This window comes from Hakea prostrata, chromosome 1 (genome assembly GCF_041222555.1).
Source record: "Hakea prostrata isolate BN-2017 chromosome 1, UWA_Hpros_2, whole genome shotgun sequence".
Lineage (NCBI taxonomy): Eukaryota > Viridiplantae > Streptophyta > Magnoliopsida > Proteales > Proteaceae > Hakea > Hakea prostrata.
Window position 1 is genome coordinate 46,194,836 of NC_142600.1, and position 72,089 is coordinate 46,266,924.

General features: G+C 39.7%; 2 protein-coding genes across 2 annotated transcripts; one reads left to right on the forward strand and one right to left on the reverse strand.

Annotated features, from left to right (window-relative positions):
• The first annotated feature begins 12,702 nt into the window (after positions 1-12,702).
• Positions 12,703-15,047, forward strand: LOC149029040 (uncharacterized). The gene is made up of 3 exons (XM_089141035.1): positions 12,703-13,150; positions 13,250-13,561; positions 13,606-15,047. Exons 1-3 carry the CDS (start codon positions 12,703-12,705, stop codon positions 15,045-15,047), a joined length of 2,202 nt encoding a protein of 733 aa, XP_088997161.1.
• Positions 15,048-35,290: 20,243 nt separating this feature from the next.
• On the reverse strand, positions 35,291-36,142 carry LOC149029041 (uncharacterized). Its single transcript, XM_089141110.1, has 2 exons — positions 35,947-36,142; positions 35,291-35,682 (listed from the first exon to the last, which is right to left on the reverse strand). Exons 1-2 carry the CDS (start codon positions 36,140-36,142, stop codon positions 35,291-35,293), a joined length of 588 nt encoding a protein of 195 aa, XP_088997236.1.
• Positions 36,143-72,089: the final 35,947 nt, after the last annotated feature.

The window sequence follows — 72,089 nt, forward strand, 5'->3', positions numbered from 1 at the left end:
GTTTTGCAGGACATCACGTGAAGATCCAAGGGCTGAGCAGATTTTGGACGCATCATTTGGCGCCGTCTGGTGGGAAAGACTTGAAAAAGCCATGGTGACTAGATCAGCAGCCGCAGCAGCCGCCGCACAACGCAATTCCGGTGTTCAGATACCCGGGGTGAATAATCCAGATATTCCCCAGAAAGCCAAAATCCTATCGAGGTGGATGATGGCGAGGGAGGACGTAATCTTCCTCCTGATACAATCCAAGATCAATTGGATCAGGTAAAGATTCAACTCTTGGAGGTGAGCCAAGCACTCCGCGTGCTCACCAGACGAGTGGTTTTACCACAAGAACCTGATCAACGCGATTCAGGGAGACGTGCATTGCCACGTGACCAAAGAATTGGTGAAGACCGGAATGTTGATCGAATTTCCGTGAAGGAGACCAAGGACTTCGGAGGATTGATGATCAACCAAGGCGAGGCGATCGGTTCGACAGACCGCAAGAGAGTACAACCGATTCAAATACAAGGTTGGATACAGGGGTAAGAACTCACTCACCCACCGTCGAAGAACCATTCGTGATGATCGAGCAGTTCGTGACGAGAGAAAAGTTCGTGAAGGACGGGCTGTTCGTGATGATCGAGTAGCACGTGATGATCGTGTTAATCGAGGTCGTGATCGTATTGCTGAAGATCACCCGACCCAGATTGGTCAAGAATTGGCCAACATCAATGAGAAGTTAGGGCAGTTGGCTAAGGGAAGAATAACTGAGGATATTTACTCAGTCATTCGGAAGACTCCTTTTGCTGAGCCAATTGCGGGATATCGGTTTCCCCATAACTTTCGTTTGCCTACCTTCTCAACATTCGATGGCTCCGGAGATCCAACAGCTCACATCGGCTATTACCAACAGACCATGGCAGTTTCGTGTAATTTCGATGAAATTTTATGCGGTGGTTTTTGGTTCATCTCTAACTGGAGCGGCACAAAAGTGGTTTTCTAACCTCCCCTCGGGAAGGATCGTAAACTTTGACGAATTGGCGTGCCAATTCATAGGGCGATTCCAGAGTGGGATACAGGTCATAAAAACGGAAGAAACCTTGTTTACTGTCAAACAAGGAAAGAACGAATCGATCGAGAGAGTTTCTGAAAAGATTCAACAAAGTGACGATGGAGATAGAAAACTTGGATGAACAAGTAGCCGTAACCGCTCTATTCACAGGACTCACAAATCGGAAACTCCTGGAGTTATTACTCCAGGATATACCCACGACTTATGCTGAGTTGGTACAGAGATGCTAGAAGCAAGCTGAAGTCATGGAGATTCTAGATGCGCGCCAAGGAGATAATAAAGTCTCCAATAAGGAACAAAAGGCTCCTGAGCAGAAGCAGAAGCCAAAAAAGAATGTTCGCGATCGGGTTGGAAGATCCCAACCTTGGCGCCAAAGATCCCCCGGTAGAAGTGAGTACACTCCATTGAATGCTCCTCGGGCTGATATTTTGAATATCCTCAAAAGAAAAAATATTTTGAAGTGGCAGCCTAAAATTCTTTTGAAACCCGGAGAGCAGCAGGATCGGGAAAAGTATTGCCGATTCCACAAGGACTATGGTCATAATACTAATGACTGTCGTCATCTGAAGGCAGATATTGAAAGATTGATATCTCAGGGACATCTGTCCAGTTTTGTTAGCAGGAGAAGGGAGGAGCCACGTGGGCCACGTGCGGCTGCCCCTAAAAGGGATCGTTCGGTTAGTTCAGAACGATCGAGGGAGGCCCCGAAGTCTAAAAAAGGCAAGGAGGTGATTGAAGCTGCTACTCGGTCACCGATCCTTACCATCTTCGGGGGACCAGAGCCCGAATCATTCCGGAGTCTGAAAACTAAATCCAAATTTGTTGGAGCCGGAGGGTCGCAGAAGCGGAAGAAGCTGAATGGTGAAGATTCTATCACCTTTAGCGAAGAAGACGAAAGAGACGTTTGTTTACCTCATGATGATGCTATAGTCATCAAGGTAGAGATTGCACGGCGGGAAGTGCATAGAGTTTTGATTGATACAGGGTCTGCAGCTGACCTAATTTCCTACGAAGTGTATCAAAAATTGAAGGTGGATCAGACTTGATGAAACCTTCATCTACACACCTATATGGCTTTGCAGGGTCATCTGCAGTAGCGGAAGGATCGGTTCAGTTGGATCTATCCATTGGAAGTTTTCCTAAAGAAACAACTGTCCGAATCAATTTTTTGGTGGTTCGAGAACTACCAGCCTATAATATGATTCTCGGGCGACCATCTTTATCCAAGATAGGTGCTATTGTTTCAACAAAGCACCTGAAGATAAAATTCCCGATCGATATGGGAATCGGTCAAGTCTCCTCCGACCGTAAGATCTCTCGGCAGTGTTATGTTGCCTATTTAAAAGACAAGGAGGGTCCGAAGAAGGTTACTGCCCTCCCCATAGAAGTTCGAGATGATCGGGAAGAGACGGAGATGCAAAGGCCCGAACTAGTGGAGAAACTGGAGCAAATCCAGCTATGTACCGAGGATGAGAAAAAGATTACTTATATCGGGTCTGAACAGTTGGAAGAGTTTAAAGATGAGTTGAAGTTATTTCTTCAACGGAATAAAGATGTATTCGCATGGTCTCGCCGAGGACATGCTCGGGATCGATCGGGCCATTGCAGAGCACAAACTCTGGATAGACCCTAAGGCGAAACCAGTGATACAGAGAAGAAGAAATTTCTCTATTGAAAATATGAAGCCGTTCGGAACGAAGTTGAAAAACTTAAGAATTCTGGTTTCATAGAACCAATCGAGTGCCCAACTTGGTTGGCCAACGTGGTGATGGTGAAAAAGGCGAATGGGAAGTGGAGGATGTGTACAGACTACACGGATCTAAACAAAGCTTGCCCAAAAGATTGCTACCCGTTGCCTCGGATTGACCTCTTGATAGATGCTATCGCAGGATATGAAACTTTAAGTTTCATGGATGCCTACTCAGTGGTATAATCAGATCCTTATGAATAAGGAGGATGAGAAGTATACGGCTTTCATGACTGATCGTGAAAGCTATTATTACAAGGTCATGCCTTTTGGCCTGAAGAATGCAGGAGCAACATATCGAGGGCCGTCAACAAGATTTTCAAAGAGCCGATAGGAAAGAATGTTGAAGCATATGTTGACGACATGCTGGTGAAAAGCTTTACAAAAGCAAATCACATTGCAGATTTGATCGAGGTTTTCTCAAGATCGAGGAAACATCAAATGAAGTTGAACCCAGAAAAATGTGCCTTTGGAGTCTCCTCGGGCAAATTCTTGGGTTTCATGGTATCACAGAGGGGAATTGAGGCTAATCCTGCCAAAATTCAAGCTCTGATTGATATGGAGGCTCCCAAAACCGTTCGGGATGTACAATGTTTGACAGGAGAGTTGCTGCCTTAAATCGATTTATCTCCAAGTCCTGGAGAAAAATGTTTGCCTTTCTTCAAGGCGCTTAAAGACCCGAAGGGCGTAAGGAAGCAAAGTGTATCGAAGAGTGCCGAAAAGCTTTCGAGGAATTAAAAGAAGCACTTGGACAACCACCGATCCCGTCCATACCGGAGAAGGGGGAAATATTACAGCTATATCTAGCGACATCCCTTTCGGCGGTCGGTGCAAGACTTGTTCGGGAGAAAGATAAGAAACAAGTGGCCGATTTACTATGTAAGCCACGTGTTGCTAGATGCGGAGACGAGATATTCGCAGATTGAGAAGGCTGCTCGGCTCTCATGATGGCCGCCAGAAGCTAAGGCCATATTTTCGGGCTCATCCAATTGAGGTATTTACAACTTTTCCTCTTAATAAAGTTCTTAACAAACCCGATTTGTCTAGAAGGATGGTATCCTGGTCGGTTGAGCTAAGTGAGTTCCAAGTGAGCTTTAAGCCCGTAACCGCAATCAAGGCTCGTGCATTAGCCGACTTTGTAGTAGAAACTACGCACCAAAGTGGAACCCAACATTGAGGATCCCATTATACCAACCACTTGGGAGGTAAATGTGGATGGTTCGAGTAATAAAGACGGAGCAAAGCGCTGGAATTCTATTAAAAAGTCCAGCAGGATTTATTATTCGATATGCTTTAAGATTCGCATTTGATGCAAGTAATAATGAAGCGGAATATGAGGCCTCGATAGCAGGACTTCGGTTGTCAAAGGCATTAGCTATTGCAGATGTTACTATTTATAGTGACTCTCGACTTATAGTCAACCAAGTCCAGGGGGAGTATGGCATTAAAGAACCACGCTTGCAAAAATATCGGGAGATAGTGCAGGCATTTCAAAACCAATTTCGGAATTTGAAGATATCTCGATTTCGAGGAATGAAAATTCAAAGTGGCGGATGAGCTATCCCGACTAGCCAATGCCAAGGAAAAGAATCTAGACCCTTCGGTCTACATTGAAGAGGTAACTTTTCCAAGTTATCATGAGAAAGAAATTTCTTATATTGAAGCAGAACGTTCTTTGGATGGATCCAATAATCAAATATCCGAGAGATGACAAGTTACCCGAGGATCCAAGAGAGGCAAGGTTGATCAAGATTCGATCAGCTAGATTTGTCATTCGAATGGGAGACTATACAAAAGATCTTATGCTGGACCCCTTATGAGATGTATAGGCCCCGAAGGAGCAAAATCAGCTTTGGCCGAGGTTCATGAAGGAATTTGTGGCGCTCACATGGGCGGCAGAGCCCCGGCCCACAAAATTCTAAGACTTGGGTTATATTGGCCTAAGATCCAAGAGGCTGCTATGGACTACGTTCGTCGATGTAGTAACTGTCAAATTCATGCTACAATATCGAAGCGCCCGGCGGAAATTATGACTTCAATTCTAAATCCCATTCCCTTTGCAATGTGGGGAATTGATATCATGGGCAAATTCACCAAGGCATCGGGCGGACGGGAATATCTCGATAGTAGCAATTGATTACTTCACAAAATGGGTAGAAGCCGGTGCAATCGGCGACAATTACTCGAGAAAAAGTGGAGAAATTTGTGCTTGAATCAATCATATATCGCTTTGGGATTCCAAAGATAATTGTCACCGACCATGGTACTCGGCCCGACCGTCCACAATTTGAGCAATTCTGTGGAACATATATGATCGAGCATCATATGTCCTCAGTGGCATACCCCCAAAGCAATGGCCAGGTAGAGGTTACTAACCGAACACTACTGGAAGGAATAAAGAGAAGACTCGAAGCTGACAAAGCTTCTTGGGTCGAAGAACTACATAATGTACTGTGGGCTTATAGAACTACGGTTCGAACACCTACAGGAGAAACTCCATTCAGGTTGGCATATGGATCCGAAGCATTAGCACCTGTGGAGATAATGGCGGGGACATTACGGGATCGTGAGTTCGAGGAAAAAGCAAATGAATAAGGACTGCTTGATAGTCTTGATTTGTTGGACGAAGTTCGGGCAAAGGCAATAGCACGAACTCAACATTATCAAAGAAGGATAGCGTCTCATTATAATACTCGAGTGAAGAATTGTCGGTACTTAGCCGGAGATTTGGTGTTGAGAAACACCCTAGCTTCCTACCCACGTCACCAAAGAAAGTTGGACCCTTCCCGGGAAGGACCTTATATGGTTGTGAAACCGGTCGGTTCAGGAGCTTCCAGGCTGAAGAACATTGATTCCCAGAAAGAGTTGGATCGTTCGTGGAATGCTAGGCATCTCAAAAAGTTTTATCCTTGAGGATGATTTCAATTTTGTTCGCGATGTAATCATTTTCAACTCAATCAATGCAATTTTTGGCTTTCAACAAACTATCTTTTGATTGGGGGGCATCATACACCACATTCAAGAACAAGATCCAACTATAAGGCATCGGATGAAAATTCGTGTGGGTCCTTCAACACTTCAACGCTTATGGAAAATCTTTCGAACTTTCTTAAGTCGGGGCATCGGATGAAAATCCGAGTGAGTTCCTTTTGCAAGGCGTCGATTTGAAACCCGAGTGAGTTCCTTCGAGACTTATTGAATTTTTGATTTATCCTTAAGTATAAGGCATCGGTTTAAAACCTGAGTGAGTTCCTTCTCAGACTTGTTGTATTTCTCCGGAAATCCTTAAGTATAAGGCATCGGTTTAAAACCCGAGTGAGTTCCTTCTCAGACTTATTGTATTTCTCCAGAAATCCTTAAGTATAAGGCATCGGTTTAAAACCCGAGTGAGTTCCTTCTCAGACTTATTGTATTTCTCCGGAAATCCTTAAGTAAAGGCATTGTTTCAGACAACTAAGACCTAATGCAACGGCGATTCAAGTGGCTAGCAAAGTTCAAGATAAAGTAATTTCTTATTTCTTCAGAAGATCCAAAGAGGCCAGTATCAAAACAATTACAACAGCTGGATACAATCTCTGATCAAAGAAGAAAGTCATTACAGGTGACTGTTAACAGGTTATACAAGATCGACGCGACTTTGCTAGAACAAACATATGAGTCAACCATTGGTTGGGAGTCAAGGAAAAGAAGAGAAGAAATGAGGATTACAAAAAAAAAAATTTCGATATTTAGAAAATCCTCCGCAATTTCATACTCTTTGTCCAGCTTGTCTAGGAGGAGAATGGTCCTCGACCAAACTCGCATTCGGCGCAAGCTCATCATAATTGACTTCTTCCAGCGGAGAATAAACAGGAGAATCTTCCAGATATTGCATAATATCTGGATCGGAAGGTGGAGGATCAATCTTATCTTTGGTCCAGTCGGGAGGAGGAATACCCAGGTCAGTAAATACTTCAGGATGGCAAATAGCACTGTAGGGAGTCGTATCAAAATGAGGATATTTCCTTAATATTGATTCCCATACTTCGTTCTCACCATCCCGAGACGCCCGCAAGTTATAAGCATTCAGCATATCAACAAAAGGCTTACTGTGTAAATACTTGAAGACGCAGGCTCTGCGAACATCAGTTGGAAGGGATTCCGGCAAAGGAACGACAGCTTGCCTTTCGGGTAATGTTCCAAATCCTTTAGCTCCTGACTTTCCAACTGTTCGCTCCAGTCGCTGAATTTTCTCCCTGGCATCATCCAAGTCCGACCGAAGACGACCAGTCATCGAATTCTTTTCTCCCGCCACCTCCCAAGCTAGATTCCGAAGGCGAGCAATCTCAACATCTTTAGCTTCAGAGATTCCCGAAGCCTAGAAACTTCATTGCTCAACCTATCGAGTCTAGTAATTGCTTCCACTTGGTTGTGGAAGTTACAAAGAAGACTCCCGCAAACAACTTTCGAGTTAGCGAGGAGCGAGAAAAGTAATTTTTCAGAATCGGGAGGATAATGAAGAAAGACTTACATCACCAAGTGACTTCGTAAAGACTTCATCCGGAAGTTTGGAAAGAACTGCGCTCTCGAAGTCATTCGAGCAACAAGACACCATTCCAACGCTCTGTCAAACTCGTTTGACACTAATTCGGGCGAAGGATGAGAAGGATGAACTACATCAAGCAAAGGCTGAGCTTCATCACTTGTCACCCGACGGCGCTTCCTGGTGGCAAAATCCTCCAACTCGAAGGAGAGGAGGAGGATGCCAAACAAGCACTAGAGTTAGAAATAGGAGCAGCCCCCGCCGGGACCACACCTTCATCGACGCCAACATAGTTGCCTCGGATGCCCGAAGAGTCTTCTTCGGGGGTGCACCAACAGAGCTCACCAACCAGAGAGTTCCGGCAGCACCATCGGCAACGGAGTGATCAAGATCTTCCCGGGAAAGACGAGCGATCACTTCGGGCAAAGGAGGCGTAGGGACGGCATCAACGGAAGCTGCGAGGAATCGACTTGAAGATTCATCGCCAGCAGCCGCCTTACGCTTGGAGGATTGACTAGCTGAAACCACCGCACTGGCCCCAACCACGACCGACGCAACCTTTTTCTTGCAAGATTTTGCTCTGATAAAGTTCGGGTTGATCTTGGGAGCCACTATGCAAAACAACAAAAAAACCAACCGTATCAAGACAGTAAATAAATGACAAGCAACAATGGGGAAACCCTAGTTTTCTAAAGCTTCGATGCACCAACAACCTAAACCCCAAGTATAACTACTCGTGCGGTTTACTTCGGGGGAAGTGGGGAAAGAGATGAGAAATCAAAAAACTCACTTGTTCGGAAATGGATAGAGCCGTCGTTGGAGTACGAGGAATACGGAAGCGAGCCGAAGGACGAAAGGTTGCTTTGGCACTTTAGCAAATCTATCTTGCAGAAGTCAGGATAGATGGAGAGTACCCACAAAGGCTTTAAATAGCCTAAAGTATAAGACGACGGTTGAAGGCTAAGGACAACCGACGACCCAGATCGAAACGACGCTTCGAAATCCGCAAAAAGCAAGATCAACGGTCGAAGAGATGCCACATGGAAACATGTGGAAGCGAGCACCTGATGCAGAGAAACCTCCAATCGTCGCACTGCCATTAAAATAATGGATGCATTTCCGATTCATTGGAAACAGTGAATGGTATACAAAAGCAGGAAAACGTTTGAACTTCGCAGAAGGGAAACGTGCGGACTTGGCAATAAATGAAGTAGTGGGGAAGATTAACGCATCTTCCCGAAACGCATCTTCACAATATTTCCATAAGATCATTATTCGGCGAGGAATGAAAAGTTAAGTGATAAGTTTTATCATTAATACTTTGATATTCAAGGCAAGACTTCGGCAAGAGACGGGGAAATTTTGAGGCCAACATGAGAAAAGAAATGTCTATTCATTAAATTGAGGGTACATCTTTACAAAAGAACAACTCCCTAAGCCTTTTCTTCATTGTTGCCCGAGGGACCCTGGTCGGGATGACTTTTCTCAGGACCATGCGAAGAGCCTTCCTCAAGAGTGGCATCGGCTGAATCCTCTACAGCAACAACTTGAGACTCGGCTTGTGATTTCTCCCTCGGAAGTGCCGGCTCGTCATCTAGATATGCCTCATATTGAGGGTTAGCTGGAAAAGGACCATCTTCTCCCTGAGCCCAGTCTGGGAGATCCATACCAACTTTCCCGAAGACCTCTAAGTGGCATACCTCGCGAAAAGGAGCAGTGTCGAAGTCAGGGATCGTTCCAAGGATCTGCTCCCAAACGTCGTTCCGCCCCCATGCGATAAGCCCGAATGTTGTAGAAACCTAGCAATTTGGAGAAAGGTACGCTGTTCGGGTATTTCCGAATGCACTCCTTCCGAAGGTCTGGCTTTATATGCTCAGGGCTTGCTAGGGATTGCCAACTTCGGATGTTCTTCGAGCTCCCTACTTTTGATTTCAAGGCTGTCACCAAACAACGTGGCAGCTGCCTTTTGCTTCCTGGCCTCGCGCTCGGCAACAGAGACACGAATTCTCGAAGCTTCAAGAGCTTCCTTGAGGGAGATCACTTCTTCCTCATGCTTTTTCTGCAGCTCCACGGTAGCTGCAGCATCGGATGGTCTATTTCAGAATTGGCCTTGGCCAATTTCTCTTCACAAGTTTGCAAAGCAAGGAGTCTGGTGCGACCAACCCGGCTCAATGCTTCCATGTGTTGATAAAAGCTCAACACAAGCATTCCCGGGAAGACGGAAGATATCGGAAGAAGTCATAAGAAATTATGAAAACATAAGTAAGCAAGAAGACCATTACCTTGTAGATTGACTAACAAGGGAGGTGTCATCCAGGGCTTCAAACTCCTTGCGATCGAAGGAGCAAGACCGAGGGAGCTCCACTCTGCAGCTTTCTCGAGATCCCGAGTGACCCCGTCGGTCATCTTCGGGGTCCACCGGGGGATGAAGACCTCCTCACCATCCGTCGAAGCTTTGGATTTTTTGTTGGAGGGAGCATCAATTGTGTCATGCCTCCTCTTGGTTCGGACGGAGGAAGAGACGTTAGCCCTCTCCACCATTGGTTTCTTCCCTTTACCCGAAGCATCAGCTACAGGCCTGATATTCTTGATACCCCTGTAAGAGGGATCGGGAGAGGGAAGAGAAGCCTCTTGATCTGTAGTCAAGACCCTGGGTGATCGTTGCTCGGCTGTCACAACGGCCCTAGCGGCCTTCACCCGCGAGGCTTTCGTGGTTCGTTCGGGGAGGCACCGCAAAGAAGAAGGACAAGAATCGGAATTCAAGACATATCACTTCAGTCAAATCAAAGGATGATGGTTAGAAGCTCACAATGAGCCAAGCCCCAGTATTGAAGGATGGAGTTATACTCCATTTCATATCCATGTATCTCTTGATACCACGGAATGGATTTGATCTTCCTGATGGCCGCCTCGTCTTCTTTGGATAAGGGAAGGCCCCGGTTACTTTCGGACGAAGAAGTAAACCTCCTCTAGGTGGTCGGGAAGTTAAGATCTGATGGAGGCGCTCGACAGAAAAAGTATCGTTCGCGCCATCTTTTGTGGTTAGAAGGGCAAGTTCTTTTGACAAGGATACTGCCCCTCCAATCAAGTTCAGCCTTATTGCGTTTGGAAAGAAAGACCCATCTGGGAGGATGGGAGATAGAAAGAACATGAAAATGTACAAAAAGAGAAAGAGATGGCGTGATGCCAAGCTCAAAACACAAACCCAAGAAGCCGACGATGAGACGCCAGCTATTGGGGAGGAGCATTCCGGGACAAATGTTCCAGTGATTCAAAACTGCGGAGAATAAAGGATTAAAAACGGGAAAGCGAACCCCACTTTCCAATGCATCTATGTACAGAGAAAATTCACCCGAAAGGGATGAATCAACCCTCTCATCAGGGTGGGGAGCCCTAACCTGATAAGAGGAAGGAAGGTCAAAATCTTGGACAGCTGAAAGAAGTGTTTCTCCATTGTAAATGGAAGGAACAGAGCCAGGTCCACCATTGGACCCGGAGGTTTGAGGCTGCCTAGAAGAATCGACGATCTTGGAAGATCCAGACTCGACAAGGACAGGGGGAAGTTTCGGTTTTTCTTTCAAAACCTTTTTGAGAAACTTCAGCGAACTCCCCGCCAGAGGACGGTTAGGGTTTTGTTATCACTATCCGACTGCTCGGGAGCAGGAGAAGCAAAAGCATCATCGCTATCACCAGCATGGGGTACTAAAGAAGCCCTATCGTCCGCCATTACTCGTTTCAAGAAACTACAAAAAGAAAAGACCAAGAAACTTACTGATTTAGTGAGACGGAAGCTTGAGAGCAGGAAGGCGCGAAGCAGACAACAAAGGTTCAAATTCTAGACAGGAAGAATGAAACCTACGAGGACAACGAACCGCTTTTAAAACTCCCGCACGAGTGTTCGGGAATCTGAACGATCGAGGTTGATTCAAAATCAACGATCAAGATTGAAAGACGTTTTGAAAGTTTGAACTCACGAATCCGAAATAGGCGTTCGGAAACCGTCGCTTGGATGACGTGAGCCACGACAGATCAACTGCAACGGAGATACGTGGCCTTACACTCACAACGCTCGAGGAAAAGTGACCACCGCATTAAATGTGATATGACATTTAATGAAGCACGCAGAGATCATCACCGACGACGAACCCGAGTTAAAAACCAAGCCCTCGGGATCGGCCGAACGCTTGGTCTGGGGGGCTCGTGATATGGAGAGTTTATGATCAGACCGGGTTCATACCTGGTCCGACCCTCGACCCCGGTCGAGACGGAGAAAACCCAATCGCTCCCGAGCGAACCGGATCCAGAAGATGGCTTGCTGAAGAAGAAAGATTATTCGGCTGCAAGCGTGCCCTAATCTTACTTATGGATTAGGGTAATCACCCTGATGACAGCAGACTCAAACTGACGGCTGCGGATAATCATCATCAAAGGGATAATTATCGCGTAACCTAACGGTTATCTCAGGAGTCCTCTACTAGCCCAAACTAGTAGAAGTCTATCGCTCAACGGATCTCATTCATAAGATCCAACGACTACCCGAAGAAGGCTCGAGTGCATCCAACGAAGGAGATTCAAAGGTACACTCTATATAAACCTCACTACCATACAAGGTGAGGGATGGATCAATCGATCAAAAAGAATACTATCTGAGACTCTGGTTAAGATACATACTGATAGATCAAAACTATCAGCATCCTGCTATCTAGATCACCTTTCCCGTTTCTTCATTCATTAGCTCTGTGCTTCTAGCAGAGCCGTTTGTGATTAAGTTCATCAATTGACTTAGCCTTCGGAGGTGGACTCCCGACCCCAGCGGTCGGGCCACATCTGACGCTTTCGTTTTGCAGGACATCACGTGAAGATCCAAGGGCTGAGCAGATTTTGGACGCATCACTATACAACTCTTCATTATATTTAAATTTATATATCTAGCAACTATATACTAATTTGATTTTATAATACAGGAGTATTATTAGAATCAGAAATTTCAAAGATACATGAGCTTAGAAAGGTTCCTCCATGTAAACATTGTGGAGCAAAGAAATATGAATACGAAACACCTTCTTTTTGTTGCTCTAGTGGAAGTGTTATTTTGGTATCTCCGATAATTCCAAATGAATTACATGATTTATTCATCTCCCAATCATCTGAGGCAATTGAATTTCGGAGATTCATACGAGCTTACAATGGCTATTTTCATTCACATCGTTTGGAGTTCATGTAGATAGAGAACTAGCAAATGGAAAAGATGGTATATACACTTTTAGAGCTCAAGGCCAAGTATATCATGAACTACCTTCCATCATTCCAGAAGAGGATAAGCCATGTTATTTACAACTATATTTTTATGATACGGATAATGAACTTCAAAATAGGATGAAGGTATTAAATGATTCTAAACTCAGAGAACCCATAGTTTTGAAACTGATGAAAATTCTATCGAATAATCTGTATGCATGGTTCTTTAGAAGCCTCAAAGATTTACCTTCGTTGGAGAATAATGAAATAATCATTAAAAGTGATGTACTCCTTGATCAAAGGGTTTATAATGCACCATCAGTAGATCAAGTAGCTGCTATTTGGGTTGTAGGAAATAATCCAAACAAGAAGCAGAGATGTGATATAGTAATTGAAGGGCATTCTGGTACAAGACATCGAGTGAAACATTATTATGGTTGTTATGATGCATTACAATATCCACTTCTGTTTCCAAACGGAGAAGTTGGTTGGCATAGGAATATTAAGAAAAAAGGTCAGCCATGTACAATTATACAAGATATTCAAAGTGAGGAGTCAATACTTAATAGAGAAGAAGATGTTGAAGGTAATGTTACAATTTAAATTTAAATTTTTTTCCAAAATACTCAATACTAAATAATATATATAATATAATAATAATAATGTGCGATATTATTTAATGTAGGATTTGATGAGAGTAAGAAGAACAGAATATCTCCAAGAGCATATTATTGCCAAAAGCTTCAAATAAAAGAAAATGGTTCTTCAATTCTTTTACATGCTGGTCGATTGCTTCATCAATTTGTTGTTGATATGTATATTAAAATTGAAGCAACGAGGCTGGATTTTTTCCGACCAAGGCAGTCTAATATTCGTGCAGAATTATATCAGGGAATAGTTGATAGTGTTGTAGCTGGAGAAACGCGAGGTGACCAAGTTGGAAGAAGATTTGTGTTACCTGCATCTTTATTGGAGGACCAAGAGATATGCGTAGAAGGTATCTTGATGCTATATCTATAGTACAAAAATTTGGAAAACCAGATCTTTTTATCACTATGACATGCAATCCTGAATGGGTGGAGATTAAAGAAGAATTGAAACAAGGTCAGATCCCGCAAGATAGACCAGATCTTACTGCAAGGATATTTCGAGCAAAACTACATGATTTGAAGGATCAGCTGTTCAAAAAGAACATTTTTGGTTTGGTGGCGGCACATGTGCATGTTGTAGAATTTCAAAAACGGTGCCTTCCACATGCACACATCTTGATAGTTTTACATAAAGATTATAAGATAACAAATGCTGATCATTTTGATAGATATGTTTGTGCAGAAATACCTGATCCAAACAAATATCCAACTTTACATGAAAAAGTAGTCAAGCATATGATGCACGGGCCGTGTGGAGATTTAAATAGAAAGAATGCATGTATGAGGGATAGAGTATGTAAGAATCGATATCCACGTTTATATAATCAAGATACCATGCAAGGCAAAGATTCTTATCCTCTTTACAGAAGAAGAAATAACGGAAGACAAGTTAAAGTGCGGAGACATTATTTGGATAATAGGTGGGTTGTTCCCTATAATCCCTACCTTTTAACAAGATATGGTTGTCACATCAATGTTGAGATTTGTTCTGGATTAAAGGCAGTGAATTACCTATATAAGTATGTTTACAAAGGGCATGATCGTGTAGCAGTTGCTTTATCACATGACAATGGAGCATATATGATAGATGAGATTAAGCAATTTCGAGATGCTAGATGGGTATCTGCACAAGAAGCAATGTGGCGAATTTTTGAGTTCAACTTGAACAAAATGTTCCCGTATGTCATAAATTTACAATTGCATCTGCCAGACCAACATATGGTATGGTATTGGGAGAAACAAAACTTGAAGAACGTTATTCATTCTGACAATACACATAAAACAATGCTGACAGAATTCTTTAGAATGAATATTCAATCTATAGATGCTAGAAAATATCTTTATAGAGAATTTCTAGAGCATTACGTATGGCAACAACAAGGGAAATGCTGGACTAAAAGGAAGATTAAAGAATCAATAGGCCGTGTTAATTCAACAAAGCCTTCCAAAGGAGAAAGGTTCTACTTAAGATTGTTGCTGAATCATGTAAGAGGACCCACTTCCTTTGAAGATTTAATGTCTCTGGAAGGTATTCAATACTCTTCTTTCAAAGAGGCTGCTCAACATCGGGGACTTTTCAAAACTGATAATGCAATTTCGGAGTGTTTACAAGAATCGGCTTCTTTTCAAATGCCCATAATAGTTCGTAAACTTTTTGCGATGATGCTTGTTTATTGCGAACCGAGAGATGTTAGAAAATTATGGAATGATCATTATGAAGCCCTGTCAGAAGACATTCAAAGAACTGGTGCAGATTTTGAATATCAAACTACAGAAATAATTAGAAGTATCAATGACTTCTTGCAAAAGGGGGAAAAGTACAAAAGATTATGATTTACCACAAATGAAAGAAAATCCCAATCATTTGCATGAGAAGCATCTAAGAGAAGTTGCAGAAGAGTATGATATCGAAATTCCTTCTGAAGATTTAAATGCAAGTAATAACTTGAATCCACAACAATTGAGTGCGTACAATCTAATTTTGGAACATGTGAAGGATAATTTGTGTAGCATTTTTTTTATTGATGGGCCTGGAGATACAGGAAAAACATATTTATATTGTGCTCTTTTAGCAAAGATAAGATCAAATAATCATATTGCTTTGGCAACGGCAACTTCGGGAGTAGCAACTGCAATAATGCCAGGAGGTCGTACAGCACATTCAAGATTTAAAATCCCAATCAATATCACTGATTCAAGTGTTTGTAATTTCTCAAAGCAAAGTGCAATAGCTAAATTAATAAGAGAAGCAAAACTTATAATATGGGATGAGGCTCCAATGGCAAAAAGACAAGCAATTGAAGCGGTTGATAGAACATTGCAAGATATAATGGGCAACAAAGATTCTTTTGGAGGAAAAATCGTAGTTTTTGGAGGAGATTTTAGACCGGTACTACTAGTGGTTCCTAGAGCTACTAGAAATGAGACTGTGGATGCAAGTTTGGTAATGTCATACTTATGGCCAAAAATGAAAAAGTTGCAATTGCAAACTAACATGAGGGCAATAACTGATTCATATTTTAGTGAATTCCTATTACGGATTGGGAATGGAGAAGAACAAACAGAATCAGGAGATTTTATTCGAATCCCAGATGAAATGGTGATTAAATACATGAATGAAGAAACTTCTGAAGATGAACTAATCAATGCAGTATTTCCTTCATTACAACAATGTGTAGATTCAGCTGAATATGTTACGAATAGAGCAATCCTAGCAACCAAGAATGATATTGTTGACAAGTTAAATAAGAAACTTATTTTGCAATTTCCTGGCGAAGCTGTTACATATTATAGCTTTGATTCAGCAACTGATGATGCAAATACTCAATATCCAGATGAGTTCCTCAACGCATTGGCTCCAAATGGAGTTCCACCACATAAGTTAGTTTTGAAGAAGAATTGTCCAATAATGTTGTTACGAAATTTAAGTCCTTCTCATGGAGAATGCAATGGTACATGTTTGGTATGTCGTCAATTGCAAAAAAATGTTATCTTAGCAGAGATTGCAGTGGGTCAATTTAAAGGTACTCTTGTTCCTATTCCAAGAATACCACTTTCTCCAGCAGAAAATGAAGGGTATCCATTTCATTTAAAGAGAGAGAAATTCCCTATCAGGTTGAGTTTTGCAATGACGATAAATAAGTCCCAAGGACAAACAATACCACATGTTGGAGTGTATCTTCCAGAACCTGTGTTTTCACATGGGCAATTGTACGTAGCATTATCAAGGGGTGTATCAATGAAAACAACGAAGGTTTTAGTAAAGAACGATAATGTTGTTGAAAGAGGTGGTTCTTACACAAAAAATGTGGTCTACAAAGAAGTTCTATTACCAAATAGGTATGATTACAAACTACTGCAACAAAATCATAAGTATATTTAGAACATGTGATAGTTATATATCCAAAATACTTTACATTTATATTTGTTGTATAATGTATAATTAATAGATAAATTTGTTTTGCAGAATGTGATTTTGATTTACTGAACAAACAGAACCGTGGTCCTAGAACAACCAATGCCAAAGGAGCTTTGATTCGTGAAGTTTACCTGACTGGATCTTTTGTAGCTGATGGTGAAAGTGATGGTAACTCCACAACTGCTGTAGTCAAGAGGGATGAATACAATCTTCCTGATTTTCCCACCAAATATGATCATGCTTTGTTCTTTGTCATTAAATCTTACAGTGAAGATGACGTTCATAAGAGCATCAAGTATAATGTCTGGGCAAGTACACCAAATGGAAATAAGAGGCTTGATAGTGCTTTTCAAGATGCGCAGGCAATAACCAGAGAAAGGCAGCAAGTGTTCAGTCTTCCTTTTCTTCTTGGTATGCATTATGTTAATGGGATGCAAAAGCTGCTTCTTCCTCCTCTTTTTTGTTTTTTGCCTTTTCTTTTGAACTATTAACTTTTCACATATTTTTCTCCTGTTGGTGTAGGTAAATGCAAGTGGTCTGTTCTGTGGGGTGGTTGGAATGGTTGGGGGGGGGGGCTTTAAAAAAAAAATGGGGGTTGGGGGGGGGGGCAAGGGGGGGGGGTAATTCCCCGGAAGGGGGGCAGAAAAAAAGAGGGGTAAAAAGGGCGGGGCGGGGCAAAAAAATTGGGGAAAAAAGGAAAAAGGGGGGGGGGTAAAGGGGGGGGCCCAGGGGGGGGGGGGAAAAAAAAAAAAATTTGGGGGAGAAAAGGAATGGGGATATGGGGGGGGGTTTTTTTTTTTTATTTTTTTTTTTTTTTGTTTTTTTTTTTTTTTTTTTTTTTTTTTTTTTTTTTTTTTGTTGGTGTGGTGGGGGTGTGTGTGGGAGAAATTATTTTGGTGGTGGGGGGTGGAATTTATTAATTTGATTAATAAATTAAATGCCCAAGGGCAATATTGGAAACTCACTATTAGGGCGGTTACAAAATAGGTTATATATTTTAGTAACCACCGCATTAGTGAGTAAGTAACGGAGTGATTCATTCGCACGAGCGAATCTCTCGAAGCAACGGCGGCTCCATCTCTCTCTCCCTCTCTCTAAGAATCGTGCAGACTTAGATTTTCTTCTTTGCTAGTATTTGATCTTCATTCCATTAATCCACGGCATTTGGGTTGTGGATATTATTCCCTTTCCCTGTGATTGTGGAATCTCGCCGGTAAACCTTTGGTGGTGGAACGAGAACGTGGATCTAGACTTCCATTTGTGAATACTTCAAGTAAGGGAAAGCGAATTCGGGTAAGGAATTTTTCCCCATCAATTAATTGAATTGAATTACTTTTGATGTATTTCCAACATTGGCATCGAGCCATTGGTTCCCACGTTTATTGTTCCTCCCCATTGTTTAATTTTATTGTATGGATCCAATGGGAGGATCAAGGGTTTATCTGAAACCCATGGGAGAATTGATAGGGTTTTTGGAAACCTTTTAATTTTGATTCGGATCGAGTGGGAGATCCTTGTGGATTTCCCTAATGGAGATTTGCATGAATTGATAATCCATGATGAAAATTTTTGTTTAAAATTTATTGTTGGATTTTTTTCATGTGTTTTTTGGATGATTTTTGAGTGAAAAAACGTGTTTTACCGTTTTTTTCCGTTCAAGAAAAATTGAAAAATCGCCGTTTTTTGGTCCTTTGTGGGACCGCGACAGGACGGTCGGCCGTCTATTATCGAGTGGTCACGGTGACCCAGGACGGAATTTCCGTGCGGGAGGCGGTCATCCGTCTGGTCCGAGAATGCCGAGACGGAATTTCCGTGCAGGCGGACCGCGGTCATCCGTCGATCACGAGAATGCCAGACGGAATTTCCGTGCGGCGAGACGGTCATCCGTCCGGGCATAAAAAGCGGACGGATAGGCTAGCGGACGGAATTCCGGCGGGACGGCGATCCGTGCGGGAGATGGATTTTTTTGGATATTGGTCTGTCCGATTCGGAATGTGTTTCTAACTTTTGGACACCAATGGCCCGACGATCTGTGTGATGTTTGGGCATTGAAGGCCTATTGGGGCCTAGTGGGAGCTAATGAGGTAGAAGTGTTACTGTGTGAACCACCTCATAGCTTTAACATGATTGCATGTTTTATTTTAATAAAACTATTTTTTTATTTATGGGTCTATCAATCATGTTTCTTGCCTGAGAATGAAGTTAGTGTATAAGTCTATGTGGGTTTGCATGAGAATTTGATTGAATGTTTTTTTAGCATCTCTTTTGGTTTAAGTGCTTATCCCATAGGTTGACTATGCTAGTGTGATTTGTTGTTGCATGAGTTGTGTTTTATGCTAGATTTATTGAACTCATTCTTGTATGTAATATCTCTAGAAAAATGGCTGCTACCAAGAGCATTGTTCTTGACCTCACTAAAGGAGATAAGCTGAATGAGAGGAATTATGACCTCCGGCACCGAAAGGTGCAATATCTCTGGAAGAGCGGGGATATGCTGGAAACCATAAACCGGACCATGAACCCACCGAGGAAGGTACCTTTGCATGACATCGCGGGGACCTTGATATATACAATGCTTGGAAGAGGAAAGACCGGGTAGCCGGGATTACAATCCACGAGCTCCATGAGGGATGACCTGATGCTTCGTTATGAGAAGCATAGGACTGCAAAGTCTTTGTGGGGAGGCTGTGAAGTTCCGGTATGGAGGGACTTCCACCACAAGAGGCCGCCAGCTCGGACTCACTTTTGGCGGTTATAAGATGCGCCGGGGTCACACCATGAGGCAGCATATAACCATCATGTCTAACATGATTAGTGAGTTGAGCGCATGTGGGCGCGAGAAGGCGATGAGGAGCAAGTCTCCATGGTCATCGGGTCATTGCCAAAGACTTGGGAGCATATGAAGATCTTCTTGACTCATGCTTGATGAGGTCAAGACTTTCGATCAAGCTGCCAAGCACCTTGAGCTTGATGAGGATCGGATGTTGGCCAATACCCCTCAAAGCGATGTATTTCTTCTGCTGAAGCCAGCACTAGTAAGGGTGCGGGCTTCAAGCGCAAGAGAGAGAAAGCTCAACCTCGGCGGTCCAAGCAAAGTAACCGGGGTGGGAACAAAAACAAGAGTGGGCCCAAGCGTTCAAGGGGGACTAGTCTTGGCAAGAAGAAATCAGCTTTGATTTGCTTCAAGTGCCGAAAGCTTTGGTCATTTTGCTCGTGATTGCACTTGAGCAAGAGGTATGTCTTGTGTGTTATACCTCATCTTGTTATGTAACAAGTTCTACTATGCTTGCTGAACTAAATCCTTTGTGGATTGTTGATTCGAGTGCGACAGAACACATAACAAGGGAACGCTCGAGCTTCGTGGAATACCGTCGTATTCCAAGAGGAAGCAAAAGGATAACGATGGGGAACAGCTCAAGCGTGGAGGTTCATGGCATAGGCACATGCAAATTAGTTTTGCGAGGTGGCCGACGTTGTTACTCCATGATGTCTTTGTATGCTCCGGACATTCGGCGAAATCTTGTTTACGTTATTTATCTTTTAAGACATGGTTTTAGAATTGTATTTGAAAACAATTCTTTGGTTTTTATATCTGGGTGATACAGTTTATGGTTATGGTTTTCTTGATAATGGTTTCATTGTATTGGATACAATTGATTATTCATTTAATTCTAGTAATGCTTTTGTTTGCCAAAATCTTGTGTGTATTGATTCTAATTTGTGGCATGCTAGACTAGGACATATTGGCTTAGATAGGATGAACAGGTTGGCAAGAGAAGGTCTCTTAGGCCAAGGTTCACTATCGATTTGCCAACTTTGTGAGTCATGTCTAGCGGGGAAAAGCAACTAGAAAACCATTTAAAAAGGCTTTGAGAGCCTCTCTTCCTTTAGAACTTATCCATTCGGATGTGTGTGGACCCATGAATGTGCATACTAGAAAAGGACAGTCATATTTCATCACATTCATAGATGACTATACAAGGTATGGTCACATTTATCTAATTTCTCATAAGTCGGAAGCTCTGGAATGTTTTAAGAAATTCATGAGCTTGGTTGAGAATCGATTAGATAAAAGGATTAAAACTCTTAGAACGGATAGAGGTAGAGAGTATCTCTCCGATATGTTCAAAGGGTTATGTGATGAAAAGGGGATATCTAGACAACTTACTATTCCGGGGGACTCCACGGACAAAATGGGGTTCTTTGAGAGGAGGAATAGAACCTTGCTAGACATGGTGAGATCCATGATGGCGCAGGCAAATCTACCCATCTCTTATTGGGGAGATGCTTTGCTTGGCTGCGGCCTATATCCTCAACGAGTTCCAACCAAATCGGTTCCTTCCACACCATATGAGTTGTGGACCGGAAGGAAGCAGATTTGAGTTACTTGCGCGCATGGGAATGTGCGGCATATGTTCACTCTACTTCTCGCCAATATGGAAAGCTTGGACCCAGAGGAAGAAAGTGTATCTTTGTGAGATATTCTGAACCCTCAAAGGGCCATGTCTTCATTGGACTAGATGAGAATGAGAGGAGAACGGAACTTGAGTCTAGGGATGCAACATTCTTGGAGAATGATTTTCCATCTCTTTCGGGAGTTAACAGAGAATCATCGGAATTCTTTGAGATACAAGATAGTGGTCTTGTCACTCCAGGGATTCAGATTCTGGATAATGAACCTGGGGTTCATCCAGAAGATCCTAGTGGGAGTGGGAGTGCAGATGTGATAGCTACCTTAGACGGTGAGCAATCTGACATGCACTTGCACCGTAGTAGGCGCGGGCTGGTTCCTCGTCGACGTTTCGACATAGAGGATGAAGCCTACATGGTAACTCTGAAGAGATCGATTGTGAGATGATTTCGGTCGATGAGCATGAACCAAAGAGCGTGCGAGGAAGCTCTTGCGGGGTCAAGCTCAAAGGAATGGTTAAAAGCAATAAAGGAAGAGTTGGAGTCGATGAAAGTTAATCATGTCTGGGACTTGGTTGACTTGCCGCCGAGCCGAAAGGCGATTGGGAACAAGTGGGTTCTCAAGATCAAAAGAAAGGCGGATGGATCTATTGAGAGATTCAAGGCTCGTTTAGTGGCTAAGGGCTACACCCAACGAGAGGGCGTTGATTATGAGGAAACTTTTTCCCCTGTGGTTAGGTTTGCCTCAATTCGCCTCATACTAGCCATTGTTGCTCGGTTGGACTTGGAGCTTTATCGGATGGATGTAAAAACTGCTTTTCTCAATGGAGAACTTGAGGAAGAGATCTATATGGATCAACCTCAAGGCTTTGAAGCACATGGACTTGAGCGCAAAGTGTGCAAGCTTAAGAAGTCCATATATGGCTTAAAGCAAGCATCTAGACGAGTGGAATGTGCGCTTCCACCAAGCTATGATGGAAAATGGTTTTTCCATGCTTGAGGAAGACCATTGTGTTTACACCAAGAGATACGATAATAATTATGTCATTACGACACTGTACGTAGATGACATACTTATGGCTAGCAATAGCAAGGAGCTATTGGAAACCATTAAGAAATGGTTGTCCTCCGTATTTGATATGAAGGACATGGGTGAAGCAAGCTATGTGCTTGGTGTCAAGATTGTCGAGAAATAGGCAAAAGAGATTCTTTGGGTTTATCTCAAGAGACCTATATTGACAATGTCTTGACGAGATACCAGATGCACTGCTGCAAACCAATTGATACTCCAGTGGAGAAGGGTTTGCATTTGAGCCTTGATATGGGTCCTAAGACTCCGGAGGAGAAAACCAAGATAGAAAGAGTTCCATATTCCGGTGCGGTGGGTAGCCTTATGTACGCTATGATGTGTACTAGGCCGGATATTTGTTATGCGGTGGGTTTGGTTAGTCGGTACCAATCAAACCCGGGCATAGAGAACCTTTGAAAGCGATCAAGAGGATATTGAGATATCTCGGAGGAACGAGTAACTACATGTTGTGTTACCAAGGATCGGATTTGCGGTTAGTTGGCTATAGTGATGCCGACTAGGCTGGAGACATCGATGAGCGCAAATCAACCTCTGGATATGCTTTCTTGCTGAATGGCGGGGCCATTTCGTGGTGTAGCAAGAAGCGAGGCTTGTATATCCCTCTCGACCATGGAAGCGAGTATGTGGCATGCTCAGCTGCGGTTCAAGAGGCTGTTTGGTTGAGAAGATTCCTTCGACATCTTTGGGATTGTGATGACATCCAAAGAGGCTGCCCTTGTCTCTTTGTGATAGTACGGCAGCTCTTAGCTATGTCAAGGACCCCAAGTATCATGGGAAAACCAAACATATACAGTTGAGATATCACTTTGTTAGAGACATTACATCAAGAAAGAAAGTTGTACTTAAGCACATATCTACTAGTTATCTACTAGTTTGATGGTAGCTGACCCTCTTACCAAACCTATAGCCAAGGATGTTTTTATTTCTCATGTAAAATCCTTGGGCTTGCGTAGATTGTGACTTATTTTTGTACTGAGACTTTCTTATTAATGAATAATATGAGTTCATTCCAGCATTTTTTGATTCACTTTCTGTGTGATTGTGTTTCTTCTAGCATAAAACATCATATGTCAATAGGCAAGAGAATGGCTCACTCACATGAGCATTCGCCTCTGGCGCCTTGGAGGCGAGCGAGAGATGAGACGGATTGTGAATGACTTTGTGTAGGTCAATTCATAATCATGATGTCGCCTTGATTTGGAATCAAGATGAGTTTCTCTATTGTGAAGAGAATCGACATGAATGTTCCCACTATTCATGTTGCCTATAGGAGCTAGGTGCGAGTACTTTATGTGGCGCTAGGGTGGCGACAATAAAGTAACTCGGGTTAGGCGCAAGGGGTTGCGACTGGACTAAGACCTGTATGGTGTTGAGATGGACATACGTTCTATTGTATATAGAATGCTCCACCATAGCACATATATCATACTATGTGTGCTTAGCGATCATTGGAAATGAGAGGATGGATCCCTGCTCCTCTCATTGTGTGAGTCCTGGACCTTATGGTCCATTAGTGTTCTTAGTGACTTTCGACGACATCATGAAACGAAGGGTTGATGTGGCTACTTTGGGGTGTTACCTATGGTCATGATAGATTCGACCTAAAGGGGCACTACCGGGAAAGGAGTCAATCCTAAGTGTAGTGATGGTGCTGAGGCGAAAGGAAAGGTTTGATTCAACTGCACCCTAAAAAGTGTTTGTTGGCGCCAAGCTTGTATGTGTTACGGTAGTGAACATTTTAAGGACAAGAAGGTGATCTCTCGGAGGGATCGAGATACCTTTAGTCTGGTGAGTTTGAATAAACCTAGGACATTGTGTTATACTAATGCTTATTTGATTTGTTTCTATGAGTGATGTGCCATTTTGGCCTTCTGGGAAGGTTTCTAGTTTGGGGCTCACGCGTGCAGGTATATCACCGGTCGCACAACCCATTTTGCCAGTATGACTTGTGGATATTAGTGTGCGGGACACGGGTGGTCTATGTATCCGGGATACATAGTGAAGAGATCAATATATATGTATATCTCGGGATATGCATGTGTGTGCGGGACACAAGAGGTCTATGTATCGGGATACATAGCGGAGAGATTGAATGTGTATATCTGGGATATACAAGTGTGTCTGGGACACATTGAAAGATTAACACTTGCCCTTGTGCAAGTGGGAGCTGTTGGAATTTATTAATTTGATTAATAAATTAAATGCCCAAGGGCAATATTGGAAACTCACTATTAGGGCGGTTACAAAATAGGTTATATATTTTAGTAACCACCGCATTAGTGAGTAAGTAACGGAGTGATTCATTCGCACGAGCGAATCTCTGAGAAACGGCGGCTCCATCTCTCTCTCCCTCTCTCTAAGAATCGCAGACTTAGATTTTCTTCTTTGCTAGTATTTGATCTTCATTCCATTAATCCACGGCATTTGGGTTGTGGATATTATTCCCTTTCCCTGTGATTGTGGAATCTCGCCGGTAAACCTTTGGTGGTGGAACAAGAACGTGGATCTAGACTTCCGCTGTGAATACTTCAAGTAAGGGAAAGCGAATTCAGGTAAGGAATTTTTTCCCCATCAATTAATTGAATTGAATTACTTTTGATGTATTTCCAACAGATGATGTCAAAATTGGATGACTTTGGTTTTTATGAGAGTCGCTAGAAAGCATTGCAAGACAAGAGGGCTAGGTCACCTACTCCACGTTGGAATCACGTGCAGGTAATCTCCGCTTTCAAAAGTTAAGTTTTGTTGATAGGCCAGTTTGACTTGGGTTCTACCCACTAATTATATGATAGAATCAATCAAAATAGCAGTACCATTAGTTATCCTCTGGTGGTTTCGCAATGGCTGATTTTTAGTGATGGCTTTGTTACTGTATAAGCCTGAGGAAGTATTAATGCAAGTGTCCAGTATTCAAGTGGATGAGCTTATGATGAAAAAGTAGTCTGGGAAGACAACAAAGTGAAGGGATGAAAAAGGAGGCTAATGATGAGTGGAAGCATATGGGAACAATGCTGAATGATATTTCAGGCCCCAAGGATGATGATGCCATGCCCTCCAGGCGGCAGGAGAAAGGCAAAAAAGGAAAGGGTGAGAATCGGTGGTAGAAATGTTTGTTATAGGCGCTAGCTTGCAGCTACCAATAATGTGGAATCTATTTTAATGGAAATGAAATCTGGAATCACTATGGTCTGTAAATCTCATGATAGATTTCATGTTTTTCATCCTGGAACATCGTTGATGTCCTTTGTACTAGCACATGATTTGAACTCAGGGTCTTTAGTTCATAGTTCCAAAAGTAAGCAATTAGACCAGCGAATCGTCCTCTCAATTCCAGTCAATCCAACATTGACTTGAGCATTCTTTGGTGGGGAGATCATAGCAGCTCCTTCACACATCCATTAGACCACCGAGAATGTTCACATAAGCATCTCCCGGTAGGGATCTCAACCCTTATTTTGCACCTCAATTTTGTCTAGACAAAGAGTGAACTTTCTTAAATATTCAATTACAAAAGGGCTGTTGACCAAAAAAAACATAAAAATTACAAACGGTAATTGTCACATTACATGACGTTCTCTATGTAAAAACTCACCCTCCATCAATCTCTTCTGGCTCTCTTTATTAAAAAATGTTGTTTCGTAAATTGACATGTAAATAGGAATTCATATAAGAGCAACTGTTTGAGCATTCATGCGGCGTGTGTCCAGCTTCTCTTGGTCTGGTTTGATTGCCACTTGAGAACCTCCATAGAAACTGTTTGTCCAAATCACATCATGACCGGCTGCCTCTTTTATTATCTTCTTGTGGGTCCATTTTTCACGTGGCCCAATCCGGCTTTTCAATGGGTGGTCATCAACTGTGATAGTTCTCTTTAAGAAGAAATGGGTGGACAAGGAATTATTTGTTGTGATTTTTATGGAGAATCAGTCTCCATCATGTACTTGTACAAAACATTCAAAATATTTTACCCTCAGAACCACAGCTTAAAACCTATGTTGTTCATGTTGACTCGGATCCAATTAGTTAGAAGTCCATTCATGGCATACTCATAAACAAAATACCAATGCCTCTCCCTGAAACACACACCCGAAAGCTTGATAATATTGATATGGTTGATCTTGGAGAGTAAATTGATTTCTTTAGAGACATCTCCATTGATCTTTTTAATAGTAGCTAGATCTCCATTAATGGTTCCATGATAGACGATCCTAAAAGAATTCTAATCGTTTGATTATAATAATTTTTTCACATGATGCCACATGAGACTATACTGCAGACAATATAAATCAATTTTATATGAAATTAATATTTTGAAGTGGAGGAAAATAAACTGGCGCTATGAGAAAGTGTATTGTGAACCACCATTAATTTCCTTGTGTTTAAGTTAACATAGAAATGAAAACATATTAAAAATAAAACCCTGCCTTAATGTCTTGGATAGGCATGTTGGTGCTTAACTTATGGATAACGATGTCCTTTGATAAATAATAAACTACTGATAAGGTAACAAAATTTTGCAATTTTAAGTTCCAACCTAAATTGAGCTTTTGAACCACTGGAGTACAACATCGGTATATACCTTAATTTCCAATATTCAATACTAATAAGTAAAATATTTTTTATTTTTTAATTAAAAACATGTAAATATCTATAATGGAGAGAAACAGATTCTTCTTAATCCTGGCCTACAAGAATATCTTGAAAAAAAAAAAAAAAAACAAAGTCTAATAAATAAACACAATGGGTTGAGGATTTCTAATATGAACACAACTCATAATAGAACTTAGCTTAAAGGAATCCTAATATGAACAAAATTCGAACAAAACTCATAAGACAACTCAAACAGTAGTATTATATAAGAAAAAAAAATAGAGTCTAATAAAGAAAAAAAAAACAAGTCTAATAAATAAACACAATGGGTTGAGGATTTCTAATATGAACACAACTCATAATAGAACTTGGCTTAAGAATCCTAATATGAACAAAACTCGAACAAAACTCATAATACAACTCAAACAGTAATATTATATAAGAAAAAAAAACAGAGTTTTAAAAAAAAAAAAAAAAACAAAAAAACAAAAAAAAAAAAAAAAAAAAAAAAAAAAAAAACAAAACAAAACAAAACAAAACAAAGTCTAATAAATAAACACAATGGGTTGAGGATTTCTAATATGAATACAAGTCATAATAGAACTTGGCTTAAGGAATCCTAATATGAACAAAACTCATATACAACTCAAACAGTACTATTATATAAGAAAAAATAGTATTATATAAGAAAAAATAAACAGAGTCTAATAAAGAACACAACGGGTTGAGGATTCCAAATATGAACACAACTCATAATAGAACTTGGGTTGAGGATTCCTAATATGAACACAACTCATAGTAAAACTCAAACAATAGTATTATATAAGAAAGCTATGACCATGTAAGAAGAACAGTATTTTATTTCTAGAGTAGAGTTTAAGCTCTGACAAATTTGAAGACGGAAATTTAAAGACCAAAGGGATTTTCGGATTAAGGTATGAATCCATTCGTTCCACCTTAAGCATTCGTACAATTTGCAATTCTCATGTTGAAATTTAGTTAATCTTACTTGGTCGTCATTGTTATATTCTTTAAAAGTTATTTTGTTTTATTTACTTTTACTATGTCTAATCACTCCATTGAACTGAGATTACTTTTAAGAAAACACGGAGATAGAAAGAGGGAAAAGAACAGAAAGAGGGAAAAGAACCGGATTGTACAAACCCAATATCTTCAACTGTATGAACTATGCTTCCAGGACTTGTCCCTCCGCTCTCTGTCTCTCGGTTACTTCCTGTAGCACACCGATAGATCTTCTTTCTTCCAAGAGATTGGATTTGTTTCTGCTCTCTGTCTCGATTACTTCTTGTAGCACACAAACCCAATCTCTTGGAAGAAAGAAGAGAGAATGTAGAAACAAATCGAGCCACCATTACCATTAAGAAAGACGAGAGAGAGAGAGAGAGGTCCTGAGAGAGATTGCAGCACTAACAACGCTCCTTCGTCTTTCTCATGGTAGCCGAATCTACTTAAGAAAGGAGAGAGGGGGAGAGAGAGAGGCCCTAAGAAATTGCATCTCTAACCGACTCAAATGGAAGTAAATCGTGGATATTTCTCAACCACGATCCAGCTTTGTTTTTCAAGGAAGTCCCATTTTTCTCTCACCGGTCCAAACATTTATTCTTTTTTATAAATGATGATTCGAAATTCAATTTTAATTTTATTCTCTTCTATTTCTATAAACGTATAAATGTGGGTTAAAGGAAAATTGTTTTAAAAAAAATCTTATTAGTTTTCAAAATGGTATTTCTAATTAGAAACTAACTCATCAATCCCTATTTATTTTCTCATCTTTTTCCTTTCTCCTATTTTCTTCCTATTTATTCTCTTTCGTTTCTATAATTGTGGGTTAAGGAAAAATTGAAAAAAAAAAAAAAATCTAGAATACATTAGGTAATCTTTTTCTTTTTCAATTTATTTATCGTTTATCTTTTTTGCATTTTATTATTATATTTTTATTTGATTTTATATTATCTATTTCTTTATTTCTTCTACAAGTTTTGTTATTTGATTTTATAATGTGAATAAAATGTTAGATCTATGATTTTTTCATAATGTGAATAAAATCTTATAAGGGCCCACATACTATACGTAGCAAAAAAACATTAGTGCTTCTCCAACAATAAGGGTATTCTGGACTTTTATTCTTCCTCACCCCAATGTTGGATCCTTGGTCTACCCCTGGAGGGATCACTTATAGCCAACTGGTGAATGGTTAGGATCGAATTGCTTAAATAAAATATGTAATTAACTTTATTTTATTTTTGTTACTTTTTTATTAGATTTTGTCTTCTATGAAGTTGATCTCCCTCTCATCTTTTCAATTACTAACATTTCATCATACTTCATACAGTTGAAGATATTTTAAGGCTAACAAATTAGCTAAAACAAATCCAACTAGAATAGAGTCTAGAAAGTTTCAAAATAATCCAAATATATATTAATCTTCATCAAAATTATTTTCTTATTTATAGGTGATATATCCTGAGCTCTTGTTCATATTTGTTTTCCATGTAATGATTTATTTGCTTTTTAATTAAAAGAATAATAATTTTAATTACTATTTTCTTTTGTAGGATATATGGCGGACATTGTTAAAATAAATAATTTGACACGTTATGAGACTGACTGGAAAATAAAGATTGTATTATTGCAAAAAAGTCCTGCTAAACATTATGAAAACAGAAGAGGGACTGGAAAAGTACAAAAGCTGGTTTTGATCGATGATGAGGTATGTAATAGTTAAAAGGCAAAATTATTTTTTATGATAAAATGTTTACTCAAATAATTGATTTTTTTTTCTTCAGGGTACCAAAATTCAAGCAGTAATGTTTAATGACATTGTTGATAAGTTTGATGAAAAACTTATTCCTGGAAAATCATATTGTATAAGTTCTGGAATGGTAAAACCGATAAATCCAGCTTTCAGTATTGTCAATAAACTCTATGAAATCCTGTTAAACAATACTTCGGTTATACAAGAAGTTCAGGAACAAGATGAAGAAACCAGGATAAATATTTACAACTTCATTGATCTTGCTGATTTAAAGACCACAATTGATATCAAAGAGAAACAAGTGTTTGGTAAATACTTATACCTTATCTTTAATTTTAAATATTTTTTAGTATTCAACTATTAAATAAATTCACTAACAATTGTCATTTATTTTTCTTTTAATTTTTCAGACGTCATTGGTATTGTAGTCGATGTTAAACCTTTGGCTACAATAATCACAACACAAACAATGCAGAAAAGAAAAAAAAGAGAAATTCAAATTATGAGCATGAAGTAAGTTTTTCTTCATTATATTAATTATTTTATACAATTATTTATAATAATTAATAATAACCTTATTTATTGTTATTGTTTATTAATAGGTCTGAATCTATAATGTTAACATTGTGGGGGTGAATATGCTACAAAAGAAGGAAGTGAACTACTAGAGACCACATCGGAATTTCCAATTGTGACTTTCTCCTTTGTAATAGTATCTTCTTATAAAGGTAAAATAATTTATGACATTTTAAATTTTTTTATTGAAAACTTAGAATATATATATATATATATATATATATTTTTTTTTTTTTCTTTCAGGATTTTCATTAAGTACAATGGCATCTACAATGATAAATATCAATCCAAAAATCCATGAAGTTGAAAAACTAAGAAAATGGTAAGTATTTTAATTATATTTTAACTTGTTTAATAACATTTCTAACATATTAATAACATTTCTTACAAAACTTTTATGTTACAGGTTACAATCAGGATCTGGTCTAACGAAAGTTTACAATGACAAACCAACTGAACAAACATATAAGGATGCAAAATATATAACAGTGGAAAATGCATTTGGAGACTCAATAGATTCTTTTAAGGTAAATTTATAGATATCAAATTTATTTTTTCAATTTATTTAGTCGTAAAATTTATTATAATATTATATTATAATTTACATATTTATATTTTTTTAATACCACTAAAATATGTACTTTTACAGGAGGGATGTTATTTGTATATTAAAGGTACAATACAAACAATCGAAAACCCAGAACCATGGTACCATGCCTGCAACTCTTGCAAAAAAAAATATACATTTTAAAGAAAAAGAAGCAACTTGTGAAAAATGTGGAAACAACAATGCGGAATACACACCACAGTGAGATTCTAAACTTTAATTTCTACTAATAAAAAATTATATTGTGATTTACTAATTAATAGTAAATTGTTCATCTGCAGGTTTATGGAAAGATTTAAAGTGACAGATTCTACCGGAATAATAACAATTACAGTATTTGATGCAATCAAAAGTATTGTTGATTGTTCAGCAACTGAATATGCAGCATCACCAGAAAAGGTAAATATAATTTCTATTTCTATTTAATTAGTTTTATAAAATTATATATTTATAATATTAATTTAGATGACTCAATTATAAGTTTAATATTATTGTTTTTGAATTTTACAGCATAAATGCAAATTGATTCATCGTGAAGGACGGACACATTCATTCTATTTCAAATGCGATAGCAGAAACAGATACAATTTAAGATCAAAAAAGGGTATCGTTGCAGATGCCATAGAAAATGAAGAAGATAAGCTGAAGGAAGTAGTTGATTTAGACAAATATGAAAATGTTAAATGTAAAAAAATCAAAATAGAGAAATGTTAGATATGAGAAGTTTAATTTGTTTCATATGTATTAAATACTAAGATTTACTTTCATTTTCTTCCAATGTAAATCTTTATTTTAATACACTATTTTAATCAAAATTTTTTATTTCATTCTTATAAAATTGTCTGTTTAGCATAAATAATTTTTTATTTATCTTTTGGTTATTGGTTAAAAAGGGCAATATAAGTTGGTGGAAAAAACCATTCAAATAGGTTGAGCTTCTGTAGGCAGACAAGTTCGCAAATCCCATTGGGGCAATTCAACAAGCTTATTGCAATAGTTGATCTTAATCTCCCCAAAATTAGGCAATATGTATGGAAAATTGAGATGCAACTTTTTCTTTCTAAAGGGGAGAACATTATATACAGCAGAGAGAAACCAAGTTCATTACTGAGCAGAAAGATGTCATTGTTTCTCTTTAACAAATTCAATGGAGATCTACACGTAGAAGAGCACCACAGAGCTTGCTTGTTTATTTCACTGATTATTCCCTCACCCCAAAACTTGATTGTTTATTTCAATTGTCTTCTTTCTTAATATAAAAATTTTCTCTCTGTTTTTTTTGACTCGATATCGTTTCTCTCTCATATGGCCACGTGTATTTGCACGTGTCTTACAAGTATGGAAGCTCGAGATATAATCGACCATACATGATCGAGAGAAAGGAGTTCTACATACAAGCAAAAGTTCTTTGCTGGATAAAGCATAACAACTCAACAAAGACTTGACCTATCATGCTCAGGGGGAGTAAAGAAAAATATAAACATCTCATATCTCGACCTCCTTGTACACAAATCATAAAATGTTTAAAAAGTGATAAGTAGCCATGCTCGATGAAAGAGGTCTAGATATACAAATCTAAATAGACCCATTAAAGTCTTCGGGCTTCTTGAATAAGACCTATGAAATTAAGCATAAAAAAGAAAAGACCTAAAAATATGTATACAACACATTAAGTGACGTGCATTTGCACGTGCACACTTTTACTAGTATATATATATATATATATATATATATATATATATATATATATATATATATATATATATATATATATATATATATATATATATATATATATATATATATATATATATATATATATATATTATTTTAAAACATCTCCCACATCTAAAACTTCGATCGGATGGCCCACAGGTGCCGCCAATTCGAGGCCCGGGTCTTCGAACTTCAGTCAATCAGGGTTTCCGGGTCAAGGTTAGGGTTAGGCTAGGGTTGGATGTCACAGTAGCAATGTGGATTTGTGGGCACTCGAGACCGGTGTGTTATATCCATGAGAGGTCATATATCACATTGTGGATACTCGTGAGAGGCCATTTATTGGTAGGAGTTGCAAATAGTAGACTTGGGCTCACGGACGCTCGAGACCGGTGAGTTATATCTGTGAGAGGACGTGAGAGCTTCCCGTCTATTATTTGTGGATGACCAATTGGGTTGATGAGTTCGTAGTCCGAGTTGGTTGTAGCCATAGGATACGCTGACTCTAGTGTGAAGGATACTGAACCAAGTTGGTTGGTGCCATAGGGGAAGTATCTGGATCTGACTTGATATGACTGAGTAGATGACTTGCATTGGGCTAGGCTTTACCTTGACATACGCCAATACTTATACCAAACGGTGATGTGAGAGAGCGGTGACCTAAACCCCAACTATGGATTGTCCGAGAGGGATGCAGGACCCATTACCAACTGATGTTGAGTGATTGGACTTTTCCCAAAGAAGTATGGTGCTATGACTTAAAGCATGTCTGCCTATAGAGACCAACATACATAGAATTAGATTCATACAGGCATTGTCTGTTTCATATCATATTGCATCATGCTATGTTTTGTATCATGTTATTTATGTTATTGTCGAATAACTACCTTGCTGAGTTCTTTTGAACTCACTTCTTTTGTGCAAATGCTTTGTTAGACTACCCTACGGGAACAGAAGAACATGATGGCCCATACTATGAGATACTCGTTGATGATGCATACTACCATCAAGGTGCTTGCGATCACGAAGATTACTTTGAAGATCCCTCGATGGATTATGTTGCATACCAGGATTAGTCCCACCTTGGAGCGGAGTTGTCCATGTCTTGTTTCATTTGTTTATGAGGACATACTGTATAAGACCGAAGAGACATTAGTCTAGATGTTTATCCCTTTCTTTCCTTCTTTGAGAACTGGATTGTAAACTTAATTGTACTTGATCTACTTTTCCACTACGATTTGGGGAGTGATTTCTCCACATACTCTTTACTGGTGATTTTTCATATATTGGTATCATTTAATTCCGCACTCTGATTATATTGTCTCTCTTATTTTTATCTTGGTCTCATTGTTTACATGATATTATATTGATTTGTGATCTTGTTCATGATTATGTTATTGTATATGTGGGAGGTTGGTTCCTCGATACGTGATCTTTAGGGCTGTGGATCACACACTTGGGTATGCCAGGTAGGGTACCGGTTGGGTGGATGTGACACACAGTCTTCCCCTATACATCAAGGCACCGTCGGTAGACATACAAAAATCAGGTTTTGCTTTAGGATTTGAAGAAATATTCTCCTTCAATTCATGATCTGAGACTTGAAGAGCAACAATTCGATCTCTTAAAGTGGATTTTGCTATCATGGATGCAAGAACTACTTTGGATCCTTATGGAACAATTTCCAGACCAAGTTCCAAAATCGAAAATAGAAGCGGTTTACTCGAAGCATTTAAATCAAACTATTTTCGCTTACTTTTCCTACTAAGAGCATCAACAACCACATTAACTTTACCAGGGTGATATTGGATATCACAGTCATAGTCCTTTCCAATTCCAACCATCTTTTTTGTCGCATTTTCAATTCCTTCTGGGTAAAGAAGTACTTCAAACTTTTGTGATCAATGAAGATGGCAATTCTTTCTCCAAACAAATAATGATGCCAAATTTTCAAGGCAAAAACTACAGCTGCTAGCTCTAAATCATGAGTAGGGTAGTTTCACTCATAATCCTACACTTGAAGCATACGCCACTACCTTTCGATGTTGCATCAGAACATAACCCAAACCAATCTTTGATACATCGGTATAAACTGTCAAACCAACGGAGTCATCAAGTATAGTCAACAGTGGGGCACTTGTTAGTCTATCCTTCAACTCTTGAAAGTTCTTCTCACAGGCATCAATCCAAACAAACTTCTCATATTTTCTAGTTAGCTTGGTCATAGGAGCAGCCAACCTAGAAAAATTCTCAATAAATCTTTGGTAGTAACCAGCGATTCCAAGAAAACTTCTTATTTCTATTACAGTCTTCGGTCTGTCCCAATCTGCAAATGCTTTAACTTTCTCAGGATCAACATGAATACCTTCTACTGAAACCACATGGCCTAAGAATACTACACTTGACAACCAAAAGTCACACTTGCTAAACTTGCAAAGAGTTGCTTCTCTCTCAATCTTTGCAAGGTGATACGAAGATGTTTCACATGCTCTTCTTCATTCTTTGAGTAAATCAAGATATCGTCTATGAATACAATCACAAATTTATCAAGAACATCATGAAATACTCGGTTCATTAAATCCATAAACACTGCGGGGGCATTTGTCAAACTGAAGGGCATGACCTTAAACTCATAATGACCGTACCGTGTTCTGAAAGCTGTCTTGCATATATCACCAGACTTCACTCTAAGCTGGTGATATCCATACCTTAAATCAATTTTCGAGAAAAATGCTGCACCTTTCAACTAATCAAAGAGACCATCAATTCTGGGCAGTGGATATCTATTCTTGATGGTCAACTTATTCAACTCTTGGTAATCAATGCATAGACGCATGCTACCGTCTTTCTTCTTCACAAAAAGGACTGGAGCTCCCCAAGGTGATACACTAGGCTATATAAAACCTTTATCTAAGAGCTCGTTCAGCGGGTTTTGTAGTTTGATAGGTGTCATTCTATATGGAGCTTTTAATATCAGAGCGGCTCTTGGAATTAACTCAATTGAAAACTCCAGTTCTCTAGCAAGAGGCATAGCTATCAAATCTTCTGGAAAGACGTCCTCGAAGTCATTAACTACCTTGACTTCCTCAAGCTTCTTCTCTTTCTTGATCTTGCTTCCAAATGAAGCACTTTCCACCAATGCACTCACTTGCATCATTGCAGTCATAGTCTTCTTGCTAACTCTTCCTTGATCTCCTTGAAATTCAAAGGATGAATTTCCTTTAGTCTGAAACTGTACTCTTCTCAAAGAACAAAGAATTACTGCTTTATGGGCAGTCAACCAATCTATTCCCAAAATAACATTGAAGTCCCTCATATCCAAAAGCACTAAATCAGCTTTCAGATTTCTTCCACAGATAGAAACAAGGCAAACTTCTATCACTTGATCTAGCTATACTACTGATCTAGTAGGTGTACTAATCATCGAACATCTAGATAAGTTTTTGGGTGTCATGACAGTATTTCTCACAAACGAAGATGATATGAAAGAATGAGATGCACCTATATCGAACAAGACCAAAGCAGGTAAAGAAGCGACGAGTAACGTACCTGTCACCACATCATGGTTCACATCTTGCTCAATTTCAAATATACTGAACATCTTTCCTGCCAAAGGGGCTGGTGCAGTCTTTGCTACAGCTACTAGCGGCTGACTATTCTTTTGAGGGCAAGAACGTGCAAAATGTCCAGTCTGTTTGCAGAAGAAATAGATAGGTTCTCTTGGTGTTACTGAAGGCACTACCATCGGAGGTCTTTGGCTCACAGGTCTGGGGTTTGCATAAACTAGCCTGGCGGCTTAAACATTCCCAACCGGTTTGTTCCCACTAAACTGACTTTGTTGTCCGGTCTGAGCATTCCCAACACTTTGTCCTACACTCTTGGGCTGAAATGTCGGCATAGGGTAAGGTGTAGGTCTAGTGAACATCTTGTCAGTCCTGTCAACAAAACCAGAATTTCTATTCGGCCAAGGTCTTGGAGACGGGAACTTTCTTTCTCTGACACTTCAATCTTCTTTGAATTTTAAACTATCTGGGCATAACTCTCAATCGGGAGGATAGTGAGATATGTCTTGATAGTAGGTCTCAAACCTTTGAAAAACTTCTTTGCTTTAGCATGATCAACTCTTAAAGACTCAAGAGCAAAAAAGAATAGTTCTTCAAACTTTTGCTGGTATTCCAGCACAAATAGAGGTCTTTGCACAATGACCATAAACTTAGATTCCTTCGCATCTTTCACAGCTTCTAGGTTTTACAGAAAGCATCTTTAAATATTTCCCAAGTAACTCCATTTGCATGCAAATCTTCTAGAATAGGGCGCGTAGAACTCCACCAAGCATTTGCTTCATGCTTGAGCTTCTACTCGGTGAACAATATTTTCTATGCTTCAGTACACTACAAGTTCCTAAAGGCTTTCTCTGACTCCCTCAGCCATTTATTAGGGAAAAGAGTATCCTTCATTACTCCAATAAAGGTCAGCACTTGAAGCTTCAGAGAACTCTCCATTAGTTTGGTATGAGGAGTACTTGCATTTCAGTCAACAAAAGGCACAATAGCAGGGTTAGGGTTCATTTGAGTAGCAGCACGAGTCTCATAATGCATAGCCATGATTCCTGTCATCATTTGATTAAACTGCACACTTTGTTGTTGCATGATATTCCCCATAGTGTTAGCAATATCTTGAAAGTTTGCTACCGGCGGAGCACCAGGGGGATTACCAGCAGTTTGACCATTTACAGGCACTTGGTCACCAGAATCAGTAGTAGGTACTGTTCCATTATGCACCCTTCTGTTCACATTTCAACTAGAAGAAGCAACGCGAGCTCTTGTGTCAACCATTTTGTCAATCCAACACGAAAACAAAAAAAAAATCCAAGAAAATCATTAAGAACTTATTCCCATGCTTTAATCATGCAAAACAGGCTTAACTTCATCAAATTAGTCATTACACTACCAATAATGTGCAAGAACTTAAAAAATCTTCAAAACTGGCAAAAACTTGACCTCATTGTGATTGTTGGTCACTTGGATGGTTGGTCCCTTTAAGCGACCAAAGGTGCCAAACACAAAAAACTCATTAAAAGGGCCCACGTCTCTCATTCCAAATCACTTCCAACCATTCCAAATTCGCGAGAGAGCTCTAGAGAAAGGCTTCTTGAAGCATTCAAAGGATTTCTAGGGCATCACTAAGACTGAAGAGACATTAGTTTAGATGTTTATCCCTTTCCTTCTTTTCTTTTGAGAATTGGATTGTACTTAATTGTATTCGAACTACTTTTCCGTTGCGATTTGGGGAGTGATTTCTCCACACACTCTATTCTTGTGATTTTTCATATACTGGTATCCTTTATTTCCGCACTCTGATTATATTGTCTCTCTTCTTCTTATCTTGATCTCATTGTTTATATGATATTATATTGATTTTGTCACATCCACCCAACCGGTACCCTATCTGGCATACCCGAGTGTGTGATCCACAGTCCACAAGATCCAGTAGTTAGTGAAATCATCCTCCCACATTCACAACAATATAATCAAGAACAAGACTAAATCAATGTTAACAATATTATTCAAATGAATCATAGATAAGTAACGAGATTATCATCAGAGTGCGGAAAAGATACCAATAGATATACAAATCAAAAGTAGAGTGAGGCGGAATCTCACTCCACGAGTACAGCGGAATGTAGTTCGAAAATCAAATGGGATTACAACCGATTCTAAGACAAGAAAGAAAGATATAATCTAACTAATCTAGAGTCTTTTCTACTTTATAAAGGATGTCCTCATAAACGTAGACTTCATCGATGATGCTCAGACGCTCCCACTCCACAGTAGGGCTAATCCTGGAAATAAGAGAGACCACTCGAGGGATCCTCACAGTAATCTTCGTAATCGCCAACACTTTGCGTATGGTACGCTTCTTCATCTTGCGCTTCCTCATATTGCACTTCATAGCCATCAAAACCTGTAGAATAGTCGAACAAAATATATTGCACAAAAAGGAGTGAGCTTCAAAAGAAACTCAGCAAGGCAAGTTATTCCATAATAGCATAAATAATATAGTATCACAACAAAGCAATAAGTGATATGATATGAGACAACAATGCATGTATGAGTCTAACTCTATGTATGTTGGTCTCTATAAGCAGACATGCTTTAAGTCATAGCACCATACTTCTTTGGGTAGGTCTCATCACACAATGCCGGTTGGTAGTGGGTCCTTCATCCATCTTGGACAATCCATGGTTAGGGGTTAAGTCACCTCTCTCTCACATCACCGTTTGGTCTAAGTATTGGCGCATGTCAAGGTAAAGCCTAGCCCAATGCAAGTCTTCTACTTAGTTACATCAACTCAGATCCAGATACGTCCATTCCTCGCCCCTGGCGATCCTTTCCGGTATCCTTCACACTAGAGTCAGCGTATCCGACTCTCTCAAATAAGGACTCATCAACCCTATAGGTCATCCACATATAGTAAACGGGAAGCTCTCATGTCTTCTCACGGGTTGGTTAATGGTCTTGAGCGCCCATGAGCCCAAGTCTATCCATATGCAACTCTACCCACAAATGGTCCCCACAATGTGATTCATGTCCCCTCACGGATATAACCCACCGGTCTTGAGCACCCATGATTCCCCATTGCTACCACGGGCCGTTCGGTCTCAATACCCTTTCGATTCGGGTCTGATATAACAAGGGTAATAACCTAGCCAAACACTGCTAGACAAGTCCTAGGTATGAAAACCAATAATTCGGGAAAGCGTCAAAGGGCAACATTGGAAATATCCCATACTACTCCCAATGAGGTCCAAGGACAGAAATGTCAAAAGGACATTCCCCAATCCCAAATCATACCTAAGCAATCACAATCATAATTCAGTCATATCATCCACGACAAATATCTCATCATGTGAAAGAGTATAATAAGATTCTAATGTACTTGCAGCATTCATATCATAATAGAAACTAACATAACAGTAGCAAATCTAATTAGTTCCTAAATTAGAAACTAAATCTATGCAAATCTATGTTAATATGGTAACAACTTTCCTTACCTTAAATAGATCCGAAAATATTCCGGACGGACAAGAGGATTAATCCAAAGTTAGCAAATAAACCCTAGAATAGCATCACACAATCATTAGGAAGTAGTCCTAAAAGAATAAGCATGAATCGAATCAAATCGGACGAAGAAAACAGATTTTGCTGTTGGGGGTTGATTGGCTGGGTAGCATTGGCCAGTCGACCAGCAGTCTGCCCAAGAGCAAATCCGAAAATAAAAATAGAATCTTGATCGGAAACCTATGCTACACAAACCGGAATGCGACGAAACTTGGAGGGATTGTCTAACACAGTAGTCTAAGACCAAAAAGCATAATTTAGACATCAAACCACCATTAAAACATTACTTACTAATTTAGAACCATAGTTTCTATTTTGGTAAAAATCATAGTTTTCATTGGAAACATGCTATGAATGAAAGAGACGAACTAGAGATGATTAGATCTCATTCTAGTACAAGAACACAGTAGATTAGAGGTATGAATAATCATAGAGAAGCATCTATAATGCTAGAATGAATCAAAATAGGAAATATTATCATAGCTTAAGAAGAAATCATAAGAATCATGTCAAGAATGAAAGAGATGATCTTAGTACAAGAGCATGAAAAGAGATTGTAAAGATATGACTACAAGGTTGCAGCATCTTCATCATAATCTCAGTTCAGAGATGCGAGTGATCATGGAAAGAATAAATCATTAACACAAACGATAGATTACTAACCTTTAATTGAAGAACAAGAGAGAGAGTTTGCAAGATTGCAAGATTAGGTCTTCTTCTTCACTCTTGGAGGCTTGGAGATGGTTTCCCTTTGTTCTCTAAGTGTTATGGAGGCTAGGGATACTAAAATCACGAAGTCATGGGGTATATATAGCAAGATTCTCCAACAGAAGATTCTGTTCAAGTTCAGCAACTCTGGGTCGATTGGCTGGGTAGCATTGGCCAGTCGACCCAAGCACTCGACCCAGGCTGACAGCAAAGCCAAAAATAGGGATTTGAGGGTCTTCCACTACTCAGAATCAAACGAAACTTTAAACACATATTCTAACATACCTAGCATGGAAAAATGGCTTTAAAACATATCCAACCAAGCTCTAAGGTCATCAACTAATCTTCTATTCATCAAGGTGCAGTCTCTTCTCTATATCCAACACTGACTTCAAGTATGGGGCATCATCTTCAATCTCCATAGGTTCGGAGTCGAACACTATATCTTCTACCAATATGGCCCATAGTTGACTTTCACTTCTACTTCGGGTCTTCGGACCTACAATCAAAGAGTATCTGGGTTTAGGTTAGTGTGAAACCCAGCCCTAACCTAACCCTGACCTTGACCCGGTAACCCGGTTGTTTTTAGGTCCGAAGACCCGGAGTAAAGAAAGAAGCCAACTATGGGCCATTTCAGTAGAAGACATGGTGTTTGACTCTGAACCCATGGATGTTGTTGATGGAGTTCCATACTTGGATGTCTGTGTAGCTTTGGAAAGGAAGCTGCAGTTGTCTGAAGATGAGATTAGTTGAAGGACTTGGAGTATTATCTGACTTGGTTTGAAGGTATTTCTTCACACTTGACTTGTTACTTGATGCGTATGCAAAAGCCCACAAGGTTTAAAGCCCATTTGATCCTCCAAATCCCTGATTATTCCTTACTGTCTGCCTTGGTCGACTGACTGGTCGAGTGGGCCACTCGACCAAGCACTCGACCAAAGGAAGGTGAAATCCGAGAAATTGTAATTTTAGGGTTTTTCACTCTTATTTAAACCCTACTTCGTATTTCTTTGTTACGGTTGCCTCCTAAACACTTTGTGAACGTGAGAACACCTCTCCGAAACTCTCTCTGGTGATTTCGAAGATTCCTCTACAGATCTGAAACCTCTCTTCTCTGTTCTTACAATTCAAGGTTAGTATCTCTTCTGAATTATTAATTCTCTTTTCTTGATCTTGTTCTTGATTGAGATCAGGAAGTTGATGCTGCATCCTTGCAACCATCCCTTCGTGATCTCCTTCGTTTCTTTGAGATCTATGATCATCATCATGATCTCAACCCTAGCCGAAGATTTTCTTGAAACCCTAACCCTTGCTTGAGTTCTGGAAACTCTTGTTAACCTCCCATGCGAGGGAAACCTCATGGGTAGTATTTCTAGTAACCTAAATTAGTTTTCCTATGATTTTCTTATTGCCTTTGGCCAATTATTTAATTTTCTTTCATTCTGTGATCTCAACCTTTTTATGGGAACCATAAGGTTGAAACCCTAAATTCTTGGGTTAAATCAAGAACCCAAATTTTCCCCATGACTTGATGTTTTTATCTTACTATATGATCCTAATATACCTTAGGAAGTTTCCCTTCAAATTTCGGATCATTCCGACTTCAAACGAAGAAGTTATGGCCAAAGCAGTCTGTACAATTCCGTACTGACTTGCTTGGTCGACTGCTTGGTCGACTGGGCCAGTCTACCAAGCACTCGACCAAAGGAGTCAGTAGCTTCGTTTTTCGCCCGAATTGATTCATTTGTTCTCTGATCTTTTAGGCATCTTTCCTAATGTTGTATCTATGATTGTTAGGAGTCTATGTGCTAAGTTTGGAGTTGCTCTCTTTGATATTTGGATCATCTTCTTCAATAATCAAGTAAGGACAGTTAATTCCTTAACTACATAGATTACTTGTTCTCTGGTTTCTACCTTATGAAACTATGAGATTACTTACTGTTATTATAATTTAATTCTGATCTCTTACTGTGAGATCAGTAGCACTTGTTTATATTATCTTTTTCATTTTTCATGTTATATGAATTACCTATTATTGCCTAATCTAATTTTGCTTTTACATTCTCTTGTATATGATGAACTGTTGGTTGTATATGTTATGACTGATCTGAGAATGTGTTTGCTTAAGTTTGGTTTGGGATTGGGAAGTTGTCCTTTTGACACTTCTGTCCTTGGACATCGGAGGGAATAGTATGGGATGTTCTCCAAAGATGCCCATCGACGCTTTCCCGAATCAATGGATGTCATACCTAGGGCTGTCTAGTAGTGTTTGGCTAGGATATACCCCTGTTATATCAGACCCGAATCGGAAGGGTATTGAGACCGAACGACCCGTGGTAGCAATGGGGATTCGTGGGCTCTCAAGACCGGTGAAAAGATCCGTGAGAGGACATGGATCACATTGTGGATACTCGAAAGAGGCCATTTATTGGAGGGTTGCATATGGCTAGACTTGGGCTCATGGGCGCTCAAGACCGGTGAAATGATCCGTGAGGGGACATGAGAGCTTCCCGTTTACCATATGTGGATAACCAATAGGGTTGATGAGTTCGTAGTCAGGGACTATTAGGACTCTAGTGGAAAGGATACCGGAAAGGATCGTCAGGGACGAGGAATGGAAGTATCTGGACTTGAGTTGATGTAACTGAGTAGATGACTTGCATTGGGCTAGGCTTTTCCCTGACATGCGCCAGTACTTATGCCAAATGGTTGTGAGAGAGTGTGTTGACTTAACCCCCTGCCATGGTTTGTCTTGAGGGATGAAGGACCCATTACCAACCGGCTGCTCAAGACCGGTGAAATGATCCGTGAGAGAATCCAAGATATCTTAAATGGTTGAGGATGTGAGCGGACCTTCCCAAAGAAGTACGGTGTTGTGACTTAAAGCATGTCTACCATAGAGACCAGCATACATAGAGTTAGATGCATACATTCATTACTTGTTTCATACTGCATTGCATCATGTTATGTTTTGCCACATGTTATATATGATGTTATGGATTAACTTGCCTTACTGAGTTTCTTCGAAACTCATTCCTTTTTGTACATTTTCTTGTTAGATTATCCTGCAGGTACAGAGTATTATGACGAGCAGTACAGCGAAGCACAAGCTGATGAAGCGTATTACACGCAAGGTGCTGGCAACGATCAAGCTTACTCTGATGATCCCTCGGCGGATCAAGCTGCGTACTACTTTTGAGAACGGCATAGAGTTAGAACGGATTCATTGTATTGATGAAGTCCATACTTATGAAGACGTTATCTATAAACTTGAAGAGGCTTGATCTTAGTTTATTTCTTAGTACATTTGTTTCAGTTGTAATCCCTTTTGATTTTCATACTACGTTCCGCTATTTTTGGTAAAGTGAGTTTCCGCCTCACTTTACTCCTTTTTGATATCATTGGATATCCGGTATCTTTCAGCACTCTGATTATACCGATTGTTCATTTCTTGTTTTGAACCTTGTTTATAATATTAAAACTTGATTTATTTCCTGTTTATGATTATGTTATTGTATATGTGGGAGGATGATTTCCTCGATACTTGATCTTCAGGGCTGTGGATCACACTCCCGGGTATGCCAGTTAGGGTACCGGCTGGGGGGATGTGACAGTTAGGGTCGGGTTTCACAGATTTCATCTTGTTCATGATTATGTTATTGTATATATGAGAGGTTGGTTTCCTCGATACTTGATCTTCTGAGCTGTGGATCACACACCCGGGTATGCCAGGTAGGGTACTGGCTGGGTGGATGTGACAATAGGTCTCTAGCCTTTGCCGACAAATTCCCTGATCTTATCCTTGATAAAACCCAATTGCAAGGTTCTTAGGTGCCCTGAACTATGTCAGGGATTTCATCCCACAAATTGGATCCCATTGCGAGCCGCTTTATTCTCGGCTCAAGAAAAATCCCACACCTTGGTCACTTTACCACACCAAGGCTGTCCAAACAATCAAACACCTTGTAAAGACTATACATTAGCCTTGCCAATCTTGACCTTCCCAAAATTGTTGAAACCGATGCTTCTGAGGTCGGTTATCGAGGCATCCTCAAACAAATTGATCAAGGGAAAGAAGCACTTGTCCAATACACCTCTAGAGTCTGGAATGCGGCCCAGAAGAATTACAGTACTATCAAAAAAGAAATTTGTTTTATGCATTCAATAATTTGAATTGGATTTACTTAATCAGAAGTTTTTAGTACGTGTTGATTGTAGCGCTGCAAAACAAGTATTGAAAAAAGATGGTCAAAACATTGCTTCAAAATAGATTTTTGCTCGTTGGCAAGCACTATTGTCTAGTTTTAATTTTGACATTGAGCATATCAAAGATGAATCCAATTCCATTCCATTCCTGACTTCCTAACTTGCGAATTCTTACAAGGTTGCAAGTCTACCAATACTCCATGATGAGCACATTTATGTGTGAAATCTTAGGGCATAAAGCATGCATTTTATACACTGAGAGTGGACCTTGGGTTTTATGTTGTTTTTGCAGATTTTAGGACTTTTCAAGATTTAAGCAGATATTTGGACTTTTGGGCTTGAATCATGCTATTTTACACGTCAAGAAGTCCATTCAAATTCTCAAATGTGAAAATGGGTCTGATTTGGAGCATGATGGGCTAGAAATGTGTGATTATGGGCCAACTCCGAAATATTGAAGAGATAAAGAAGGCAAATTTGATCTACGGTTGAGATTTTAAATCAAATCTACAGAGATATTATTGAGAGAGTCCAAATGGAAAAGAGTCATTGCATACCTCAATATCTTATTTCCTATCTTGGATTTAATTAAAGAAAGAAAAAGAGGAAAAATAATTATATTTAGAGAAGGAAGAGGCAAAAGTCCCGTTTTTGCATGTCTCTGTCCAGTTTCGATCAAGCCCTTCATCGAACGGTCATCCAATGTCCGATCGTACTGATTTTTGGAGGAGAGCTTCATGACTACTTAAACCTCAAATCCAACGGTGGAATCATGCATCTGATCTCTCTAAGTTGGTGCGATTAGTACGTCAAAACCCTAATTGGCTGAGTCAGATAGGAACCCTGAGTTTTATTCAAATTCAGCCGTGCCTCATATCTCATGTAAACTCTATAAAAGGAGAGCATACTCCATCAAAGGAGAACGTATTCTAGAGCTAGTAGAAACATTCTTTCTTCTCTCTTCAGTTTATATAGGCTTTCTTTAGTTTTCTTTGCTTGCATTTGTGAGATTTAAATTTCTAGATTCAATGTTTAGGTTTAATTTTTTTATGTAATGCGATTCAAGTTCAAGTTTCAAGTTTTTAGATTCGTTTTTCTCTGGATCTAGCAATTGCAGATTTAGATCATTCTAGATCTAGATCTGGTTGTTAAGGTTGGTTGAGATTCGGATCGTTTGTTCAATTCGCAAGTAAGAAACCTTCTTTATTAATCTTCTCTCCTCCCTCCATTTCCGCTTCTATCTACCCCCTTCATATTCTTAATTTAGGATTTACTTTCAGCATTATTTATTGTTCTCTCTTCCCCTGGATCATTGATCAGAGATGCCTACAATCGTGCCTCTCTTTGGTTAAGGTTTCCATTTTACTTTCCGCAATTTATTTTCAGCACTGTTTATATTTCTCCCTTCCCCTAGATCCTTGATCAGAGATGCCTACAGTCGTGCCTCTCTTTGGTTAAGGCTTCCTTTTCCTTTTAACGCTTTGTTTATTGCTTTGTTATTTACTTTATGTTATTTACTTTCTGCACTGTTTTTTTCCTTTAATATCCATTCCCTCAATCGTTTAGTTTAGTTAATTAGTTAACAAAAATTTAATCATTCCACTCTCACATTACTATTAAGAAGTTGAATTATAAGTGGCATATCTCCTTGAGATCGACCCATTAGCTACACGATACCGTGCGCTTGCGGTTACTTTTAAATTTCACAAACACTCCACATTTCCATACTAGCCAACCATACCAATAAATCCCCTCCCATACCTTGGGTATCTAACAATATCCAAATACCCCCCATCCTTGAGGAATGTTAGCCATCAGACTTCTTCGCAAAACGGTTAGCTTCTATGAAAACCGTATAGACGAGACCTTCCAGGATATCTAGCAGGTCCTCGCAAGAACTGAATGGTCCAGTTTAGATCATGGTAACTATCAAGATCTAGTTTCTAACTTCATCCAATTCCGATGACTACTTTGCCAAACACGGTACCCGATTGAGGATTATATTGCTTAACTCTTCGTCATTCATTTCTACGATCATGAAGTGCTTCATGATTCCCATAAGATAGATGGAGGCTTGCAATGCACGAAGAATCTGGTATGTAATAAGACTATCAGCAATTTCATCAATAAAAGGATATGGAGGAAGGCGATACAAAATGTTCGGTTACTCTTTCAATTAACCTTGAATCATACATAAGAATATTCAAGGTCAAAAAATGCCAAATTATCACCTTTAACAACTGCTTTCAGTTCCCAGGATGTGAAGTTGGGAAACTGTTAGCCAAGCCAATATCCTGTTACATCCTCCCAGCCGGTACCCTAACTGGCATACCCAAGAGTGTGATCCACAGCCCCGAAGATCAAGTATCGAGGAAATCATCCTCCCACATATACAATAACATAATCATAAACAGGAAATAATCAAGGTTTAATATTATAAATAAGATTCAAAGCAAGAAGTGAATAAACAATATAATCAGAGTGCAGAAAATGATACCAGATATCCAAAGATATCAAAAGAAGTAGAGAGAGGCGGAAACTCACTCCACAAAATACAACGGAATGCAGTATGTAAGTCTAAAAGAAATAACAACTAAATCAAAGGAACTAAGAAAGATAATTAAACATAAGAGTTTTCTATCCTATAGATGACATCTTCAAAATAGTGGACTTCATCAATCCATTTGAGACGTTCCAATTACACGTTGTCTTTAATCGTGGTACGCAACTTGATCAACTGAGGGATCATCAGAGTAATCTTGATTGTCGCCAACACCTTGCGTGTAGTACGCTTCATCGGCTTGCGCTTCAATGTATGGTTCTTCATAGTAGTCAGTACCTGTAGAATAGTCTAACAAAACAATGTACAAAAAGGAATGAGTTTCGAAGAAACTTAGTAAGGTAGTTAATCCATAAATAACATGTGGCAAAACATAGCAAAATGCAATGCAGTATGAAAAAGATAATGTATGTATGCACCTGTACTCTATGTATGCTGGTCTCTATTGGAAGACATGCTTTAAGTCATAGCACCATACTTCTTTGGGTAGGTCATGCATACGGCTCCGTTTGGTAGTGGGTCCGGCATCCCTCTCGGACATTCCATGGCTGGGGGTTAAGTCATCTCTCTCTCACATCACCATTTGGTCTAAGTACTGGTGCATGTCAGGGTAAAACCTAGCCCAATGCAAGTCATCTACTCAGTTACATCAACTTAGGTCCAGATACTTCCATTCCTCCGCTCTCGGGATCCTTTCCGGTATCCTTTCCACTAGAGTCAGCGTATTTGACTCTCTCAAATACGGACTCATCAACCCTATTGGTTATCCACATATGGTAAACGGGAAGCTCTCATGTCCTCTTACGGATATAACTCACCGGTCTCGAGCGCCCATGAGCCCAAGTCTAACCATATGCAACCCTCCAATACATGGCCCCCACAATGTGATTCCCGTCCTCTCATGGGTTGGTTACCGGTCTTGAGCGCCCGTGAATCCCCATTGCTGCCACAAGTTGTTCGGTCTCAATACGCTTCCGATTTGGGTCTGATATAACGGGGACGTCCTAGCCAAACATTGCTAGACAGCCCTAGGTATGACAATCAATAATTCGGGAAAGCGTCGATGGACAACCCCGGAAACATCCCATACTATTTCTGATAATGTCCAAGGACATAAGTGTCAAAAGGACACCTCACAATCCCAAATCATACCTAATCAGATACAATCCCAGATCAGTCATGACATACACAGTCAACACATCATCATATAAACGAGAGTATACAATCATGATCTAATCATTAGACAATATAGTAATAAGCAATTCTTATAAGCTTGAATAATGAAAAAGAAAACATAAGTAAAGTACTACTGTACTTACAGTAGTATAACAGAAGTACAAAGTACAAGAACAGTAGTTAAACTCAGAGTTCCATAAAGTATAAACTCAAGAGTATGCAATCTATGTAATTACAGAATAACAGTCCTTACCTTATAACTTGTAAAGGAACTTAGGGAAATCAAGTAAGACCTTGACTAAACCTGAGAAGAAAGTCCTAAAGAAGTGTATACAACATGTTAGGAAACATACATAGAAGGAAAGATCAAAAATCAATCAAAACAGACCAAGAATGAGGTTGCTGTACTCATTGGTCGACTGATTGGTCTCTGCCGCAGTCGACCAATGAGTCGACCAATAGAGATAGTAGCCTTCAAGAATCAGAATTTTTAGATTAAGAAACCGAATTTGGTGGTTCGAAAGGGTACAAAATAAGAGGGAAACTATAATGGTAGTATCCTAGTATATAGAGGACATCAAACCACCAACCAAATCAAGTTTCCAAGTTACAACCTAGGAACAAAAAGGTTAACCTAATTAGGTTAAATCATGGATCATGAAGAAAACACAGTATGATCAAGGGTAAATAATTAAAGGATGATAGGATACAATTCTTGTAAGGAAAACACATTGATTGGCTATTAACAAGGTCAATTAACATATATCCAAGAATTAGGGTTTCACCCTTTTTGGCTCCCATGAAAAAGGTTGAGATCACAGGAGGGAGGGAATTAATGATTTGCCAATAACAACAAGAAGAACTATAGAATATTAAATTTAGAACAACCTAAATATTACCCATGAGGTTTCCCTCACATGGGAGGTTACTGAAAGGTTTCCAGAATGATCATACAAGGGTTAGGGTTTCAAGAAATAATTGGCTAGGGTTTCAAGAATCTAACTGGTTAAGTTTGAGATCATGACGGTGATTATAGATCTCAAGGAATCAAATGAGATCATGGAATAGATGGTTGCAAGAATGCAGCATCTCCTTCCTGATTTCAATCAAGAACAAGGTTGAAGAAAAGAAAACCAAAGATAAAAAGAAAAGAGATCATAAACATACCTTTGATGCAGGAGGATAAAGATCACTTGAGTTCTTGCGAGATATCAACCAAGGATGCAAGGGAATTGATTAGAAAGGAGTTCTAACTCGTTCCAGAGGCTTAGGAGGTAGGTAGATGAGGCGGAGTATTCCTGAGACTAAACTTAAATAGAGTAGCCACGACCTAATTTTCAAAAACAGAATCAATTGGTCGATTGATTGGTTGACTGGTCCAGTCGACCAATGAGTCGACCAATCAAAACAGCAACTTCAAAACAGGGAATTGAAGGCTCAGATCAAGTCCAAACATCAAGGGGTTTTGCACACACCTAAAGTGACATACCTAGTAGGTAGAAATGCCTTCAAACCAATATAGAGAGCACTGCAAGTCCATCAACTAATCCGATCTTCATCAGGGTGCAGTTTCCATAGATGGAACACTGACATCAACACTCATGGATTTCACTCCAGCCATCAAGTCTTCTACTGGAATGGCCCAAAGCTAACTTCTTGCCTTACTTCGGGTTGCTGGACCTACAAACAATAGGGTTTTCGGGTCAAGGTTAGGGCTGGGTTTCACATATCCGGCTTGGTCAAATAGGATAAACAAATCCAGCCAAAACCCGGCTCAGCCAAATTGGGTTAATCACTTTGAACCGGACCGATAGGAAAAACGAGTGTCTGTGACACATAGAATGGTTTATCATCAATCAATTCTGCATCCAATGGTGCAAAACAAAATCTGCATCCAATGATGCAAAACAAATATCTGCATCCAACAGTGCAAAGCAAATACTACCTCAAATGCAATATCAAGGGTCAAGATTCAAGTTTCCAATCTGACAGACGAGATTAAAGGTTCCTAAGAAGATACTATTCATAAATAGTAATCTTATCCCAACCTTACCTTATCCTTATCTTATCCATGAAGATTATAAGGAAATCTCAATAGGATAATCTGGACCGTCAATCAAGATTACAAGGAATCCAACGGACATCCTTCATCAGCAAGAATTCTCCTTCCTCTATAAATGAGAGTGCTCTCATGAGTGAGAGAGGAGTTGGTTTTTTGTAAGATTAGAGAGCTTAGAGGAGTGCTTCTCTAGGAATAGGTTGGTTTCATCCCTTCTCCCTTCTCTGTATCATCTTCTTCTATGTTTGTAACAATGTCTTGTATCATCTCCGATGATTTGTAACAATGTAACACCATAAAAAATCCTTTAAACCTCATTGCATCATCAACAAATTTTCAAACAATGCATCATTGCATTCCTGACCTATTTAAACCTCCATTTTCTAGGAATTTGCATCCTCCCAGCATAGCTCCTCCCAAAACCACCTCTTCCAGTACAACCATCAAACAAAAGACCTCTTATGGCAACAAGTTTGCTCAAGCCTGCTCTTCTGAAGCCAAGAACAACACACAGGCCATCGTTGCCTCAAACAAACCCTACTCACACATTGTTGTTGGTGCCAACTCCAAACCCACAGGTACACCCTCTATTGTCCCTGAAACAACGCAATTAAAAATGACTACCCAGTCTCAAACCAACACCACCAACACCTCTGGAAGAAGTCAGTATGTTACTCAACCTTTCATACCAACGCTCTTTACCATTGAACCCTTTTGGGCCTAGAACAATGATCGCCTAACCATTGTCCGAAAGCTCTTTTGGCAATGTTGGGAATTTTATTCCACCAACTAGGGAAAATCCCAAGAATATTATGAATACATCCTAGTTAACACTGAGTTTGTCATCTGGAAGCAAACAATGGATAGAAATGTCCTACTCTGGTGACTCACACCACTGTTATCATTCTAAAGGTTATAACACCTGAAGAATGGGGTACAACACCACTTCGGTGTCGGACTTTCTCCAACCCCAAATATCAACCCAACCAATACCATTATTTTGATTATATTGATGCATGGATGCATGCATTCTTCTATCAAAATAAAGCAAATCACCATTCTTGGTTCCTTTGCTTTTCACACAAACTCCCTATCAACACAACATTTCCATACTGGTTCAAACAATGGTGGGCAACTATGGGACCCCTTGACGCATTTCTACCAAGCTCTGTGGCAGAAGCGTTCACTATCTTTTGCGAGCATACAATGTCTGTGAAACCCGACCCTAACCTTAACCCGGATACTCTTTAATTGTAGGTCCGAAGACCCGAAGTAGAAGTGAAAGTCAACTATGGGCCATATTGGTAGAAGATATAGTGTTCGACTCCGAACCTATGGAGATTGAAGATGATGCCCCATACTTGAAGACAAGATTAGATATAGAGAAGAGACTACACCTTGATGAATAGAAGATTAGTTGATGACCTTAGAGGTTGGTGGGATATGATTTAAAGCCATTTTTCCATGCTAGGTATGTTATAGAATATGTGTTTAAAGTTTCGTTTGATTCTGAGTAGTGGAAGACCCTCAAATCCCTATTTTTGGCTTAGTTGTCAGCCTGGGTCGAGTGCTTGGGTCGACTGGCCAATGCAACCCAGCCAATCGACCCAGAGTTGCTGAACTTGAACAGAATCTTCTGTTTTGAGAATCTTGCTATATATACCCCATGACTTCGTGATTTTAGTATCCCTAGTGGGAAATCCCGCCTAATCCTAACCTTGCTACTGTGCCAAATCCATACCTATCATATACATTGTTCGATTTATTCTCTGTCGTATGAGTTGCCTAGTTTCATTTGGTTGAAGTTTACCCCGAAGCTGATTTATTTTCCCTACGATTTCTTCTTGTGCCTTCTATTCCCTTTGATAGGAGGGTGGTCCTAAGTCATTCCCATGACTGATCCTTCTATCCCTGCTGTTCTAAAGAGGACCTCCATACACCCTATAACCTTGTGAACTCTCCACATGATGATTTCGAAGAAAAATCAAGTGTGATCTTCATGATTTTTTATTCCCTCAAATTGTTTCAAGACTTTAAACTTTTCATCTCCTGTTCCTCGATCAAAGGTTAATAATCTCTCTTGTATTGTATTGATCTACTCTTACTATGTTTTATTCTTTGTGATTGATATTTAGAAGAAGATGCCGCATTCTTGCAACCATCTGTTCTACAATCTCCTATCATTCTTATGGTTTTATGATCTTCATATTGATCTTCGCCATGATCCTTGTGAAGTCGTCATGAAACCATGATCATTCTTTTGATTTGATTTCAAAGCATTTTAGATTTATTCCTTGTTTCTGATAAAAGACTTATTGTTAATTGTTTTCCGAAGATTTTGGGAGAAGAAAGGTGAAGATAAAAGCAATGTCCTCCATCTCTTTAGAAGCCTAGTACTCTCCCAATTTCGAGGACAAAATTATTTTAAGGGGAGGAGAATGTAACATCCATCCCAAACCTAGTCCGGACACCCTATTTATTTTCGGATAAAGAAAGACTGGTTCAATGTTAGACCTTAAAAGTTAGACTTTAATTTCAATTTTATTATCTTTGAAAACCTTAGGAAGCCATGTCAAACCTTTCCCATAGGGTAGATCTGTAATGTCTGGCCTTATCCTAACCTTGACCCGGCCCGGGACCTGTTATGTTTGTAGTTCCGAAGATCAGTGGGGGTAAAAGATACTTGTGGACCCTTTTGGTTGATGATTTCGGAACCCAAGCCCGTGGACATTGACGATGATGCCCCTCACTTGAGAGCATTGTCAGTAATAGTTTTGAATCTGCGCACCAAAGATGGGTGAATTAGTTGAAATACCAAATGAACTCCTGTGCCCAATACAATTATATTTCCCGAAACTAGACTTCTTGATGGACTTTTAGGAGAAAACCCCACTCAATTTGACTCCATATTGCCCTCCAAATCCCTGTCTGAAGTTGCTGAACTATGTCTGGCAAATCCTGCTTGCGCATCGAAGAAGATGATCTTAGTTGGTGGACCTAATGACCTCACATGCCCCTGGACATTGACGATGATGCCCCTCACTTGAGAGCATTGTCAGTAATAGTTTTGAATCTGCGCACCAAAGATGGGTGAATTAGTTGAAATACCAAATGAACTCCTGTGCCCAATACAATTATATTTCCCGAAACTAGACTTCTTGATGGACTTTTAGGAGAAAACCCCACTCAATTTGACTCCATATTGCCCTCCAAATCCCTGTCTGAAGTTGCTGAACTATGTCTGGCAAATCCTGCTTGCGCATCGAAGAAGATGATCTTAGTTGGTGGACCTAATGACCTCACATGCTTGATCCAAAGGTATTTCTGGAAACTAGACTTCTTGATTGACTTGTAGGAGAAAGCCTCACTCAATTTGACCTTGTATAGCCCTCCGAATCCCTGTTCGGAGTTGCTGAACTATTTCTGGATTTTCTGCTGAAACCTATTACCAGTTTTGGTCGATCCTTTTGGTCGATGCCATCAACCAAAACCAACGACCAAAGTTACCCATAATCGAAAAAAATATGCTTTTTGGATATTCCTTCATCTATTTAAGTGAAACCTTGAACCTAGAACGATATTTTACTCATTTCAACACCTGAGAACGTGGGAAGGCTCCTTTTAGGCTCCTCTTTGGCTTGGGTGATGATCTTCTACAATAATCATTGTCTCTTTTCTCCAACTATCATCTTCCAAGGTATGATTCTCTCTCTTGCTCTCTATTCTACTCACTTCCTTTCTTCTTTTACTGATGAGACCATGGCCAAGGTGCTGCAACCTTGCAAACACCTTGCCATGAACGTCTCTTCCCATTTATACTTGTTTTTCCTTCATTCTTGCTATGCGTCACTTGCATCTTGATCCTTACATATACATTACCATGATTCCTTGCTTAACAACTTGATTTCTTATACTAAACTGAGATGTGGAGTATGATTAGTCTAATCTTTGGCTTGCAAATGATTGTAATCATGTTTCTAACCTATTCCCCAACTAATTCTCTAGCTTCCCTTTCAATTACATCAATTTCTCATGAATGCTAGGATTCTTGTCTTTAGAACATAGGACCTCAATTTGGGGGTTTTATTTTGGACCATTGGATTGTGATAATACTTGCTAGGTAGTGTTCTTACATTTTTATTAATCATCCCTCCAAGTTTCGGATCGATCCGAACCCCGGAAGACCCATTTCGGACCAAAATCCCTAAAATCCACTATTCTGTCCCGAAGAGATATTTGGTCGATCCTTTTGGTCGATACCATCGCCCAAACTTCTTGCTGACAGCAACCTTGGCTAGTTTTGATCCAATTGAAATCCGATCTTCCCGACTTCTTCTCTAACTTATTTTGATGTTTGTTTAGGGTCTTAACAATTCTTTTGGACTATTTCTTGGTATTCTCAATTCATCATCAACTCAACCTAAGGTAATGATGGTAATCTCCATAAACATATAGATCATCAACTTATGATTCATGTTCTTATTTATGAAAAGAATCTCTTGATTACTTTTAATCTTTCTAAGACTGTTATACATGTGTTAGAACAATGGTATTGAAATCTTTATACTCTTGTCATAGTACATTACTATTCTTGTTTACTTATGTCTATGATGATTCATTTCAATATCATGATTTAACTTGTATTATGAAGATGTATTGGATGCATGAGAAGTGATGAATTTGGATATGTGATTGCCAACGTATAACTTGGGATTGGGGAGTGTCCTATTGACGCTTCTATCCTTGGGCACCTGAGGGAATAGTATGGGATGTTCTTCGAAGGTGCCTATCGACTCTTTCCCGGGTTATTGGATGACATACATAGGACTGTCTAGTGGTTTGGCTAGGATGTCCCTGTCGTATCAGACCCGAATCGGAAGGGCATTGAGACCGAACAACCCATGGTAGCAGTGGGGATTTGTGGGCACTCAAGACCGGTAACCATCCCGTGAGAGGTCATAAATCTCATTGTGGGAGCCATTTATTGGTAGGGTTGCAAATGGATAGGCTTGGGCACACGGGCGCTTAAGACCGGTAACCAACCCGTGAGAGGACGTGAGAGCTTCCCGTTTACTATTTGTGGATGACCAATAGGGTTGATAAGTCCGTAATCCGGGATTACGCTGACTCTAGTGTGAAGGATACCTGAAAGGATCGCCGGGGGCGAGGAATGGACGTATCTGGATCTGAGATGATATGACTGAGTAGATGACTTGCACTGGGCTAGGCTTTACTGTGACATGCGCCAGTACTTATACCAAATGGTGATGTGAGAGAGTGGTGACCGATCCCCTTACCATGGTTTTTGAGATGACTTTACCGATATTCCCCTGGCATTCCCAAGATATGGAATGGGAGAGTGACAGACGACCCAAAGAAGTATGGTGCTATGACTTAAAGCATGTCTACCTTAGAGACCAGCATTCATAGAGTTAGAACCATACTTGCATCATGTGTTCCATATCATATTGCATCATATTATGGCTTGTATCATATGGTTTATATTTTTATGGAATGACTACCTTGCTAAGTTCTTTTGAACTCACTCTTTTTTGCAACATATTTTGTTAGACTTTTCTACAGATACTACCACTGTTGACTGTGGCAGTCAACCCTCTGGAGGCCGAGGTTAAGACTTGTATCATACTGGTGGCGATAAACCAGTTGATAAAGACGAGTAGACCGAGATCGGGACTTGTTTGTAGCAGTTCAGTTTTATATTTGTGTGTTAGGGATGGGATGTCGCCTCATTCCCTTTTTAACCTTTGTTTTTGAATTATAGGGACTATAGCTTAGTTGTTTCACTTGTTATTCGGTGAATCGGTTGTAACCTTTACTTTTAGTCGTTTCATCTTCTGCTAATATTATAGGACGGGTTTCCTCCCTCCTTTTCACACTTGATTGTTTATTCTAATGAAATCCTTTCCGCACTTTGATGTTATTTGTGAATCCTTTTGAGGTACTTTCTCGACTTTTTTTATTAAATTAATTTGATACAAGGTACTGTTCTTGCTTTTGATTATATTATTGTGCTAAGTGACTATGATTGTTCCTAAACTTGATCGGCTGGACTGTAATTCACACCCCAGGTAATCCAGATAGGGTATCCCTTTGGTGGATTTAGGGCGGGATGTGACAGATGGTCAATCATGATGGGGTTCCAGTTCAGGATGAGGATGTTATTGATGGAATAACAAATCACGAAGATTGACCATCTGTCACATCCCGCCCTAAATCCACCAAGGGGATACCCTATTTGGATTACCCGGGGAGTGAATTACAGTCCCGCCGATTAAGTTTAGGAACAATCATAGTCACTTAGCACAATAATATAATCAAAAGCAAGAACAATACCTTGTATCCAAATAATTTAATAATAAAAGTCGAGAAAGTACCTCAGAAGGATTCACAAATAACATCAAAGTGCGGAAAGGATTTCATTAGAATAAACAATCAAGTGTGAAAAGGAGGGAGGAAACCCGTCCTATAATATTAGCGGAAGATGAAACGACTAAAAGTAAAGGTTACAACCGATTCACCGAATAACAAGTGAAACAACTAAGCTATAGTCCCGACAATTCAAAAATAAAGGTTAAAAAGGGAATGAGGCGACATCCCATCCCTAACACACAAATATAAAACTGAACTGCAACAAACAAGTCCTGATCTCGGTCTACTCGTCTTTATCAACTGGTTCATTGCCACTAGTATGATACAAGTCTTCAACTCGGCCTCCAGAGGGTTGACTGCCATAGTCAACAGTGGTAGTACCTGTAGAAAAGTCTAACAAAATATGTTGCAAAAAGGAGTGAGTTCAAAACAACTCAGCAAGGTAGTCATTCCATAAAAATATAAACCATATGATACAAGCCATAATATGATGCAATATGATATGGAACACATGATGCAAGTATGGTTCTAACTCTATGAATGCTGGTCTCTAAGGTAGACATGCTTTAAGTCATAGCACCATACTTCTTTGGGTTGTCTGTCACTCTCCCATTCCATATCTTGGGAATGCCAGGGGAATATCGGTAAAGTCATCTCAAAAACCATGGTAAGGGGATCGGTCACCGCTCTCTCACATCACCATTTGGTATAAGTACTAGCGCATGTCACAGTAAAGCCTAGCCCAGTGCAAGTCATCTACTCAGTCATATCATCTCAGATCCAGATACGTCCATTCCTCGCCCCCGGTGATCCTTTCCGGTATCCTTCACACTAGAGTCAGCGTAATCCCGGATTACGGACTCATCAACCCTATTGGTCATCCACAAATAGTAAACGGGAAGCTCTCACGTCCTCTCATGGGTTGGTTACCGGTCTTAAGCGCCCGTGAGCCCAAGTCTATCCATTTGCAACCCTACCAATAAATGGCTCCCACAATGAGATTTATGACCTCTCACGGGTTGGTTACCGGTCTTGAGTGCCCACATATCCCCACTGCTACCACGGGTCGTTTGGTCTCAATGCCCTTCCAATTCGGGTTTGATACGACAGGGACATCCTAGCCAAACCACTAGACAGTCCTATGTATGTCATCCAATAACCCGGGAAAGAGTCCATAGGCACCTTCGGAGAACATCCCATACTATTCCCTCCGGTTCCCAAGGACAGAAGCGTCAATAGGACACTCCCCAATCCCAAGTTATACGTAGGCAATCACATATCCAAGTTCATCACTTCTCATGCATCCAATACATCTTCATAATACAAGTTAAATCATGATATTGAAATGAATCATCATAGACATAAGTAAACAATAATAGTAATGTACCATGACAAGAGTATAAAGATTTCAATACCACTGTTCTAACACATATATAATAGTCTTATAAAGATTAAAAGTAATAAAGAGATTCTTTTCATAAATAAGAACATGAATCATAAGTTGATGATCTATATGTCTATGGAGATAACCATCCTTCCCTTAGGTTGAGTTGATGATGAATTGAGAATACCAAGAAATAGTCCAAAAGAATTGTTAAGACCCTAAACAAACATCAATAATAAGTCTGAGAAGAAGTCGGGAAGATCGGATGTCAATTGGATCAAAAATGGCCAAGGTTGCTGTCAGCAAGAAGTTTGGTCGATGGTCTTGTCGATGGTATCGACCAAAAGGATCGACCAAAATTCTCTTGGGACGGAATAGTGGATTTTGGGGATTTTGGTCCGAAATGGGTCTTCTGGGGTTCGGATCGATCCGAAACTTGGAGGGATGATTAATAACAATGTAAGAACACTACCTAGCAAGTATTATCACAATCCAATGGTCCAAAAGAAAACCCCCAAATTGAGGTCCTATGTTCTAAAGATAGGAATCCTAGCATTCATGAGAAATTGATGTAATTGAAAGGGAAGCTAAAGAATTAGTTGGGGAATAGGTTAGGAACATGATTACAATCATTTGCAAGCCAAAGATTAGACTAATCATACTCCACATCTCAGTTTAGTATAAGAATCAAGTTGTTAAGCAAGGAATCATGGTAATGTATATGTAAGGATCAAGATGCAAGTGACGCATAGCAAGAATGAAGGAAAAACAAGTATAAATGGGAAGAGACGTTCATGGCAAGGTGTTTGCAAGGTTGCAGCACCTTGGCCATGGTCTCATCAGTAAAAGAAGAAAGGAAGTGAGTAGAATAGAGAGCAAGAGATAGAATCATACCTTGGAAGATGATAGTTGGAGAAAAGAGACAATGATTATTGTAGAAGATCATCACCCAAGCCAAAGAGGAGCCTAAGAGGAGCCTTCCCACGTTCTCAGGTGTTGAAATGAGTAAAATATCATTCTAGGTTCGAGGTTTCACTTAAATAGATGAAGGAATATCCAAAAAGTATCTTTTTCTCGATTCTGGGTAACTTTGGTCGTTGGTTTTGGTTGATGCATCGACCAAAAGGATCGACCAAGACAGTAACCAGGTTTCAGCAGAAAATCCAGAAATAGTTCAGCAACTTCGAATAGGGATTCGGAGGGCTATACAAGGTCAAATTGAGTGAGGTTTTCTCCTACAAGTCAATCGAAAAGTCTATTTTCCATAAATACCTTTGGATCAAGCATGTGAGGTCATTAGGTCCACCAACTAAGCTCAGTTTCCTCGATGCGCAAGCAGGATTTGCCAGACATAGTTCAGCAACTTCGGACAGGGATTTGGAGGGCTATATGTGATCAAATTGAGTGGGGTTTTCTCTTACAAGTCCATCAAGAAGTCTAGTTTCGGGAAATATAATCGGATTGGGCACAAGAGTTCATTTTGTATTTCAACTAATTCACCCCTCTTTGGTGCGCAGATTCAAAACTAACACTGACAATGCTCTCAAGTGAGGGGCATCATCGTTAATGTCCACGGGCTTGGGTTCCGAAATCATCAACCAAAAGGGTCCACAAGTCTCTTTTACCCCCACTGGTCTTCGGAACTAGAAACATAACAGGTCCCGGGCCGGGTCAAGGTTAGGATAAGGCCAGACATTACAGATCTACCCTATGGGAAAGGTCTGACATGGCTTCCTAAGGTTTTCAAAGATAATAATATTGAAATTAAAGTCCAAATTTTAAGGTCTAACATTGAACCAGTCTTTTTTTATCCCAAAATAAATAGGGTGTCCGGACTAGGTTTGGGCTAGATGTTACATTCTCCTCCCCTTAAAATAATTTCGTCCTCGAAATTGGGAGAGTACTAGGCTTCTAAAGAGATGGAGGACATTGCTTTTATCTTCACCTTTCTTCTCCCAATATCTTCGGAAAACAATTAACAATAAGTCTTTTATAAGAAACAAGGAATAAATTTATTATGCTTTGAAATCAAATCAAAAGTATGATCATGGTTGCATGAAGACTTCACAAGGATCATGGCGAAGATCAATATGAAGATCATAAAACCATAAGTATGACAGGAGATTGTAGAAGAGATGGTTGCAAGAATGCGGCATCTTCTTCTAAATCTCAATCACAAAGAATTAAACATAGTAAGAGTAGATCAATACAATACAAGAGAGATTATTAACCTTTGATCGAGGAACAGGAGATGAAAAGTTTAAAGTCTTGAAACAATTAGAGGGAATAACAAATCACGAAGATCACACTTGATTTTTCTTCGAAATCATCATGTGGAGAGTTCACAAGGTTATAGGGTGTATGGAGGTCCTCTTTAGAACAGCAGGGATAGAAGGATCAGTCATGGGAATGACTTAGGACCCCCCTCCTATCAAAGGGAATAGAAGGCACAAGAAGAAATCGTAAGGAAAATAGATCAGCTTCGGGGTAAACTTCTACCAAATGAAACTAGGCAACTCATACGACAGAGAATAAATCGAACAATGTATATGGTAGGTATGGATTTGGCACAGTAGCAAGGTTAGGATTAGGCGGGATTTCACATTCTCCCCCCCCCCCCCCTTAAAATAATTTCGTCCTCGAAATTGAAAGCATACCTAGACTTCCAATAAGATGAGGAAACTTCTTCATGGGTGTGATTGTTCCACCAAATCTTTACCAAGGGAAAGGAAAGTACAACGAGAAATAGGTCTAATAGGTAAAGAAGCATGGACTCTTGGCTGACTTCTTAAATAGTTAAGAGGAATTCAAACACTACTCACAGGTATTTCATACGGACTAGGCAGATTCATATAGCAAGAATAAATCAAAATAATGCATATGGCCTTTATGCAATGAATCAGTAAGGATTAAATCAAGCAACACATATGATATGTACGTAATGCATAAGTGAAGAATAAATCGGAACAATGCTTTGTGGTATTCATACAATGCACATGCAATTATAAATCAAAACAATGCTTATAGTATCTATGCAAATGCAAAAATCAGAGAATAGGTCAATAACAAGAGTTGGGGGGTTAAGAGTAACGCACTGGTTATGAGATCCTGATCTGGTTCCAATTCACTTTCAACAATGCTAATTACTTCATTGGCAGGAGGGGCTTGAACTGGTTTTGCAGCCAAGGCAACTTGACGACTTAGCTTGTGAGGGCAGCGGCGGGTGAAGTGTCCTTTGACAGCAGTAGAAACAAGTGAGTTCCCTTTGCCCTACAGGTTGCACCTGCTCTATAGGTCTTTGATGCACTGGCCTTGGGTCTGCAGCAGTTTGATTGAGGTTTGCATCCCCAAACACCTTGTCCCACAGTTCGGGGCTGATAAGTCGAAGTGGGATACGGTGCAGGCCTAGTGAACTTTTTGTCGGTCCTTTTAGCGTGGCTGGAACTTCCGCTAGGTAGGGACTTCTGGTGGCCTAACTTCACTTCTCCAACATTAACAAGGTCAGGGTCTGCCTGGGTAGCAGCACGGGTCTCACGGTGCATGGCCATTAACCCAGTCAAAATTTGGTTTAACTGCACACTTTGCTGTTGCAACATATCCCCCATGAGATTAATGATTTCCTGGTAGTTGACCACTGGAGGAGCATCGGATAGGCTGCCGGTAGCTTGACCCTTTAGAGGGTTCTGGACTTCAACATTTCCAGAGGACACTCCAGCTTTAGGAACAACTCTCTTCCCATTCCGACTTGAGGAAGCACCGCAGTTCCTTTTTCTGGTCTTTCTAATGAAAATTTAAAATCTAAAGGAGAAAATTTTCCAAATTCAAAGATCACACTTTCAAAATCACAAACATACTTGCCTTCAACTGTACAAGTCATCAAAAATCCAAACAAAGTAATAAAAAAATCAATTTTTTCTCAAAACTGGCCAAAGCAGCAAATTTTCACTTTCTTGGTCAATGCACTTTTGGTCGATGGCATCGACCAAAAGGATCGACCAAAAAAATCTGCGCGAAAATCAGATTTAAAGGGCCCATTTCTCTTTTCATTTCATTTCTCACATTACCAATTCGAGTTTAGCGCTGGGGAAAATGACTTCCTAGGGTTTCAAAGGGTTTTCCAAGCTTAATTCAAGGCTCCAACAACACTTGCAAACCTCTCTTGATCATCAACACAAGTAGGTTCTCTTTCTTTTTCTCTTTTCTTGAAAACTTCATTTACCATTGATGTGTTTTTCATTAAAACTGAATAAAACTTGTTGCTAATGGTTAGGATCATGCATGTAGGTGATTAGAAACATGTTTCCATAATCTTCAAGTAAGACTAAGCTTCAAACACAAGATTGCATCCATTTTGGTTATCAAATCACTATTCATTTCACAAAAACCCAACTTTACAAAAACTTGTCTCATTTTCAAACCAAATTGAATTTTAGCCTGAAATAAATTTCTACAATACTGATTCGCTATAGGAGAGGTGTTCCCACTCTCCATTCGGTCAAATTCCAATTTTTTAAAAAAAAATCACAAATGCAAGCCAAAAGAGGGATTTTCTCTCTCCTACTTGCTGAATTTTCACTTTGAGGATGTAAAAAAGATGAATTTTCACCAAACAAAGTATTCCCGCATGTTTGTACAGGTCTTATGCACACGTTAGAATAATCAAATCAAAATTTTACCAAAAACGGAATTTTCTGAAAATTTACAAAAATGCCCTTCATTTAACAATCATACATTGGGACTAATTCAAATGAATTTCTTTCTTTGTTTCAACAGATCCACCATGCCTAGAGGAGGGCGACGGTTGGATAGAGGTCGAGGACATGTTCCCCGGTCAGAGGTTACGGACGAGGAGCATTTCACTACCCCTACGGCTGAGTTTTTATATGAGTACTATTTCCATGATATTCCGATCGAGCATGGGCGGTTGGTTGATGTGGATGATTTAGAGGTGTTTCGCATTCGGGAGAGATTGGAGGCTATGGATTGGCTTCACTTATATACCACGGCACAACCAGTCTACCCAGGTCTTGTCAGATACTTCTATAGTAACCTGACTTACCGTATAGAGGATGATCCGCAGGATGGTTCTAGGATTGTCATGGATTCTATGGTTGGAGGCAGGGAGATCAGTTTCACTACTAGGACACTGGCTCGCATCTTAGATGTTTCGATTGTACGAGATTCCCGTTGGTGGATTCCCGCTGGTACAGACATCATAGAGGCTTCACGACGCAAGCTAGGTCAGAGGATGAGGGTGATATTGTCAAGGATGATGACATAGAGGATGAGGATGCCAATGACAGTGATGATGGGGATGAGCATGGAGACAATGATGATCATGATGGTTCTAGTTCAGGATGAGGATGTTATTGATAATCAGGGAGATGAGGATTAGGGTCATGATGAGATTCTGAGATATGAAGAGATTCCTACACCACGCTTCCACTGCGATTGAGGGTCCATCACATACGACTTTTGAGGCTCCAGGTGTGGCTTCTCATTGGTCATCGATTTCTTCCACACTTAAGAGGATAAAAGCTCGACAGGAGAGGATACAATCCTATATGTATACCTTGGGAGAGAGATTTGCACGACTGGAGAAGGAGTTTAGATCTAGGAGGGACCAAACAGATCACTGGATTCGATCACCTAGATAGATAGTGCTAGGATTTTCCTTTTATGCTTTCAATGATGTATTTCCTTTCAGACTTGTAAAAATCTCCTATGTGATTAATGAAATTCTGTTTGTTTCATTTATGTTATTGTACATTATGCATTTCTTTTATTGCATTAGAAATTGTTAATGTTTAATTATGACTTATAACTCATGACAACCACTCACTACATTTACTCCCAATGATGACTCCCGACTCAGACTCATACGACAACACATGACGATGACACAACTCAAACTCATGACAACACACGACTCACAACAAAGACTCACTGACAAGGACGACTCACGACGACAACTTTCAACTCAGGACCCAACTCACAACTCACAACACAATACTTAAAACTGCAACTTAACTCTAACCATGACTACAACTCAAGTACAAGTCATAAACTTTTAATTATTGTTTATTATTCAACCAAGATGTATTATGCTTCATTTACTCGAGTTTCTAATCCAAGTTTTCTATTATTCACTTCTAAGAAATTTTGAGTCACTTCTGGGTCTATGACTCAAGGATGCTTCATTACTATGTTCCATGATTATGATTGTTTGAAAACTTGGGCTCTGATACCATCTGTCACATCCCGCCCTAAATCCACCAAGGGGATACCCTATCTGGATTACCCGGGGAGTGAATTACAGTCCCGTCGATCAAATTTAGGAACAATCATAGTCACTTAGCACAATACTATAATCAAAAGCAAGAACAATACCTTGTATCCAAATAATTTAATAATAAAAGTAGAGAAAGTACCTCAGAAGGATTCACAAATAACATCAGAGTGCGGAAAGGATTTCATTAGAATAAACAATCAAGTGTGAAAAGGAGGGAGGAAACCCGTCCTGTAATATTAGCGGAAGATGAAACGACTAAAAGTAAATGTTACAACCGATTCACCAAATAACAAGTGAAACAACTAAGCTATAATCCCGACAATTCAAAAATAAAGGTTAAAAAGGGAATGAGGCGACATCCCATCCCTAACACACAAATATAAAACTGAACTGCTACAAACAAGTCCTGATCTCGGTCTACTCGTCTTTATCAACTGGTTCATCGCCACAAGTATGATACAAGTCTTCAACTCGGCCTCCAGAGGGTTGACTGCCATAGTCAACAGTGGTAGTACCTGTAGAAAAGTCTAACAAAATATGTTGCAAAAAGGAGTGAGTTCAAAAGAACTCAGCAAGGTAGTTATTCCATAAAAATATAAACCATATGATACAAGCCATAATATGATGCAATATGATATGGAACACATGATGCAAGTATGGTTCTAACTCTATGAATGCTGGTCTCTAAGGTAGACATGCTTTAAGTCATAGCACCATACTTCTTTGGGTTGTCTGTCACTCTCCCATTCCATATCTTGGGAATGCCAGGGGAATATCGGTAAAGTCATCTAAAAAACCATGGTAAGGGGATCGGTCACCGCTCTCTCACATCACCATTTGGTATAAGTACTAGCGCATGTCACAGTAAAGCCTAGCCCAGTGCAAGTCATCTACTCAGTCATATCATCTCAGATCCAGATACATCCATTCCTCGCCCCCGGCGATCCTTTCCGGTATCCTTCACACTAGAGTCAGCGTAATCCCGGATTACGGACTCATCAACCCTATTGGTCATCCAAAAATAGTAAACGGGAAGCTCTCACGTCCTCTCACGGGTTGGTTACCAGTCTTAAGCGCCCGTAAGCCCAAGTCTATCCATTTGCAACCCTACCAATAAATGGCTCCCACAATGAGATTTATAACCTCTCACGGGTTGGTTACCGGTCTTGAGTGCCCACAAATCCCCACTGCTACCACGGGTCATTCGGTCTCAATGCCCTTCCGATTCGGGTCTGATACGACAGGGACATCCTAGCCAAACCACTAGACAGTCCTATGTATGTCATCCAATAACCCGGGAAAGAGTCCATAGGCACCTTCGGAGAACATCCCATACTATTCCCTCCGGTTCCCAAGGACAGAAGCGTCAATAGGACACTCCCCAATCCCAAGTTATACGTAGGCAATCACATATCCAAGTTCATCACTTCTCATGCATCCAATACATCTTCATAATACAAGTTAAATCATGATATTGAAATGAATCATCATAGACATAAGTAAACAATAATAGTAATGTACCATGACAAGAGTATAAAGATTTCAATACCACTGTTCTAACACATATATAACAGTCTTATAAAGATTAAAAGTAATAAAGAGATTCTTTTCATAAATAAGAACATGAATCATAAGTTGATGATCTATATGTCTATGGAGATAACCATCCTTCCCTTAGGTTGAGTTGATGATGAATTGAGAATACCAAGAAATAGTCCAAAAGAATTGTTAAGACCCTAAACAAACATCAATAATAAGTTAGAGAAGAAGTCGGGAAGATCGGATGTCAATTAGATCAAAACTTGCCAAGGTTGCTGTCAGCAAGAAGTTTGGTCGATGGTCTTGGTCGATGGTATCGACCAAAAGGATCGACCAAAATTCTCTTGGGACGGAATAGTGGATTTTGGGGATTTTGGTCCGAAATGGGTCTTCCGGGGTTTGGATCCATCCGAAACTTGGAGGGATGATTAATAACAATGTAAGAACACTACCTAGCAAGTATTATCACAATCCAATGGTCCAAAAGAAAACCCCCAAATTGAGGTCCTATGTTCTAAAGACAAGAATCCTAGCATTCATGAGAAATTGATGTAATTGAAAGGGAAGCTCGAGAATTAGTTGGGGAATAGGTTAGAAACATGATTACAATCATTTGCAAGCCAAAGATTAGACTAATCATACTCCACATCTCAGTTTAGTATAAGAAATCAAGTTGTTAAGCAAGGAATCATGGTAATGTATATGTAAGGATCAAGATGCAAGTGACGCATAGCAAGAATGAAGGAAAAACAAGTATAAATGGGAAGAGACGTTCATGGCAAGGTGTTTGCAAGGTTGCAGCACCTTGGCCATGGTCTCATTAGTAAAAGAAGAAAGGAAGTGAGTAGAATAGTGAGCAAGAGAGAGAATCATACCTTGGAAGATGATAGTTGGAGAAAAGAGACAATGATTATTGTAGAAGATCATCACCCAAGCCAAAGAGGAGCCTAAGAGGAGCCTTCCCACGTTCTCAGGTGTTGAAATGAGTAAAATATCGTTCTAGGTTCGAGGTTTCACTTAAATAGATGAAGGAATACCCAAAAAGCATCTTTTTCTCGATTATGGGTAACTTTGGTCGTTGGTTTTGGTTGATGGCATCGACCAAAAGGATCGACCAAAACAGGTAACAAGTTTCAGCAGAAAATCCAGAAATAGTTCAGCAACTTCGAATAGGGATTCGGAGGGCTATACAAGGTCAAATTGAGTGAGATTTTCTCCTAAAAGTCAATCAAGAAGTCTAGTTTCCAGAAATACCTTTTGATCAAGCATGTGAGGTCATTAGGTCCACCAACTAAGCTCACCTTCTTCAATGCGCAAGCAGGATTTTCCAGATATAGTTCAGCAACTTCGGACAAGGATTTGGAGGGCTATATGGGGTCAAATTGAGTGGGGTTTTCTCCTACAAGTCCATTAAGAAGTCTAGTTTCGGGAAATATATTCGTATTGGGCACAGGAGTTCATTTTGTATTTCAACTAATTCACCCTTCTTTGGTGTGCAGATTCAAATTTAACACTGACAATGCTCTCAAGTGAGGGGCATCATCGTCAATGTCCACGGGCTTGGGTTCCGACACCAAATCATCAACCAAAAGGGTCCACAAGTCTCTTTTACCCCCACTGGTCTTCGGAACTACAAACATAAAAGGTCTCGGGCCGGGTCAAGGTTAGGATAAGGGCAGACATTACAGATCTACCCTATGGGAAAGGTCTGACATGGCTTCCTATGGTTTTCAAAGGTAATAATATTGAAATTAAAGTCCAACTTTTAAGGTCTAACATTGAACCAGTCTTTCTTTATCCCAAAATAAATAGGGTGTCCTGACTAGGTTTGGCCTGGATGTTACACCTAGCCTCCATAACACTTAGAGAATGAAGGGAAACCATCTCCAAGCCTCCAAGAGTGAAGAAGAAGACGTAATCTTGCAATCTTGCAAAATCCCTCTCTTGTTCTTCAATTAAAGTTTAGTAATCTATCTTTTATGTTAATGATTTATTTTTTCCATGATCACTCTCATCTCTGAACTGAGATAATGATGAAGATGCTGCAACCTTGTAGTCATATCTTTACAATCTCTTTTCATTCTCTTGTACTATAATCATCTCATTCATTCTTGACATGATTCTTATGATTTCTTCTTAAACTATGATAATATTTCCTATTTTGATTCATTCTAGCATTATAGATGCTTCTCTATGATTATTCATACCTCTGATCTACTGTGTTCTTGTACTAGAATGAGATCTAATCATCCCTAGTTCATCTCTTTCATTCATAGCATGTTTCTAATGAAAACTATGATTTTTACCAAAATAGAAACTATGGTTCTAAATTAGTAAGTAATGTTTTAATGGTGGTTTGGTGTTTAAATTATGCTTTTTAGTCTTAGACACTGTGTTAGACAATCCCTCCAAGTTTCGTTGCATTCCGGTTTGTGTAGCATAGGTTTCGGATAAAGATTCTATTTTTATTTTCGGATTTGCTCTTGGGCAGATTGCCTGGGTCGACTGGAGCACTCAACGCAGAATCTGTTTTTTTTGTCCGATTTGATTCGATTCATGCATATTCTTTTAGGACTACTTCTTAATGATTGTGTGATGCTATTCTAGGGTTTATTTGCTAACTTTGGATTCATCCTCTTGTCCGTTCGGAATATTCTCGGATCTATTTAAGGTAAGGAAAGTTGTTACCATATTAACATAGATTTGCATAGATTTAGTTTCTAATTTGAGAACTACTTAGATTTGCTACTGTTATGTTAGTTTTTATTATGATATGAATGCTGCAAGTACATTAGGATCTTATTTCCTTATTTACTTTATGTATTGGATTATGTATGAATACTTACTCATGTATGTTTTCTTATTTATTTAAGCTTGTCTTATTATACTCTTTCATATGATGAGATATTTGTCGTGGATGATATGACTGAATTATGATTGTGATTGCTTAGGTATGATTTGGGATTGGGGAATGTCCTTTTGACATTTCTGTCCTTGGACCTCATTGGGAGTAGTATGGGATATTTCCAATGTTGCCCTTTGACACTTTCCCGAATTATTGGTTTTCATACCTAGGACTTGTCTAGCAGTGTTTGGCTAGGTTACACCCCTATTATATCAGACCCGATTCGGAAAGGTATTGAGACCGAACAACCCGTGGTAGCAATGGGGATTCATGGGTGCTCAAGACCGGTGAGTTATATTCGTGAGGGGACTTGAATCACATTGTTGGGACCATTTGTGGGTAGAGTTGCATATGGATAGACTTGGGCGTTCAAGACCGGTAACCAACCCGTGAGAAGACATGAGAGCTTCCCGTTTACTATATGTGGATGACCTATAGGATTGATGATTCCGTATTTGAGAGAGTCGGATACGCTGACTCTAGTGTGAAGGATATCGGAAAGGATCGCCAGGGGCGAGGAATGGACGTATCTGGATCTGAGTTGATATGACTAAGTAGAAGACTTGCATTGGGCTAGGCTTTACCTTGACATGCGCCAATACTTAGACCAGACGGTGATGTGAGAGAGAGATGACTTAACCCCTAATCATGGATTGTCCAAGATGGATGAAGGACCCTTTGCCAACCGACATTGTGAGATGAGACCTACCCAAAGAAGTATGGTGCTATGACTTAAAGCATGTCTGCTTATAGAGACCAACATACATAGAGTTAGACTCATACATGCATTGTTGTCTCATATCATATCACTTATTGCTTTGTTGTGATACTATGTTATTTATGCTATTATGGAATAACTTGCCTTGCTGAGTTTCTTTTGAAACTCACTCCTTTTGTACAATATCTTTTGTTAGATTATTCTACAGGTTTTGATGGCTATGAAGCGCAATATGAGGAAGCGCAAGATGAAGAAGCGTACCATACGCAAAGTGTTGGCGATTACGAAGATTACTGTGAGGATCCCTCGAGTGGTCTCTCTTATTACCAGGATTAGCCCTACTATGGAGTGGGAGCGTCTGAGCATCATCGATGAAGTCTACGTTTATGAGGACATCCTTTATAAAGTAGAAAAGACTCTAGTTTAGTTAGATTATATCTTTCTTTCCTGTCTTTAGAATCGGTTGTAATCCCATTTGATTTTCGAACTACATTCCGCTGTACTCATGGAGTGAGATTCCGCCTCACTCTACTTTTGATTTATATATCTATTGGTATCTTTTCCGCACTCTGATGATTATCTCATTACTTATCTATGATTCATTTGAATAATATTATTAACATTGATTTAGTCTTGTTCTTGATTACATTGTTGTGAATGTGGGAGGATGATTTCACAAACTACTGGATCTTGTGGACTGTGGATCACACACTCGGGTATGCCAGATAGGGTACCGGCTGGGTGGATGTGACAGAGTGGTATCAGAGCCCACAGTTCCAAGTGAAATCCTAACCACAGAAACAATGATAGAACATTCCCGAGTCATAAATCCAAAAGTGACTCAAGTATTCTTAGAAGTGAATAATAGAACACTTGAATTAGAAACTTAAAAGTGAAGAATAATATACTCTGAATAATACACAATAATTCTGATTTAATAAACATCACTTAATACAACAAAAGAAAATGCATAACGTACAATACGATGGTGAAACAAAAGTGAACTTCATTAATTCTAGGAAAGTTCTACAACAAGTTACATTTGAGAAACATAAAATGAAATCCTAGTACAATCTATCTAAGACTACTGTCTCTGCTCTCTCAGTGCTCTAACATCCTCTACAACCTGAGTCAACTGTGACTCCATTCTCTCCTGTCTCAACTCTATCCTCCCTAACATGGAAGTCATAGAGCGCATTTGTGCACACAGCTCCGCAGTCTCTGGAACTGTTAGTGAAGAGCCTCTGGTCTCAAAGTGTGATGATGTGGGAATATCCTGATGACCCTAATCTGCCTCACGCATCTCAATGTCATCTCATGCCTGGTCATCTGTATCTGGACCCGCATCGTGATCACCATCATCTGGCTCATCATCATCCTCATTAGTCTCAAGACCATCCTCATCATCTGACCTCTCGGTCTGAGTAATCTGCATCTGTCGAATAGTCTTGGTCCCGATGGCATAGCCAAGCAATCGTCTCTACATCGGTGTATCCTCCAGCCTCACACCGAAATGCCGGAAGATAAGTGTGAGTAAGAGACCAAAGCAAAGGTTCCGTACGCCCGGTGACGTCACAACCTCTAGCATGACGTTCTAAATGATGAAGGAAAGATCAATCTCGAAACCCTGATATATGCGGTAAATCAATAGAGCATCCATCACTGATACTCTCTCGTGATGCCCCGCCTTTGGGATGATATTGCGACCCACAATGCGACCAATGATTCTAGCCGAATCTTCATCTTGTGAACTAGTTCGTGGTGTATAGAACCTATCATCTCTCCAAAGTGTGATGCAAACCTCATGCAGCTCATGTGGTAGTAGGAAAGCATCTATCTCTGCCCCAGTCGGTATCCATACACACTCATGAGGATAGTGTGGTACTCGAAGATCTCTACCAGTGTGTTAGTAGAAAATCGAATCCGTGTCTCTTGAATTTGACTCTCTAGAATCAACTCGAATGGACCTCGTCTCCGACCCTCATCGACTGATGTAAGGTTGTTGTAGAACAACCTCACTAAATTCGGGTAAACTGGAAGATCCTCAGTAAAAAGATGCGTCCACTCCATCGTATCGAATCTCTGACGGATCCGAAATGTGGTAAGCTGTCATAGCCTGAGTAATCTGCCATACTTAATGCGGCACCGCTCAAAGAAGGCCTCATATAAGTACTCCGCTCGGGGTGTACTGAATAAGTCTCTACGGTTAACTTCGTCTCTCGGCTCCAAAAGTGGAACCTGACCTCTAGCTCTGCCTCTCCTCCCACCCAGATGTCCACGTGGAGGCATGATGTCAATATAACTGTAAGAAGACAATAAGAGAATTGACATTAGTAGAATTTCAAAATTTAGCATGAAGGGTATTTTCGTATTTTTTTCGAAAATTTTGATTTTGGCGGAATTTTAGTTTGAGCATACTAGCATGTGCATGATACTTAGAATAGTGTGTTAGCATATTTTATTGGAGAAAAACTTATCAATTTGATGGATTAAAGGTAAAAATTCAGCAAGCATAGAAAGGGGGGAAGTTCTCAAATTAGGTCAAAATGCGATTTTTGAAGTTTGGAATTGGCTTAATCGATTTAGATACGCATGTTCTTCATATCATTGCAAGTATGTAGGGATTGATTTGAA

Excerpts from the sequence above, each read along its gene's own strand:
- LOC149029040 (XM_089141035.1), top strand. The coding sequence starts at position 12,703 with ATGAAGGTATTAAATGATTCTAAACTCAGAGAACCCATAGTTTTGAAA. Across the intron at positions 13,151-13,249 it reads TAGAGAAGAAGATGTTGAAG|GATTTGATGAGAGTAAGAAG; the intron begins GTAATGTTACAA and ends TATTTAATGTAG. Across the intron at positions 13,562-13,605 it reads CCAAGAGATATGCGTAGAAG|ATCTTTTTATCACTATGACA; the intron begins GTATCTTGATGC and ends TTGGAAAACCAG.
- LOC149029041 (XM_089141110.1), bottom strand. The coding sequence starts at position 36,142 with ATGGTAGTGCCTTCAGTAACACCAAGAGAACCTATCTATTTCTTCTGC. Across the intron at positions 35,683-35,946 it reads GAACCATGATGTGGTGACAG|ATTGGTTGACTGCCCATAAA; the intron begins GTACGTTACTCG and ends TTTTGGGAATAG.